This window comes from Lissotriton vulgaris, chromosome 3_2, assembly GCF_964263255.1.
Source record: "Lissotriton vulgaris chromosome 3_2, aLisVul1.2, whole genome shotgun sequence".
In the NCBI taxonomy this organism is placed as follows: domain Eukaryota; kingdom Metazoa; phylum Chordata; class Amphibia; order Caudata; family Salamandridae; genus Lissotriton; species Lissotriton vulgaris.
In genome coordinates this window covers 193,556,480-193,628,568 of record NC_141690.1, presented here as the reverse complement: position 1 = coordinate 193,628,568, position 72,089 = coordinate 193,556,480, and positions in this window count along the sequence as shown.

Sequence of the window (72,089 nt, the reverse complement as noted above, 5' to 3'; positions counted from 1 at the left end):
CCACAGCTCCATAATGGAGTTACTAAAAACTTGGAAGGTTGGTAGCAAGTTTCTCAGCACATTAAATCCACACTGATGCCAGTGTTGGTTTTAATGTAAAATACACTCAAAGGGCATCTTAGAGATGCCCCCTGAAAATCGACCAGCCCTGGTATGGTCTCTGAATGGCTACCCGCCATTTACCACCACCAGACTGGTTTTTGGACCCCTGGGTAGAGAGCTTACACTCTCTGGGTCAGGAAACAAAGGGTATCCTGGGCAGAGGTGTCATGCCTCCTCCTCAGGATTGGCTGGGTCCACGAAAGGGGAAGCTCCAAAGGCCTGCAACGTTTAGAACAGAGGGGCATATTATCAAGGACAGGCGATACATTATCACCGCTTTTATCGGCAGGAAACTGCCGATAAAGCGGCAATAATGGCCTTGATAATATGCTCTATGAATTCCAATCGAAGCCCATGTTAGATGTGTTCACATCTAACATGGGGTTCGATTGGAATTCATAGAGCATATTATCAAGGCCATTATCGCCGCTTTATCAGCAGTTTCCTGCCGATAAAAGCGGCGATAATGTATCGCCTGTCCTTGATAATATGCCCCAGAGTTCTTCAATCTGTGGGGGGCGTCCCCTGGGGGGGCGCAACACCATCTCAGGGGGGGCGCGCACTCCACTGTAATCTGACCTTTATTCCTTTGGAGAACTCCGGTATGGCTCGAGGAGGAGGGAGGGGAAATCGACGGGGGCACAAAGTGCCCATGCTTTTGTTATGTTAACCCTCCCTGGTTCTCAGACACCTTAAGGGAAAAAAAGGCCTCTGTAGGAAACGAGAGAGAGCGTGGCGTCTAGATTTCCTACCCGAGAAAAAGCTCCAATACAGAGAGGCAATCAAGGCCTACAGAGATGGGGTCAGGACGGCCCAGGCTGCCTACTTCGGGGACAAAATCATGGAAGCCAAATCCAAACCCAAGAAAATCTTTCACTTGGTAAAAAAATGCACTAAAGTGAACACAGCTCCACCCTTGGCAAAAACGCAAGAACAGTGCAATGAGCTAGCGGAATTCTTCCACAACAAAGTTACCCAGATCTATTCTTCCTTCCCGATAGTAGCCATAAATCCAGGAGCAGCCGACCAAACACCTTTGAGACACCCCACTCTCCCAGACCAGCCAAATCTTGAACATTTCCCCCCATTAGATCTTGACACCCTGAATCAATTGGCCCGCCAAGTCAAATCTGGCTCTCCACGTGACCCAGCCCCACCGGAGATCATGCTGCAGGCAAGCCAAGCCACCCTGCCCGTAATTCTGGATCTATTAAACTCTTCCATTTCATCCTGCACAGTGCCCACTGTATGGAAGAGAGCCATGGTACGGGCACTGCTAAAAAAAAACAATCTTGATCCAGAAGATCACTCCAGTTACCGCCCAATCTCACTGCTCCCCTGGGTAAGTAAGGTCCTGGAGAAGTATATAAACACCCAGTTAATTCAATTTCTTGAGAATAACCTGCTATTGGACACGACCCAGACAGGCTTCAGACCTAAGCACGGAACTGAAACCGCTTTGTTAGCGGTTACTGAAGAGTCACGCAGGATACTGGATCAAGGAGGATCAGTGGCAGTGATCCTCCTTGACCTAAGTGCAGCCTTCGATACGGTCAGCTATGCCACCTTGCTGAACCGTTTACGTAACATCGGAGTAACAGGCAATGCACTGAGGTGGCTTGACTCCTTCCTGACCAACAGATCTTTTCAGATCTTTGACGGGGAAATAGTGTCAGCCAGCAAACCACTGAGTTGTGGGGTTCCGCAGGGCTCTTCTTTGAGCCCTGCGTTGTTCAACATATACATGAAACCACTGGCTGGGGTCGTCGAACCGCATGGTATTAAGATCATATCGTATGCGGACGATACCCAGCTAGTGGTTTCCCTGGCTCAAGAGGGCAACAGGCAAACCTCGGAAGGCCTGATGAAATGTCTAGAGGATGTCAAGGAGTGGATGACAACCTCCTCTCTAAAACTCAATGGAGATAAAACAGAGCTCATGCTCCTGGGCCCAGTATCACCAGTGCCATTCATCTCCCTATGGCCTCCCTACCTGGGCACCCCTCCTACTCCCAAGGAAAGTGTAAAAAGCCTGGGAGTATGGCTGGACAAAAGTCTCTCATTTACCACTCAGTCCACTAAGCTATTTGCCACATGTTTCGGCCTACTCAGAACACTGAGGAAAGTTCTACCCCTCCTGTCAATGGAGGCCAAACAGGTGGCAGTACAAGGCCTGATACAGTCCCGGCTAGATTTTAATAACGCCCTCTACGTGGGAGCCCCTGAGATGACCTTACGGAAGTTGCAGGTGGTACAGAACTGTGCAGCCCGTACCTTGCTACAGATCCCACGCACTCAGTCAGCCAGACCCGGATTAAAAAGTTTGCATTGGCTGCCGGTGAGGCAGAGAGTGGCATTTAAGGCACTGTGTATTTCCCACCGGGCCTTCTGGAAGACAGGCCCAGCAATTAATGACAACCTAGTCACCCGCTATCACCCAAGCAGAAATCTTCGTTCCACGGAGGCTTTCTTCGCTGTGGTGCCCAAAGTTAGGAGAGCTAGAACCGGAGGCAGGATATTCTCCCTGAACGCCTCAAAGTTGTGGAACTCACTTCCTTTACAACTCCGGTCCAATTCGAACTTGCTCTCCTTTCGCAAACAATTGAAGACCCTTCTGTTCGCAAGGTCCACCGAGTCCTAACTTCTTCCGCACCGCCCAGTTCTGTCTACACACTCAGCGCTTGGACGCCCGTGGGGCAGCAATCGCGCTATATAAATCGACATACAATACAATACAAGGAGGGGGTTAATTCATAGAGCTGAAATGCTTCAGCTGCAGTGGGAGGCAGGATGACTCCTCTGCTAAAACCGAAAGCAAACCAACAGACACGCTTTCGGTTTTAGCAGAGGAGACCCCTTGCCTCCCACTGCAGCTGAAGCATTTCTGCTCTTATAAATTAACTAACTCCTGGGAGAGTTAGCTCTTCCCAAAGTTTCCTGGGACGTTTCAAGGCATAGGCGAGGTGGGCTCTGGCCAATGTGGGCTCTAGCCCAGGGCCACAGCCTTTCAAAGGGGGCAGGGTGGGTTTGGGGGCGGGGGGGGGTGTTTCTGTACCCATGCCTGTATTGTTTCACGTTTCTGTCAGTAGTACTGCTGCAGGGCATCCCTTCTTTATGCATTTACCTGTTGCCTTCATCGGCTTTTTGAGCTGATGGCCCTCACATGGGTTCATGTCACCTCTTTCAACTTTCTAAGATCTTCAGCCATCTTATCAGCCTGTGGATGATCACTCTCCTACAAGTATCTGCTTCAGTTGTCTTACTCAAGTAACACCACAATGGTGAATTTTTGGCTGAAAGAGCCAGCTCTGCTCTACAGAGTCTTGCCCTCATGACCTTGACATTTTTTTAAACACTATGTTGTAAATAGCGTTTTTCTATTAATGAGTAAGAGTCTATTACAGACATTTTGCAGACAAAATGTGTTTATGCGTCATGCAACATCCATATAAAAAGTTTATTTTAGATCAATACATTATTTGCAGTAATATTAGTGAACTGCTGTTGTGTTAAATACTGAAAACCCACATCAATATCCCTGAATAGCAGATGTACACCCATTTAGTATTTGACCAAAGAAGGCATGAAAGAGCTGAAACTGGATCATAAAATCAAAGCTGGCCCGAACTGGGGCCCCCAAAATACATTTGGCCCAGGGCCCGCATAATCCTTAAAACGTCCCTGAAAGTTTCTTTTAAAATTACACAGGCAGGCTAGCAAAATGCCAACCAGGCGTGTGTTGTTTAAACAGCCTGCAAATTGCCTGTCTTGACACCAAATAGTATGTATTCATGGCCGGCTTTAGCGCTGGTGGCGCCTGGTGGGAGAATCGTTTTTGGTGCCCCCACACCCCAAGACTGCCTCCTCGGATTCTCTCACTACCACCAGGCATATGTGCCATTCATAAGATATTGCTAAACACAGCGCCTCCCCATGATGTTGGCGCCCCCTCCATAGGTCAGCGCCCAGTGCGGCCGCACCTGTTGCACTGCATTAAAGCCGGCCCTGTACGTATTCATTTGTAATGTGACTTTTCTGTCTTTGTTCCCTTTTATTATCAGTCATGGATCATTCAGGCAGCCCGAGAAAACAATTAAAAGTTCTTTCTGTTTATATTTGCTGTTCAAAGTATGCACAGACAAGTGCTGAAAATTTAGCTTAAGGTGACTGCTTATTTTTATACCATCTGTGACATCAAAATAATAAGCTGGCAACCCTAATCATAAGATTGGAAGTTTATTGAGGGATGAACACATTATGTTCTTCCACCACCCTGATCCCTGGTTACTGCCATAATAGTAATAGTTAACACATTTGAAACCCCACACTGCCGTCAATAACATGCTGAGTTATTTCAAGTGTCTGGGATTGCACCTTGCATTCACACAACTCGCTCTTCATTCTCGCCCTTCACTTTCACCCTCACCCTGCAATCACACTGATCCTGATACACTCACACCATGCACCCACTTACTCTCCAATCACAGTGATCACTCTGCACTCTCAGCGATCACAATGCGCTCACACTTATCACAATGCACTCACACCATTCACCGGCTCACCCTGCCGTCACACTGTTCACCATGCACTCACACCATTCACCCCCTTACCCTCCACTCACAGTGATCACTCGGTACTCACAATGCACTTGTGCTGTTCACCCTGTAACTCATCCTGCAGTCACACGAGCACTCTACTCAACCTGCACTCATGACACTTTATTCACCTGCCCCCCTCACTGATCAATCTGCAATCTCACTCAAATAGGCCCACCACTTACCATACATTCATTAGTCCCACACTGCACTAACATGTGCACCCAAATTCATATAATCACCTCACTCACCCCTGTACACAAGTATGAGAATGTCCTGCCCTATCAAGGTTTTCGTCCTAAATAAATGCACTTCAATCCAGCCTTCTAGGGGCCCCTTGATAGAGACAGTTCTGTTTTTGCCCTGATGGCCTGGAATAATTCCTAAACAGATTCTTGCAAATACTGTTTTGTTTAATTTCTTTCTAATGCGATTGATGTAAGGGAGTCTAATACTATTTGCAGAGAAATGTTTGTTTCATGCAACAACCATAAAAAAGTTAGATCCAAGCGGGTCCTCACATTTGGGGAATTGGAGGATATAACAGATATTATTCACTGTAAAATTAGTGCGCTGATGCTTTGTTACAACAGTGAAAACACAATTAGGTGTTCGTTCAGCGCCCTCTCTGCGGACTTTCAACTGTTTTCGGATCCATACCTGGTTGGTGAACAATTATCCCATTATAATGCTGCCTAAGACGTTTGTTAATGATTTCTAGAGAAGATTTGTTTCTGGTGTATCAGCTCTGAGCTAGGGAGTGCTTGAAAAATCTGACAACACTGTCTCCCTTACAGTCCCTGTCTTGGCTGAAAATGTCTGCAGAATATTGAGCTTTGGGAGAAACTGCTATCAAAACTCACTTGCCTTTCAACTCGTCCTATTTATGTGAGATTGGGTTCTCAGCACTTGCAATATTAAAGGCTAAGTACGGTTCAAGACTGGATGTGGAGCACAGCCTGAGGATGGCAGCAGCAAGAATCCATCCACAGATTGCCCATCTCTGAAAAACAGGCACACCTGTCAAATTTATGTTGGTGGTGTTATTATCAATCTATGTCCTGTGTAAAACAAAGCATTCTAGTAAAAACAATTTGCGCACATTTTATCTTGGAAAGTGGTGTTTTGAGCTGTGCAATAAGCATCTGTCATTTCACCACACCCACTCACAAACCTGCAGTTTACTAAACACTCTTATTGTATTGAACATTATTTGCTGGATATGCCCGGAATATGCGCGTGGGGGTCGATTCAGCTGGGGGGGCTCAGCCTACAAAAGTTTGAAGACCTCTAGTTTAGAAGCTGCCCCTGCCTCTTGCTGACCCCAGATACTGGCTCCCACTTTGGGCAGGATAATCTACGGGAAAACCAAGCTAGGAAGAGAGGTGTGCTCACCTTTACCAACCCTACCCCTCAGGTGGGGGAGGCGAGGTGAAGCACACATCTCAGTCCACTCCATCTTGAAGATGGGGGCACTCAGCCAATTAGGGAAAGTCTCATGCCCGCTCCCACTGGAAGGTGGCATAATAGGGGGGTGTATTCACCCCAAGGAAGGGACCCAGTGGTCCTAACCTGCACACCCCTTTAACACCCCTACATTTAGTATTTAGGGGCAACCCAGAACCTTGCCTCCTCAGATTTGAAGAAGAAAGAAGAAGGACCGGAGAGCTGTGCTGACCCAGGCAGATCGAGACACCAGCTGATTTGGCCCCAGCCCTACCAGCCTGTCCCATCTATGACCTGCCTACAACAAGAATCATGGTGAGTCCAGCAGCCAGCAACCCCCAGAGCCCGGTGGACCTGCCCTGCACCCCTCTTATAGACTCTGTCTCCCGTAAGCACCGGATTTGCTCAAGCAAAGACTCACCCACAGAATTCGGATTCCGGTGACTCAGCGATACCGCACCAGACGCCCACGGCCAGAGTTCAAGTGGCCCAACAGCACAAGGAGGTCTCCCCAGTGATCCTGATCTAGAATCTGGTGATCCCCGAATTCCCCCAAGCCTCAGGATGACACCTGCAGCCTCAACATGAAGGGTCCCCCTGACCGCAACCGGAGCTGGTAAGAAAACCCAACGACAGAAGACACCCTTGCACCCGACGCCCCACAGCCTTGGGTGGCCGAACCAACAGTGTCCAGGCATCCCTCATGATCCCAACTTACCTCTCCAGCTGGTGATCGCCTTCAGGAAGTCTCCCGGCCCTAGCCTGCAGCAACTCCGCAAAACCGAAGTTCTCTATTGAAAAGCACTGGGGTCCCCAATGCCTGTTTTGCACCCTGCACCCGGCCGCACCAGAGCCGCTGGTGGGGCAGCTCCTGTGTTGGTCCTTAGTCCCTGCCGTGCTGACCTTAGCCCTTTGAGCTTGGCTCCCACACCCGAGTGGCCAGCTTGCTAGCAGTCCCTAACCAAAGGCCCTCCTAGCCCCATTGGCTAAGATTGAACCCCTGCACTCTTCCCCGGTTGCCCCATTGCCGCTGGTGGTGTAACTCAAGTGCCCATCTAGACCTTGGGGAACCTTGGTCCTAAGCCCCAAAAACTCCCACTCGTAAGTTGTGTACTTACCTGAGAAACCGCTCCCATAGGAATCCATGTTAAAATATTTTGGGCCTAAAATGTTCTAAGTGTTGAACTGATGTTTATATGGCAAAAAGAGAACTAAACTGAAAATGTGTAAAAAGCCTTATTTACCTTGTATTGTGAGATCCTACAGTGTGGTATCTAGGTATACGACCCCCAGCACTCAAAGTAGTCCAAAAGTAACTAAAAAGTAATTACTGTGTAATTTAAACTGTTTTCTAAAGCATATACAAAACTATAACAATTGCAAAATCAATTGTAACTGCATTCCTTGAACAGTCCTACATTTGAGAGTATAATTTACTTACCTGTGCCAAGTCCTCCTTGGTTCTAAAATAAGACAAAAGAATACCTTTTTTACACTAACCTAATTGATCTGGATCCTGTCTCTGAGTGTGTGTAATCAGTCCTTGACTGAGTAAATACAATAAACGCTTAACACACCCTCTGGATAAGCCTAACTGCTTGCCAACACTACCACAAGGAGAACTGTTGGTACCTAACTTATTTAGCCTCTGCTATGCATCTGAGGACTCCCTGGACTCTGAGCACACTTTGGTATAGTATATACAGAGCCAGCTTCCTACACCGCTGCTGCTTGACTATCCTAGTGTAATCTGAGAAGATCATAATTGGCTGTGCGACTGATACACAAGTTTGTCCTGGCACTGGGCAAATTTAAGTACAGCATCTCTATAGAATAAAGGATGTTTGCATTTACCGGCCTAGGCTGTGCATAAGTAGGGAGATGTCGCACCAAAACCCTATGCGTGTGCTTATGAAGCAGGAGGAGAGAACCTCCAGGGCATCAGTGTAAGGAGCCAATGATCAAGGAAACATTCCATCGATGAGCGCTCACATCCCTATGGGAAGCAGACGAATCGCAGATTTTTGTGGCAGACCCCACCTACAGCATCCTAGAATCTTGCAGCCAGTTCCTTGATCACTGCCATGAGTTTCATCACAGTCTGTTGCTAAGAATGAATGGAGTCCTCGACCCCAGAGACCCTACCCTTCGCCTAAGTGGTCCTCTCAGCAGCATACAGCAGGTCTTGACCTTGGAGATTAACCTCGTGCCTACCACACTAATTTTGGCAATCTCATGACTCTGTAATAGTCGTCAGAAGAACAGTGTTGTCCGGGGTCGGGTCATCTTGGCCGCCTGCCCCTGGGACTGAAAAAGGCTCCTCAGGTTGAGTATGTTTGTCCATAGTGCCTTGTCCTTGGCAATGTTGGTGGTGATGAATCAGAGTACACTGACCTCACTGACAGACTCTGCAACTGACCCACCTCACTGCGATCCCGATATGGGATGCGGCACGAACAGTCAGGATCCCCAGAGGAGACATCAAGAATGGGCCATCCTCTAGGGCGCAGGAGACAAACCTATGTCGGTTGGAGCCGAGATAGGGGAGTACACTGCCACCAGTCTTGTCAAATCTAGTTCAGCCGTTTCTAAAGCGGGATTGTTTATCCCACATGCAGTGCCCTCTGGGGGGCTGGTACACACCCCATCACCAGACACACCAGGATGACTGTGCCTCCAAAAAGGGGGTGGGGCGGAGTGCAATGCTGTCTAGAAGAATAGGGACAAAACCTGTTTCAGCACCCAGAATCCCAACAAGTGAGGGCTGTGGGTGGTTAGGAGAGGAAGAAGGGGCCTCTTAGACCCAAAGGGATAGGGCACTGCACAGTGAATAAAGCTAGATTCCCTTTAGGTAGCTTATTCTAATCTTGACCAACAATCAATCAGGCTACCACACACAGACCAGGTATTGCCCTCACTTAACTAGCTTGTCCACCATACAGACGATTGAACCATATAAAACAAGGAATAACACAAACCTCTTAAATTAAAAAACATATACATTAATTTATTCATCTTAAAAAGGATTTTGGGTTTCAGTAGAAAGCACAATCCATGTACAGTACATCACATTAATGCTAAAAGAAAATTGGTTAAAAAATCTATCAATAGCACATCATAAAAAAGAGACTGGGAAAAATAGACAGGTACAATATGTCTTCAAATGTTACACATCCGAAATATAACAATATCCGGAGCACGGAATTCAGTAGTTTTATGGTTGATACTCTAAACCATGCCTTTTGTTGACGAATTGCGTATTAGTATTGAGGCGTTGACGCATTTTGATGGTCGAAATTATATTTCCATCTTTATCAAGTCAACATTGTGAGAAGTTGGCCTGATATTCAGTGTTCACTATTCTAGTGATCACTATGTATCAGTCCAAACAACCCTTATGGTGATTGGTTGTAAGTCAACCGATAGACCAGCTATCCTAGTAGCATGGACAAGAGCAGTCTTCGGGCTAAACTCTAGAGGGCGTGTTAAGCCAGCTGTTATACCATCACATATACCCCTTGAACACCAAGTGAAAGGACACCACACAAGTGTTATGAAAATAAACAGTGTATTTATTTAGATCACAACAGCCCTGTACTCTTTATGAGGACAGGGTACTAAGCACACAACAAAACTCTTACGAAAATACTTTAAGTTACACAATTTACACAAATGCCCGAGGGGCACGGAAAACCATATACTATGGAAGTGGAATGCGAAATTACTAGCAGGTAAGTACTGGACTAATAGGCTTTGGAATCGCTAGGACTACGTTACTGAACCTTCAGATTACTAGTAGGAGGCCTAGGGGACTCGGGTGCAGAGTGTGCACTCTCACGCTGGATGCGGGACAAAGTCTATGGGAGCTAGTAAAAGCAAAGTTAGTGTTCTCGGGCGAACCCGATAAGGTAGGTCGAAAACGACAGTGGATCTGGACCCTTGGATAGTGAGGCTGTGCTGGGGCACCGAAATGCCGAAGTTACCTAGCCCAGGGGCTGCGGCTGCATAGGTCTGAAAAGACGTCGGGAATCCTCGTTGACGAACCAGGAGCCTGAAGGAAGAGTTGCTGGCAGGCGACCAGTGAAGATTTTTCGAAGTGATCCAAGCCTGGATCGAAGATGGATGACACCTGAAAGCAGAGGGGACCAAGTTCTTGACCACTAGCCAGTGATCAGATGGCACCAGGAGGGCACCGGATGGTAGTCACCTCGACCAGGTGAGTGGGCGACGCTGGGCTCTGCAGTCTCACGGACCAGGAGGCGTTGTCGGCAACCAGGATGGAGGTGCGAGTTGTCCCACGATGGTTGATGCTGTCGACGTCGCTGGACCCAGGATTGGGGCAACAAGTCTTGGCAAATTCAAGCCCACGCGGTGGACCTAAAATGGCGTCTGGAGTGGACCAGGAGGGTCCGGGGTGCTCCTCTTTTGGAAGGGAGCAAGGGCCAGTCTGGAGCAACCAGACTAGCAGTGTTGTCGTTGTCGGGCGACGTCGGGAAGGCCACAAGCCAGCGGGCTAGTAGCCAGACAACGCGGTGAGCAGCAAAAAGCAGAAGGGCCCCACGCAGATCTCGTGGATGCTGGGAGGCTGGACTTCAGTGCTGGAGCTGCTCAGGGTCGGGGCTTCTCGGACCCCAAAGCACTCACCAGAGGATCCCTCGGCGGTCGTGCTGGATAGAAGTCGTGCAGTTCTGATGATGGCCGGTCCCTCGAGGTCTTGTCATACCTACGGTTCTCAGCTTAGCTGTAGAGGTAGGTAGAGGTCAGAGGTGCCAGGGAAGCCGGGTCTCGTCGAGCTGGTCAGTCGGATTCCGGAGGAAGGACGTGCAGCAAACCGCAGAGTTCTTAGATGGTGCCTGCGGATGCAGGGTGACTACTCCTTAGCCACAAGGGAGAAATCTTAAGAAGAAGTCAAGAGTTCCTTTCGTAGAAAGTAGTTTCTTGATTCAAAGATGATCTAATTTGGAAGGGTCCCCGCTCCTGCCTTTATCCTAAAGAAAGGGGTGGGTACGCGACTAGGTCCTGCCCTAGGGGTGGGACCAGGAAGGGGGGTGGTTACACCCCTCTCCCATGCCGGACTTTCTCCAGGCCAGGGGCTGGTGTGCCCCTGGAACTGGTTCTAGCCGGCAGATGCGTAGTGAGCACCGGGGTGCCACTTGCAGTCACCTTCCTGTAAAGCCCTGCCTACCCAGGATACACAAAACCCTGTCTGGGATGGTGCTAGCACCGCCCCTGACAGGAAACCCTTTGTCCAAGCTCCCCTCGCTGGAAGGACTCCCAGCTGCAGGGGGTCAGACTCGTGTCTGTGGTGGCAGCATCCATTTTGTGATGCTGAGGTTTGAGTTAACTTTAACCGGGGTTCACAGTTACATACATGTCATGTCCCTCTAGAAGGGTGGAATGCTAACCCCGTCGCCAGAATTGGCAAGGGGTTAGTATTCCAATTCGTATGACACCTTACTCGACATGTTTTGATAAAGCGATACCAAAGATAGCATTTAACCGCGAGGATTATAATGCACTTAAGAGTATATGGTATGCGTTATCATGGAACAGCTATTAGGACTTGGTTCCGCAAGCTGCAAGTGGGCTCAGCTCATGCCAGAGCACCATCTCACACAATTCCAAGCACTCTGCTTCAGGATTGTCAAGGCCTGCCATAGGAGTGACTGATAGGAATCTGTGTGTCCATTCTAGGGTTAGATATAGGTATACTATATCTACAGCAAAGGGTGATTACACCACCTTGCCCCAGCTGTCGTGAAGCCAGTTGTGTCAGATTTAGATGGCCAGCCAGGGGTGGCATAATACATGCTTCAGCCCCTGGTAGGCCCTGGGTACACCTATGCCCTGAGTTACAGGGTCTGATAAGGTGGCCCAGTACCAATTGGAAATGTACCTAAGGTACATGGAATCCATTTTAGAGAGAGAGCAGTAGGCCTGGGGTCCTGATTGGCAGGGCCCCAGGTCAACTAAGTCGGAAAACCAGCAAAACACCAGGCAAAAAGTTGGGGGCAACCATAGTCAGGTATTTACCTTCCTACAAACATTATATACTCTCTATATTTGTTAAAATGGTTTGTAAGGTCACCTTTAATGAGAATACAGTGTAACAATAATACATTATTCATGGTCTTTAAAACATGAAGCAGAGATTCAGTCCTACTCTGACAATTACAACACTATCTAGCAGTTTCTTTAAAACTAAAAGTTTATAACATATGCTGAACCTCAGAATGTCTGACTAAATTTTTTAAGACAAGTCTTTAACTATAAGAATCAACTCAGCGTTCAATATTTTTTATATCAGGCACAATTGTAAACTAAAAATAATGTTGGACTTGGCCTTTCCCCTGAAATTTTTCGCTTTTGTCCCCCTAATTTGAAAATGTCTCCCCCATGGGATTAAACCTGTATAGGCCATGAGTGGTGTGAGACACCTTGTTAATATGTGAAGTCATGAAATGGTGTGAACACTTGTAAATTCCCCCCATTGTAAAATGCACCTGACTGAAATGTACTGTGTTTAAAATGGATGCCATGGCCATGGCTTTTGCCACCGGACTGGCATAGGTCAGCGGTCTAGATAATATTACCCAGCCACCCCTAGCTTTTGGAGGGAAAGCCTGGCACCCAGGGTGCTCACCCCCTCCCCTTGAGCCAGTTTAGGCCAGCTTTGCCAACATTCTAGAAGGTTCTGGCACTGCCTGGGAGGAGGGTATAAGTAAGGGGGATGTGCCACCAGAGAGTCAGTCAGAGCTGGGACAAGAAAGAGAGGGGACATGCTGCGAGTTGCTACCGCCACATGGGCCTGTGAGCTGGGCCCTGCACCCCTAGAACCCCCCCTCTACTGTCCCCACAGGCCCCTGACAAGGGAGGGCCCCTACCCAGGTCACTGACGCTGTTTGGACCGGGTACCACGCCAGCACTGCATGAAGAAGCGCCCAGGAGGTGAGGAGTATGCCCCTGAGGCTGACTGTGGAACTGTTCGCCCCCCTGTGAGGTGTGCTGCCAGGGGCTGTGCTGCCATAGCGCTGTTTTGGGGAGGTTGATGCCCCCAAGGAAGCTGTGGCCCCCTGTGGAAGCTCTGTTGCAGCTCTGTTGCTGTAAGGCACTGCCTGTCAAGCGCTATAATTGGAAAGAAGCGCTGACCTGAACTGTACAGCTGGGGAAGCGCTATAATTTGGAAGCACTGGAAGAAGAGTTAATTTCCTGCCCCCTCTGCGTGACCTGAGAAAGGGGCTGAGGTTGTGGGCAGAGGGAGGAGCAGTGCGCTGTGAATAGCGCCGTTTGCTGAGGAGACTGTGAGGAGAAATAGCTCCTGGAGGAGCCTACCCTTGTTGTGGCGCGCTTGCTGCATTATTAATAATTAATAAAAGGGAGCCTACCCCTTATTGCCGCCGATATCACCGCCGCAGCCCGAGGAGTGTTGGCGCTGCCTTGCGCCGGTTGTGAATTGGTTAGAGTCACCACCGCGGCCCGGCGCCACCTTGAAATGACCCCCCACTGCTCTGGGCATCGTCGCGGCGGCCCCCGGTACCAGGAGAGGGCCGCCGAAGTGAAGGAAGGGGCGCGCTAGGCCCTGAAGCCGTCAGGGCCCGTATCACGTGACAGGGGTGACCGGCCGCGTCATCGGCCCGCCCCCGCCAACGCTGCGCACTGATTGGCCCAGGCGGCCGTGCCCCAAGAAAGGCCGCGCAGGGATTGGCTGCCGGCCGTGCAGCCAGCGAAGGACAGGCCGGGTCCCCATGAGGAAGGGGGGACCCGGGTGAAGCGCCGGTGCGGGGCCCCCGTGGTCGAGGGGGAGCCCCGCCGAGAGACCGACCAGAGCAGGAGCCCACCCCGCCGGTCTGTGCCCCAAGAGAAGCGCGGCTGGCCATCTGGAGGGAACCCTCGGTTGTGAGGAGAGCTCCGTGTGGAGAGTGCTGCGCGGCGGGGCCTCGAGGCACATTGCCAGTGCCTGCCCTTGCCGCCTTGAAGCCCTTGGTCCCCGTGAAGCAGAGGGGCCCAGGAGAAGCAGGTAGATACCGCCGGGAGGGGGGCCCGAGGAAGCGCGACCCCCTCCTTCCTCCTGCCACGACGGGAGGGTGCTGCAGGACCCGCGGGCTCCCAGTTGGTCCCGGAAGCCCCGCGAGTGAAGTGCGGTGCATGAGGGGCCTAGAGGCACATTGTCGGTGCCTGCCCCTACTTCCAAGGAGGCCCTGGACAGCCCGGTGAGTGTGGGCGACAGTATACGGTGTGGAGGGTGGAGAGGGCAACGGGACAAAGGGTCGGTGTCCGCCCCCCCCCCTCTGTTGACTGAGTGGGGCCCAAGTGCCCAGAAACCGGGTAAAGGCTGCTAGCGACTGCTGCCTCAGAATCCCAGGATCCCAGGATATAAGTTAGGCCTACTGAACTGCCTACAGAAGCCCCTGCTCATCATAAAAGTCACAGGGGAGAGGTAGAATGCTGTAGTGGCCCCCAGGGAAAGGTTTGATATGCATGGCCAAGTGAGATGCTCATTGAAATGCACATTTTTGCCTGTTGCCTGATTTGCCCTGAAGTGTTTAAGCCTGACATCCCAACTATATGTGTATGCCCCGAGGAGGGTTTGCCCTAGGTTGAGTGCTCCCCAGGTTCAATGTGATTCGGGCCTAGTGGTTATGTGACTGCTACCTGCCTGACCTCCCTAGTTAGGGCTGAGCCTTATGCTAAAGCAGGGTGCTTAGCGTACTGCGTCCCCTGCCCGGGATTGGGGACGTCTGAGGGCTAATGAGGGTTGGCTGTTGTGTACACCCTGATGTTTTATGCTTATAGTGATGCCAACGTTCTGCCTGAGGCTTGGAGACTGTTCCCTGCCATTGGTTATACCCCCTGCCAAAGAGGAAACCTTGATGTGCCTTTTATTGCAGGTGCCCTGCCCCATGATTTAGGCCTATGCCTGCCGTCATGTAAGATGGGTAATGTCCTTTCAACAAGAGACGCTGATGCAGGCCGTACTGGGTGTTCTGCCTAATGTTGGTCTATAGGTTGGCCTGACATGTCATTCCAGGCCCCTGGTTATCCCATTGCTGATTTGTTACAGGTGTTCCTGTCTGTTGGGATTTACTGTGATGCCCTGAAGCTTTCCTTTACAGGGGTTGGGTTGGAGTTAAACTGCTAAGGATGAGAGCCTGAGTTGGCCCCGCCAGTGTGACCCCAGGTTTAATGACAATGTAAACATTCTTCTTTATTTTCAGCTTTGGAATTACAGACTCAGCCCTTACTTCCCATGTAAATAATCCCCCCTGTGATACACTTGGCTCTGGTGCCAGTTGGCGCAGTGTTATGATACCACTGTTGATGCATTTTTGCCTTGCAGGTTGGAGATACTAAACTTCTTAATTTTCCAACTCAAACTGGTGTCCTGCCTCTTTTGTGGTGTGCCTGGTGTGTTGACTGTGGGTACTGCGTGAGTGCTTCACATGTCCTCCGAAGTTTGGCCTGCCCGCTTGGTTCCATGCTACCCCCTTGGAGATTTGGTAACCCCATTTCTTACAAATAAGAAATAAGAATAATGGTACCCCACAGAAGTAAACAGTTGTTGAGAACTACTACTCAATCTCCCTATTGGAGACAGCTTTCAGATCAATGCCTTAAACAACATTGTAGTACCCCACGGGACAGACCCCCCTAAAAAGACTCCAATTTATTTCCTCCCTCTGGGGCACGTGTCAAAGCAATATTCCATGTTTGTTATCGTACAATCTTATCACACCTTAACACCATACTCTCCTGGAACTCACAATACATTCTACCTTCCATCAGCACCCTTTCAAGCCCTAGAACAGGATGCCACCTTACACCTCATCTTTTAATCAGAGGAGAGAGGCACCTTCCATATTATAGTTTGTCATTCATGCCAAATGTCTGGTTAGAATTATTTTGCAAATTCGGAACACTCAGGTTAAAATTTCTTTTCAAATTCCGTCTCAGAAGAATACCGATAAAATCTACCCTGCATGGACAGAATCAAAAATATATATGTAACATATATCAGCCCAAAGTCCAGTGGCTAACTTGATTGAAGCGTGCCATGGATTCAAAGTAGAATTACTTTCAGAGGAAGCGCTGCTGGTATGAAGCTAATAGTCACGCTTTCTCTCAGCCGCTTCAAACGTCCTCTCGGATAAATCGGAGGTCGTACAGTTTTATACTCCCTGTAGTATTTAGGGTGGAACTTCCTATTCAGGAGACAACATAATGTGACTATCAGACTTATACCTATACTCGATGATAAAATTATTAATGTGTAAGTCCAATTTCCTCCCTATCTGGAGTTCGATTAAAAATTCAGCAGTCCACTAATAATTAATTTGTAGGACTAAATTTACATTCCCTAATTTAACCGCTAATGATTCTATGTCAGGACAGGAGGCTCCGATTATGCTTTCTCATTTCTTTAATGAAATGCTCAGCAGCCAATAAAAACAACCAAAAAACTACATTTCCCATGAACACCAGGGAACAACCATAGAGAGTAGTGTATAAAAGGTCCCAACATTAGTCTGTCTTCCTCTTTCTTTGCTGCTCCGCAGCCAGTTAAGTGCATTATATTTACTCTCTTGGCATATTGTTACTGCTTATTAGCGTTGTACATTTTTGCTTACTGTTGCTTTTGTGCTTTGCCTTCGCGCATTGTGGTTCGCGCGTCTGGGGCTCTATCTCCGTTTCTTTTGCGCGTTATTTCACCGCTGCCCGCGTGCAGTTTCTCTTTCGGTCGGAGCGTGTGCCTCACCTCCGTGTCTTGGCCCGAGCGCTTCCTAGCTGCTCGCGCGCCGTTGGTGGAGCGGGAGCAGGGGTTCCGTTTTGTTTAGGAGCGCGAGCGCTCTCGAAGCGGTCTTCGGTGGCAGGCGACAGTCGCGCATGCGCGTTGTCCCATTTCCGGTTTCTGGAGTTTCCTCAGCTGGTTGAGTGACGGCGTTTTGACGTCTTGCCCACGGCCTGTCTCCGAAATTAACCCCGTTGGACACCGAGGTCTTTTTTGAGGGCTTTGGTTGTTTATTCTTGGCATAGGCTCTGCCTAGAGTGTTCTGTATTGCGCAGGCTTTGGCTCCCTCCACGCTTTATTCTTTGGACAGTCAGGTTTGTTCCTGCTTCTTCCAAGCCTGCTTTGGGGTCTTAACACTCCCCCTTGACTTGTGTTTTTCGACACTCCATATTGTTGCAGTCGTCTTGTGGGCATTTTATCACTACCTTTGTGTAGAATGGCTGATTATTATGATGACGCTGATGACGACTATTATTATGCTGATGAGGAGGAAGGCTCCTTGGAACAGGATTTGGTTGAACAATTAGATAAGGGTGTTCAACAATCCGTTAACAAAGCACTGGTACGTGCTATTAACCCCTTAAAACGTCATTTGAATCTCTATGCACAGCAGCAGGGCTGGTTGCCTGCTTCCAAGAAAACAGCTAAGTCTCCTGTTAACCCTCATAAAACTGACTTTCAACGTCTGGCTAAGAGTTTGGCGACTGCGCCTTCCACTACTTCTTTCCTGCATGATGCTGAATCGGACAATGCACAGTCTTCCGCTTCTTCAGACCATGCTTCTCCTCCTCCTAAGAAACGTGTCTGTAAGGAACATTTTGTGGACGCCCCGAAGCGTCCTCCGGTGCTCAATTTTGAGCCTGCAGACATCGTTCATCCGAACTCTTCCTCATGGCTGCCTTCACCGGCTGTGGCTTCCTACATTGAGGCACACATTCGCCAACCTTTTGAAGCCTCGGTTCGGGCCAGGTTGCGCTCAGAGTGCCCGAGGCCTGATTTGTCTGCCCATTTGGCCGAGACACCAGAAGTTGACCCCATGATGGTCACGTACTTGAAAAAATATGCAAAGGACCCGAAGAAGGGCCTTGATAGGTCTTGGCGGTCTTGTCAAGATAAAATGTTAGACCTACTTGGACCTCTCACCAAGATTTTAGATCTAGGTTATAGGGCGCAGGAGGCCTCTGCCCTTGTGAATCCAAAAGAGATGATTGAGTGGGCGCAACGGGCGATCTGCCAATTGGGGAATGCCAATTGTGCAATGTCTGCAGAACGTCGCAGGTCCATCCTGTTGAAGCTTGACGCTAAGCTCTCTGAATTGGCCACTTCGGAATCTGGACCTGAGGCGGACGGCCTCTTGTTTGATCAACCGTTTCTTAAAGAGCTCACGCGGTTTGTCTCCACCTTCAGTGGTATAGACAAGGCGCAGGCCTCCTTGAGGCGGGCCATGCGTCCGGTTTTTGCAAAGGCCGGACGAGGTAGGGGACGCTCGTTCGGCCGTGGCTCTGCCAACCAGTCCCAAAGAGGCAATTCCTCTCAGCAAAGGGGATCTTACGACGCCGGTTATTCCACCAGAGCCAACTTTTACCCATCAAGAAAAGGAAAAGGCCAGTACGGCAAGGGACGTTCAGGTGGTCAGCAGGGACACTACCAGGATACCCACTCTACAGGTGAGCCTGATTCGTGCATGCGATGTGATGTTGGGGGGTCGCATTCAGTTTTTCCTGCAAAATTGGCGCATGCTCTCCAACGATGCATGGGTGTTACAAACTGTTCAAGGGTCCAGAATAGAATTCTATCACCCGATGCATCAGACCCGTCCTCCTCCTTGCTTACATTTTTCTCTTCAGGATCAGGTTTGTCTCTCCGGAGAGATAGACGCTCTCCTCAAAAAAGGGGCGATTCTTCCAGCCACCCGTCATCCGATGGGGTTTGCCAGCTCAGTCTTTCTGGTCGAGAAGAAAGGGGGCGGCTCTCGCCTAGTTCTCAACCTGAAAGATTTCAACGGAGGGGTGGTCTATCGACATTTCAAGATGGAGGGTATCCATCTCTTGCGGGATCTCCTTCGCGAAGGGGATTGGATGGTCCAACTGGATCTCAAGGATGCGTACCTCTCGGTTCCAATTTACAAACCGCATCGTCGTTTTCTCCAGTTTCACTGGCAGGGAGTTTGGTACGAGTATCAGGTTCTCCCGTTCGGTCTTTCGTCGGCACCATGGTGCTTCACGAAGCTGTTGAGACCGGTTGTGGAACATCTTCGGTCTCAGGGTGTCAGGTTGATTATTTATCTGGACGATATTCTCCTTATGGCGGATTGTCCTCTCAAACTTCTTCAACATCTGGAATGGTCCATCAATCTTTTACAGTCTCTAGGTTTTCTGATCAATGTTCAGAAGTCGGTTTTGGTTCCTGCCCAGTGTATAGAGTTCCTGGGTTTCCAGATCGACTCGGTGGCTTGTCAACTTCTATTACCCAATCAGAAGATGCGTTACATCAGGAGAGAGTTGACATCTGTTATTTCCAGACCGACTGTGTCGTTGAGGTTGTTGGCCTGTGTAGTAGGTCTGTTAGCGTCGTCCATTCAGGCGATCTTTCCAGGTCCTCTCCATTACAGAGCGATGCAACGGCTGAAAATCCAGCATCTCCGAAAGGGTCTCAGGTACTCAGACCAGATTCCTCTTACGGAGGAAGTGCGTTGGGAGATGCAATGGTGGTTAGACCACATGGAGGCCTGGAACGGTCGAGCCCTTTTCGGGGCGTCCCCGGAGCTGGTGATAGAATCGGATGCCAGTCGGTGGGGTTGGGGAGCCCGCTGCGGGTCTGTCTCGACGGGGGGTCGTTGGCCCCCTCAAGAGTTGACTCTCCACATAAACTGCCTGGAACTCCTAGCGGGTTCATTTGCAATCAAGTGTTTTTCTCGCCTTCAACCGAGTTGCTGCATTCTTCTCCGGATGGACAACGTGTCCGCAGTCCGTTATGTAAACAATTTGGGCGGGACACGGTCCAAAGTGTTGGCGGAGATAGCCAAGGGTTTCTGGCATTTTTGCCTTCAGAGGAAGATCACTGTTATTGCGGAATATCTTCCGGGGTGCCACAATCAGATAGCGGACTGGCACTCCAGGCATCTCCAGGATTACAGCGACTGGAGACTTCACCCTCGAGTCTTCCGTGCTCTCCTTCGGCGTTGGGGTCCTTGTCAGCTAGATCTGTTTGCCTCTCGCCTCAATGCGCAACTTCCGCGCTTTTACAGTTGGAGACTGGACCCTCAAGCTCTGGCCACGGATGCTTTTCTCCAACAGTGGCCATCGACCCTTTGCTATGCTTTTCCACCATTTCTAATGATTCCCAGGGTATTGGCTTACTCCAACCGGTTTCAGACGGATCTGATTCTGATTGCCCCTCTCTGGAGGGCTCAAGCATGGTTTCCGGTACTTCTGGAAATGTGTTCCGCTCCGCCGTTTCTCCTTCCCCCATTGTGGAATCTCTTATTGGATCCTCTCGGAGATCCTCATGCTCTGATCCTCTCAGGCTCCCTTCAACTGCTTGCGTGGAGGATCTCGGGGATCGTTGGACGATCCCAGGCATTTCAAGCGACGCTTCCAAATTCCTTAGTGAAGCATGGGCTCCCAATACTCACAAACGGTATACAGGGGCTTGGAAGCGATGGTGTGATTGGTGTGTTCAACAACAAGTTGATCCCATTTCAGCAGATGTCAGTGTGATTGTTAATTTCTTGGCCTCTTTAGCCACCTCTGGTCTGGCTTACTCGACTGTCAATGGTTTCAGATCGGCTATTTCGGCGGGTCATGCCCACATCGATGGGAAACCTGCGGGTGAACATCCTTTTGTTTCCAGATTACTTAAAGGAATTCGTTTTGCGAAACCTCCCACTCCTAAATATGTTACCTTATGGGATGTTTCGGTTGTTCTCCGGTTCTTAGAAGCCTGGCCTTCGAATTCTTTGTTATCTCGCAAACAGTTATCTGCGAAGTTAACGATGTTGCTGTGTCTGGTTTCATGTAAGCGCGTGTCAGATGTCCACGCTTTGGATCTTGCGGGTCGCAGTTTTACTCCTGAGGGGGTTTCTTTTCGTCTTTCCAGACGTACAAAATCTAATACGCCTTCTATTACTTATCCTTCTTTTCCTTCTCATCCCAACCTTTGCGTTGTGCAATGCCTAAAGGATTACAAGGTGAGTACTGCTTCTTTTCGTTCAGACATGCAGGGTCAACTTCTGATTGCTTTACAAAAGCCCTTTCGCCCCGTCACTCCAGCTACTTTGGCGCGCTGGGTGCGGTGGCTTATGTCTGAAGCAGGTATTGACGTTTCTGTGTTTGTCGCACATTCTGCACGCGGGGCGATGGCATCCAAAGCCTATTCCATGGGTGTTACTTTGTTTGATATAATGAAAGCTGCAGATTGGTCATCTGATTCTGTATTTAAAACGTTTTATTTTAAACCTATTGACTGTGTTGCTTCTGTAGTGGTGGATCAGCTTTAAAAAAGCATAATCGGAGCCTCCTGTCCTGACATAGAATTCAAAATTTGCAAACATTCGTGACAAGAATTTTCAATTCTATTAAGGACTAGGAGGCGAGGATTATCCCACCCGTGATTCATATTTGCATGCTAATGTATTATAACTGTGTACATGCATTTGCAAATATTTCATTCCTTATTATTCCCTCCCTGAATTGCTCTTGACAGTGTTATTACTTTGGATATTATGGCTCTGTATCTTTTTCCAGGTTCAGACCAGAAGTGATGTTGTTTGTTCCTCGTCGGAATCTCCTTCTCCTCCTGGCTTCTGGACCCATGGTTCTTCGGCTGCCTACTTCAGGATTCTCTGGATGACGGCGGCTTGTTTGGAATTGTTGTTCCTGTTGTATTTGGGATTTTACTTTAACTTGGACGTGTTTCCACAAAGAAAGAGGAAGACAGACTAATGTTGGGACCTTTTATACACTACTCTCTATGGTTGTTCCCTGGTGTTCATGGGAAATGTAGTTTTTTGGTTGTTTTTATTGGCTGCTGAGCATTTCATTAAAGAAATGAGAAAGCATAATCCTCGCCTCCTAGTCCTTAATAGAATTGAAAATTCTTGTCACGAATGTTTGCAAATTTTGAATTCACCTAGTTATATTCAAACCCACTACTTCAGAGCCCCACATATTGAGGGTACATTACCTTCAAACGCGGTCTACCATAAAAAGGGTAAGAGTGATGAATCTAAGATTCCCTTGTTCGCTTAGCGGTCCCTCCCGCATTCAACTTCTGTCACTCACTGTGAAGTGCTGAGCGATCCCGCGTAGGTCTCTTCCCTAGTACAATCCAGCGTCTCGGCGTTGGGCTGCTTATTGCTATGGTTTATATACTATCATCCATAATTAAGGCCACCTGTGTCTAATCTCTGTGCTCGAAAACCCCGCACATACTGGAATCAGTGCAAGTACATCCGGGTGTGAGGCATACCACTTCCGGAGTGTGTGTAACTTTACCCTTGATTGAGACGAACGAAAACGGGGCCATCTTACAATCTCACTCTACGTTTTGTGTTTTACACTACCTATATATTAGTGGGAAGGGGCAATATAAAAAGGAATATAAATAATGAACCAGGGAGGGGACTCCTCTCTTTCCCCATGTCCATGTCTTCTTACACAGGTCTCAAAATTGCCGGAAGCCCACTTCCACCAGAGCGGGTAGAATGGGGGGTGCAAAGGCAAACCCTCACCCCTCAGGCCATGGGGTGCTCCGTGAAAATACAACTGAGGGGTTTATCTGTGGCAGCCAGTCCGTATGGCTTGTGGGGTAGGTGCTACACAGTTGTGGGCCGAGATACCTCACCCCACCTAATGAGCTTTTATCTCACTGCTGCCTACTTCCCCTTGCCTTCACCTGTGGGGTAGAGTGGGCACCGCCAGGCCTCTGTCCATTCTACTCATCTACTAATCCATGGCGCTCTGCAATATAGGCCCCTGCAATGCCAGGGATCCAGTACACGCCCAGCTGGGGGCAGATCAAGAAGGTCCCCTTTGTCCACCTCTCCTGCCGCATGCATCAAATGGTGTGTTCCGGGCCCACCGCCCGCCTACCGTAGTCCTATGAGGCCGCGGGAATGCGCCCCAGCGGTTTCTCAGCCACAGTCTCTGTATTCTCAGGGCAGCCAGCCTGTTAATGTCCAGAAGTCCAGGCCGCTCCTCGTAGGACACACCCAGATCTCGGCAGCCGCCAGGAGATGTCTAGACCACACAACGGCACCAGGAAGTGCAGGATAGGAGGGAACTGGGGAAGCCAAAGCACGTCGGGGTCTGGCCACCTCACTTCAGCCTCGAGGGGGCCTGGGCACAATCCATGGATTTAACCCAGATCTGTTGACTGCGGGTGGATGTTTTGATTTGTTCTGCATTACGTCCATCAATTGTGTGTCCATTGCTCTCCAGGCCTCAGTGCGAGGACGACTCCCTCTCTGCCATGCCTGGGAGGCCGCAGCCCTCATTCTCCCATTGCCGGTGGTCCGATGGTGTGGTGTGAAGTTGGAAACAATTTGGTATGGTGCTAACCGGGAAGGGGAAACCCTACAACCCCTTAATCTGTGAGGAGAATCCTAGCACACTCGAATATAGCAACAGTCCCGTTCACTCTTACAATCTAGTAGTACATCGGGTTGACGTAATGTAGAAGCAAATGGACCCAAACCAAGTTGTTGTTCTTGAATTCTTTAATTGGTCATCAAACAGAAAGATAACAGCCAGCCGACACGTGTTTCGTCAGAGAAACAGTGTACTTCGACTCTTCAGGGCTGGGAATGATACAAAGGATGACCTGAGAACAATGTATAGAATCAAAACGTACTGCAAACTACAGCTTCTCACAATTGTGGAGAGTCAAAACATCACCCAACACGCGTGGAAACCAATAAAAAACAATATAATACGGGGCGTGGCTTGACCGGCGAAGATGGCGGTTGCGGCTTGAGCGCGCTCCGACCAGCCATCCAACTTCCCGATTGAATATCCTGTCTTAGGACGTGCATCACAGTCAGCCCCTGTATCGGAGAGCCGTATAATATCAGCGGGGCTCTCCGACGTGAACCGGGGTCTTGGAGGTGTGGTGGCAGCGGCCGTAGCGGACCTGCGATCCTGGGTGGCCCAGACGGAGACGCGCTGTGGAGAGCCGGGGCCTCGATTACTCGCCGGGGCCAGGCGTGGAGACAGAACAGGCGGTGCGGCGGGAAGAGGTGCCGCCGGTGGCTGGAGTCTGGGCGGCTGAGTCGGAGTCTCGTGTTTCCTCTCCTGTCTCCGGTGGGCTGAGCTGCGGCAGGGAGGTGAGAGGAGGCGGCGGACAGCAGGAGGAGGCACTAGCAGGCAGTGGCCTGACTGCGGGGGCTGAGGCTAAGCGTAAGGAGGCCCTGGAGGGTTGGCGGCCATTTCGTGCTCCGGCCCGAGGTGGTGGTGAGTGCTCCGTCAAGCCGGGGGGTCTGGAGGCGGATCGGGAATGCTAGCGGGGCCTTGCCCCCCCTTGGATCATTCTGGACGGCCCCCGAGAATTGACGGTGCTCGGCGGCTGGGTCGGGCCGCAGTGGCTGCAGTGGGAGTGGAGGGGAGGCAGTGCCCTTGTGGCCCCTGACAGTTTAGCCAGCATAGCTGGATGGCAGGAGGAGGTGAAGCTGCTCGGTGTTGGTGAAGCGGGCCGGGCATTGGGCACACACAAAGGAGTAGCCGGGCTGAGCCTCTAAAGCGGCTGAGGGCGACCCAGATTGTCCCCCCTTGGCGTAGGTGCGCTTGGACATCCCTGGGCCATAAATATAAGTGGGTGGGGCCACAGTCAGTAGAATGCATCGGTGGCCAAGTCGGGCCACAGAGTTGCGAAGCACGGCCCTCGGGGTGAAGGACAGTAAGGGGGGTCGACCCGCCATTTTGTATATCCTGGTGGAGGTCGTTGCCTGCTGAGAGGCCTGGCTAAGAAGTAGCAGACCTGGGCTCGGACGTCCTTGCTGTCGGGCTGGTTCTGCGCTCTACTCCCTGAGTGGTTGCCCTAGAGGCTAGGGGCAACACATACATTGGAACTATGACACGAGACAAAGGCGGGGGAGGCCACACCAAGCAGGGCACCATAGACAAATTCACTGGAACAGGTGCTGCAGTGGAGGCAGTGGGATTGCAGAGCCAGGTGGAGCGTGCACATAGGACCCTTATGCAAAAGCCCCCTCAGGAAGCACGGTCCCGGCCGATCATCGCCACATTTTTTAACTATATGGACCGCAATACAATACTGAAGCAGGCCAGGGCCAAGGAGTCCCTCACATATGACAATGCGAAGATCCTTATTTTCCCAGACTACACGCGCCTGGTGCAGCAGCAGTGACAGTCCTTTCTGGTGGCCAAAGCTCGCCTCCGAGACCTTAAGATCCAAGATGCACTGTTATACCCTGCCCGCCTGAGAGTGAAATACCGATCTCGCACCTTGTTCTTTGACTCTCCTGAGGAAGTCTTCACATGGACCGATGAAACAGTAAAAGTACGGGTTCATACACCACCGGGCCGAGATTCGGACTCATCGCCGAGTGAGGTGGCCAGCAGGGGCTGCTGAGGTCCACCACAGGGCAACAGGAGATCGAGATCAAGTTGTCGCTCTTTGTCCGGCTCTACCCTCAGGCAGCAAGGCTTGTCGTTGGAGAGGCAGGCATCGGCGGACTGATCCACAGGCTCAACAGGAACTGGAACTCTGGTGACTGTATCCTGTTGTCCAAATAGGCACGCATATGGGGCTGGGTACCCGGTCACGTAGGGGTGGGCGGGAGGGGTGAGGCCTACGGTTATGGGGGATCAGTTGGGGATCCATTGGAAGGTTTGGTACCTGTCTCCCAGTTGGGGACTTGGCTCCTATCCGACCGCGACAGATAATTCCATGTTGGGGAGGTATGGGGTGGGGGGCGTTGGGGGAATATTGGGGGTGTTCGTTTTGTCTGTTTCTTTGCGTAGCCACGCTGGGTGTGTGGACTTCAAAGTATTCTCTGGGGAATGCATGCATAAGTCACAAGAGCTTTAGACAATTGAAATGTCTGGTATGGAAGTCGAAAGGCGGATAATCCCTGGCTCCCTGTGCGTAGTTAGCTGGAATGTTAGGGGGGCACTGGACAAAGTGAAGCGAGGGGCCATTCTTCAACACACCAAGAGGGCTGGGGCCGATGTGCTCCTCCTGCAGGAAACACACCTGCTGGGTTCCAAAGCCTTATGCCTCCAGTGATATGGATATTCTCAAGTGTTTCATGCGGGGTTTGTACGGGGCTCACGGGGAGTAGCAATTCTGATTCATCGCAGGGTCCCATATGAGCATGAGAAACTTAGGTCAGACACGCAGGGTAGATACATCTTCATACAAGGCAGAATTTCGGGAGAGGTTTTGACTCTGGGAAGCACATATGCCCCCCTACCATTACAGTGGTCCTTAGTGGAAAGGCTCTTCACATTATGGGGGCACATGCCTAATACATTCTCCGTCGTAGGGGAAGATTGGAATGATGTGATGGACCGGAGTCTGGACAGGTGGAGGAGCAGGGATGCGACCGGGGTGGGCGGGTCTACTACCAAATTGCACTCCCTAGTAACAGGGCTAGATTGGACGGATGTTTGGAGGCCCCTGCATGGCCCTCGCAGGGAGTACTCTTACCTTTCCACAACACATGACTCCTTCTCGAGGATAGATTATGTATTGGTCCTCAGGGGGGTGGTACACAGAGTGTTGACAGCGAGTATTATGCCCAGAGCCCTGTCATATCACTCGCCAGTTGCACTCACGATTAGGATGGGCCCGGGGCGGCAGCCTCTTAGGTGGCGCATGTTAGGGTGGCATTTGCAGAAAGAGGAATATAGAGAGCATTTGGTTAAGAAGACAGATTACTTTTTGGTGGTCATCGTGTATTCAATTGAATCTCCGGCAGTGCTCTCGGAGGCATTGAAGCCCACCTTGCAAGTGGTGGATATCTCCTGGTGTGTGACTGCGCAGAGGGAGCGTCAGAAGGATCTGGTGCGTCGGGAGGCAGATATCGAGGCATTGGAGTGTAGGGGTCGAGAGGCTGATGGAGGCCCGACTAGGAAACAGTTGGTTTTGGCCCAGCAGCAGTATGCACCCTTACTTATGGATGAAGCCAGTCAGGCTGGCTGGCAACGCGTAGTAGGGTCTATCAATGGGGGGACAAGTCTAGTAAGATGCTTCATTGCCTGTGTCAGGGTACCTTTCACGCTCAGCCACTGCCGAGGGTGCATGACCCTACGGGGGAGCCAATTCTACAGCCCTCTGCTATAGCCGAGAGCTTTGCGGTGTACTTTGAAGACCTTTATTCACCCAGAGAATGTCTTGAGACGGAGACTATCGTGAAGTGCATTGATGATCTTCCGCCTAGGACCGTTTCGGACGAAGTGCGAGAGCAATTAGATAAGCCTTTGTTGGATAATGAACTGGGTATGGCCCTGGGGGAGTTGAATCCTGGGAAGGCTCCGGGTCCAAATGGGTTCCCCAGCAAGTTTTTTAAACAGTTCTTTGTACAGTTGGCCCCACACTTTCGGCCGGTGGTGGAGGAGGCGCAGGAATGAGGCTTACTTCCCCGGACTGGAGGCATGCGGTGTTCCACAAACCAGGTAGACCTCCGGAGCAGCACGCATCATATCGCCCCAGCTCCCTCCTTAATGTTGAAGCGAAGGTGCTGGCTAAGGCGTTGGCAAACCGGCTTAAGCCGCACATTACAACGCTGGTACACCCGGATCAGGCTGGGTTCATGCCACGGAGGGCGACCCGCCACAATGTCAGGCGTGCGCATGTGGCTGTGTCAGCAAGTGGGCGGCTAGGGGAGCCGACAGCGCTACTACTGGCCGACATGGACAGGGCCTTTGACTCTTTGAGTTGGGTGTACCTGTTCGCATTACTGCGGAAACTTAATCTGGGCCCACGATTTCTGGCTTACCTGCAGCTGCTATACACTAACTTAATGGCTGCGGTTCGGGTGGGGGGGTGCGATTTCTTGCTCCTTCTCTATCCAGCAGGGCACACGCTAGGGCTGCCCCCTCTCCCCGTATTTTTTCATGCTCGCTATGGAGCCGCTGGCGGCCTGAGTGCGTATAGATGCCGAGCTCTGGGGTTTACGATGGGTGTCGGGTCTTACTGATAAAATAGCTCTGTACGCGGGCGACGTCATTCTTTTTTGACTGACTTGGACAGGTCGGGCCACGATTGATGCGCATCCTTCAGATTTTCGGTGAGACATTGGGGCTGCATAAGAATCCCTGTAAATCTACATTGTGGGTACTGGTGGATAGCCAGGGGGTGGGAGAGTGGGCATCGGCCCTGCAGTTGGCGTCGGGGGGGATGAAGTATCTGGGGGGTTTTCTGTCTGATGTCCCGGCTGTGTCCAGAGATCGTAATCTGACTCCAGTGTGGGATCGCACTAGGGAAGATCTTAAGGTGTGGTCCCGTATGCCCTTAACGATCTACGGTAGGTCGGCCATCTTTAAAAAGGTGGCGCTCCCCCGTCTTCTCTACCAATTACAAAATCATCCCTACCAGATTCCACCCTCATGGTTCCGACAGATTAACTCGGCACTGGGAGGATTCCTGTGGGCCGGGGGTGCGGTTAGTGTGGCCCTGCGCACCTGTTTTCAATCCACATACACTGGCGGTCTAGCTACCTCCGACCTCCTCTCCTACTACCAGGCTGCACAGGGATCCCGCCTACGCGGTTGAGCGGCAGATAATGGGCAACAAATCTCTACACACACTATTGTACTCCGTGCTGCCCCGGCTACGCGAGTGGTATTTCACGTCCGGAGGCAGGCCCAAGGTAAGATGGGATGGTGGAATGTCCTGACGAGAGAGACTCCTCTTTGGGGAAATGGGCGCTTGCCTCAGCTGGCAGCTCTGCAGGGCTTTCAGGGATGGGATACTATAGGTATTTCGGTCATAGGTGATGTGATGGCTGACCTGGCGCTTAAATCATTCCACGATCTCCAGGACGAATATGCGATGCCACAGTCTCAGTTTTTCAGATACCTACAATTCCGACACGCGCTGGCGCCTAGTCTGGAGGGCCTGGAATCCCTCCCCGATTTCAGCCCGATTGAAGCTAAGATCTTTGTGGGGGAATTACCCGACCGCAAGATCTCTCGTATATACCAGACATTGATAATTCACTGTTCCGCAAACTTGCAGCGGCTCAAGACGGTATGGGAGGGAGGCATAGGAGAACTAGAGGAGGAGGATTGGGCGGAGGCTTTAACAAGTCCACGGGGGCTGCTATAGCAACGCGCCTGCTTTTGATTCAATTCAAATATTTACACCGAGTATATTTTACCAGAGTATGCTTGTGGAGGGCAGGAATGATTGGATTCCCCTAATGCCTTCGATGTGGGGTAGAGGAGGGAACTTTCCTGCACACAGTCTGGAGTTGTCTCTCGCTACACAAGTTTTGGGAAGGGGTGTTCTCCTGCCTGTCAGAAGTGCTGGGGTGGGAGCTTCCTTGCACACCGCGCCTGGACCTGCTACATGTCATGGAGGGGGTGGGGGGCAACAGCTATAAGAGACACCTTCTGGTATTAGGCCTTACCTTGGCAAAGATGGACAATGCCAGAGCTTGGAAGGCGCCCCGAGCGCCGTCGCTGGCACCGTGGAGGAATGGGATCGATTTTTGTATGGGTCTTGAGCAGCCGGTCTTCATTGCTAGGGGGTGTCCCCGTAAGCATTGTAAGATTTGGAAGAGATGGGTGGACTACCAGGGACTGGATTTAGAGATGGTCATTCGTTGGCTAGATGGGTATACGGAAGCCAGACAAGGATGTGGATGGATGGGCTTTATGTGAGGTTCCAGAAACGTACTAAAATTACTATTGGGGCGTGGCCGCAACCGGGGGAAGGGGTTTGTTCCCATATGGTTTTTCTCATGTTATTTTTTCTTTGAAAAACAAAAAGTCAACGTCATTTTGATTGTACAATTGATGAGTGCAGCAGTTTCCGGGTTAAAGAGCCCTGCAGTGTTTATGTGCCGTGAAAAATATAGCTTGTTTAAAAAAAAAAAAAACAATATTGTACAACTCACAACAAGTGGTGAAGTGAACTACTCAATGCTTTCCTTGATACTCAAATTAAGTGTAACACATGAATATCTGATTAAAGAAAATATATATAATAAATACATATTACACGTAAGGGGGTAGGGAGGTAAAAGGTCAGATGCTAATTCAGAGATGAGGCCACGAAGAATAAAAAATAATAATATCCAATAGATTCACCCGCTAGTGGCGGCTATCAACGAGTTGGAGCAGGAATCGGCCAAGGAGGCGGGGGCCTCGCAGGAAGACATGCAGGGCTCACACTTTTGAACTTGGGGCAGATTGGATGAACAAGATACAGGCTCATAGCCGGGCAACACGCAAGTTGTTTCACGCCCTATAGTTATTGTCTTATTGGTTTTTTTTGGTGTGCTTTACCTTTCGGTATGTAACTACAGAGGGGTAGTGTTTTATGCTTTCCGGATAACAGTTTCGGGGGCTGGTTTGTAGGGGTTTTTATTGGGGAGGGCGACAGACCTTCTCTGCCCGGAAATCCTATGCGTAGCCCTTTGCGAGAATGGGACTGGCGGGAGGGGGAGGTGGGAAGGGGGAAGTTGGGAGAGTGTACAGTTGTTTTCTGTTTGGGGATTCACGGGTGGGACCAGAATGTGAGAATTAGATTTTTGCTTGGGATGGGAGTTGGGGGATGGGGGGATTGTTACAGCATGTCAGGTTGGTCATACATACCCGGGACCTAGATGCCCCGCTTCCACAACCTTTAGGCAACTCACACTACAATGCAGGGCAAGATGACGGATAACCCTATAGAAGCAGCTCCGGCTCAGAAGGGGACTAAGATATTAACATGGTAGTAATATTAAACGGGGGTTAGTCCACACCTACATGAAGAGGGTGGGCCCTGATGTATTCCTGCTACAGGAAATGCACCAAAAGGGCACCAAATGCGGCTTCCTGGCTAGAGGGCAGTACAAAGTTCTCGCACATGCTGGGTTCACCACGGGCTCTAGGGGGGGTAGCCATACTGATTAAATAGAACCCACCTTTTCTGGTAGCACAGACCTGGATAGATCCTCAGGGGACGTATGTAGGGGTGAGGGGACACTGGGGTAGGCGGTAGTACACACTCATTTCGGCCTAAGCACCGCCCAAACTGCAGACAGGTACACTTAGGGAAGTCACCAATATCCTCCTGAACACGTCAGACACCGTGCAGGTGTTAGGGGGCGACTTTAATGATGTGATAGATCCAGCAACAGATAGGACAGGGGATAGGGCTAGGGTCCCGACCCCCACCCTGCTTTCCAAGACGATGACTGCTTTGGGATTGGTGGACGTGTGGAGATGGCTCCATCCAGAGGTTAGGGCATACTCGTTCTTCTCCGGAGCGCACAAGGTATACTCCAGGTTAGATTACATCTTTATGGCTAGGCATGTTTTACATGTAAATGATACGGCAGTGTATCAGGCGAGAGGCATATCAGACCACTCACCCCTATTAGCTGTGGTAGGGGGGGAAGGGAACCGAGCCGCACAACGTGGAGACTGACGGCCTGGGACCTTCAGAATGCGGACATACTAAAAGACCTACCGGCAGATGTGAAAGTCTACATTGCTGAAAATGAGGGATCGGTCTCGTAGCGGGTGGTGTTTTGGAAAGCCCTTAAGGCGGTCCTGCGAGACAGAGCACAGAATAGACTGGCGGGGAAAAAAGAGGAAAGTGCAGGAGGAGGTTTGATCTATGGAGGTCCAGATTCTGGCCCTGGAACGGGAGCACCAGCTTACTAGAGACTCGGGGACCCTCAGAAGGCTGTTGGATGTGCTGCGCCAATATAGAAGCGTGGTGACGGTGGAGGCTAAGGCACAAGCATTGGTGACGTTGCACCGCTTGTACGATGTAGGGGAAAAATCAGGGAGGTTGTTGGCATGGCTCAGTAGGAAAGAGAGGGATGCGAGATGGGTGGAGAAGGGGAGAGACGATCAAGGGAGATTGGTGCAAACAGATGAACAGATAGCCGGGACCTTTGTGGAATATTACAGAGTATTTTATGACACTAGGGACTTAAGGTCACCAGAGGACGCGATGCAGTACATGGCCCATATTGAGCTCCCGATGCTAGCTGAGGAGGATCAATGAGACCTGGAGGTTAGTATTACATTAGATGAAATTAAGGAGGCCCTAGCCAATATTCGGACGGGAAAGTCCCCAGGCCCTAATGGATTCCCTGCGGAATTCTTTAAAAAGACTGCAGACTTACTGGCCTGCCATTTACTGGGGCTCTTTGAGGAGGCAGAGCAGGGAGGAGAGTTGCCGCCGGACCTCCGTCTGGCCACAATAATTCCAATATGTAAAGAAGGTAAGCCGGCAGACAACTGTGCATCGTACCGCCCCATCTCCCTCTTAAATGTAGAGGTGAAGCTCCTCGCGACGATATTAGCACTCCGACTGCGGCGGGTGATACCAGGGCTTATTCATCTGGACCAAACAGGTTTCCTCCCCGATCGGGCAACCAGATTAAACCTTAGGCGGACCCATAATTGGCTAATGGCGGTGAGCGTAAGGCAGGACCCCCATTTGTTTTTGTCCCTCGACGCGGAAAAGGCGTTTGATGCAGTCCACTGGCCTTTTCTTGAAGGGGTTCTGGTGCGATTTGGCTTCAGACCTAAGTATAGGAAATGGGTAAAATTGCTCTATACCGATCCCAGGGCAAGAGTTAGAGTCAATGGGGTGATGTCCGAGGATTTCCCTGTATGGCGGGGGAACAGACAGGGGTGCCCCCTATCTCCTCTTTTATTCGCTCTTACCATTGAGGTATTGCCATGTGCAGTCCGGCAGAATGGAGTCATCAGGGGTTTTCAAATAGGACAGTCGGATACCACAGAGTAAAAAATATCGTTGTATGCTGACGATGTCCTTCTCTACGTTACACACCCGGCCACCACGATAGTAGCACTGTTCTCGGAACTTGACCGCTATGGTGCCCGAGCAGGCTATCAGATAAATTGGCACAAGTCGATCCTTTATGATCCCCAGGGACGAGAAGCATGGCTCGATCTGCCGGGGAGGCTGCAGACGACGGGTGAGGGGTTTGTCTACCTTGGGATATTTGTGACGTGAGACAGTAACCTTTCCTACGACAGGAACATTAGGCGAATACTAGCTAATTTCACAGAGGATGCGGCAAGGTGGAGGATGCTCCCCCTTACGATACTGGGCAGTGCAGCTATGTTTAAAATGATGACGCTCCCAAAGTTTCTCTACGCCTTCCAGAATGAGTATTTCCGCCTCCCGCGACGGGTGTTCCAGACATAAATGCGGAATTGAGGGCCTTCCTATGGCTGGGGAAACAGCCCCGGGTGGCACTGATGACCCTACAAAGACACCAATATAATGGTGGAATCTTGCTGCCCAACATAGAAGTGTATTACTGGGCGGAACATCTGGTGTCTATCAATGAGTGGATACACACCCCTGTCACGCACCCCACCTATGCGCTAGAGAGGCATGACATGGAGAAACGCATATGCATCCATTATCTCTACGGGGGCAAGGGTAAAGGTCGATTGCTTCCTGCCACTAGAGTTACATTGGGGATATGGGAACGGGCAGCAAAGGCTATGGGGTGGGAACGGAAACCGACGAGACAAACACCACTTTGGCGGTGTGCTTGGTTGAGGGAACTTAGTAAGTTGAGGGGTTTCCAGAGCTGGGACGACATTCGAATCTCGGTGCTGGGTGATGGGATGAAAAGGAGGGAATTGCAGTCATTCCAAGCATTGCGGGTGGAATATGAGTTGCACCACACACAATATTTTAAATATGCACAGCTGAGGCACGCCTGGCGGGCGGAGGGGACTCTGACCGGATCGCTCTCGGAGTATGCGCCACTGGCGAGCCGCCTCTTACAAGAACAGATCTCGGGTAGGGCAGTTTCTCTGACATACAGAACCTTGATGAATAACATGCCGGATGGGCTGGGAAACCTTAGAAGTAACTGGGAAAGAGATGTAGGGGAAAATGGATACAGTGGATTGGGATACGGTCCTGATGCACCCGAGAGAGGTAGCCATTAGGTCCCGTTTACGGCTTATCCAATATAATGTCCTCCATAGGACCTACTTTGAAAGAGTGGGCCTACACAAAATGAGGAGGGCTCGTGACCCGAACTGCCTGCGATGTGGCTGAGACAGGGGGGACTTTTATCACACCATTTGGTCCTGCCTGGAAATTCAGACCTTACTGGGGAGAGGTCCTGAGAGAGCTGGGAGAGGTGCTGGAGGTTACCCTGCCGTTAGACCCCAAACTGGTTTTATTAGGTATGACAAATGACGTAGACTTGACTCGCCCACTGCTGATCTTCTTAGTGCTGGCTTTGGTGGTAGCCAAGAGAGACGTGGCGAGGAACAGGGGGGGACAGGGGGGCACTTTGCCGCAGCTGGATGACTGGAGGAGGGGTATGCAGACCACACAACGGCACCAGGAAGTGCAGGATAGGAGGGAACTGGGGAAGCCAGAGCGCGTCGCGGTCTGGCCGCCTCACTTCAGCTTCGAGGAGGCCTGGGCACAATCCATGGATTTAACCCAGATCTGTTGACTGTGGGTGAATGTTTTGATTTGTTCTGCATTATGTCCATCAATTGTGTGTCCTTTGCGCTCCAGGCCTCACTGCGAGGACGACTCCCCCCTCTCTGCCATGCCTGGCAGGCTGCAGCCCTCATTCTCCCATCGCCGGTGGTGCGTCTGCTGCGCCCCCACGAGCCCGTATTGCATGGGGCCAAATTCCGGCTGGGCACCAGCACTCAGGATGATGGTGCTGTTATGCCTATGTAGGGCAGAATTCTGTCGGATTACATGTGACCATGCAAAGTGACCTCAATTCGTAGCCGCCATGTTCTGCGGTTAGTCCATGTGCCCCTTATTTGACCCTTATTAACACTTTCCCTATACATCCATCCTTCAGCCGGGGAGGTGGCTGGAATCGGTGTGGAATCTGCAGGTAGACAGAGAGCGATATAAAGATCTTTACTGAAGGTAAATAACTTTTTCTTCTGATGGATACTTCTACCTACGGATTCCTCATGGGTTGAATGGATTCCCAAGCAATACCTTCCTAGTAAACGGCTGCTAGATGGTTAGGTAAGGAAACCTTGCAGCATAGATCTGCAAAAGTGCCCATCCTTGTGCACCTTTACATCCAAACAGGAGTGTTTGGTCAATGTGTGCAAGGATGCCTATGTTGCCACCTGACAGATTCGTGCGATGGGATAACCTCTCTTAAGAGTGAAGCTGGTGTCTGGAGACTACAGTATGGTTGTGTTCATAAAAGTGTTTGAATCATGTGGGTGAAAGCAAGGGGAATTCAAAATGGGAAACCCACATTGTTCCAGAGAGAATACAGGCATCTTTTACCTGCTTAGTGACTCAAAAATGACAGTAGTATTTGGAAGATCATGAACATCCTGAAATACGCACACATCTAATGTCCTTACCAGAGACATACATCAAATTCCTTCAACACTTAGGGGTAAATTGTATACATTTTGGCACATGGCAACACCACAACCAAAGCTGCTGCGCTGCGTTGTGTCAAAGGGTGAGAGAAAAACAGTGTCAAAGCTACTAAACTATGGCACTGGTTTTTAAAAAAAATATTTTTATTTGAAAGATGACAGACAAATTCACTGTTACTCATACAATACACAATGCAAGTTACATTTAGCATCACATTAGGAATCAAGTTCAGTTAGACCCACATATTACACATTTTGCTCCCCATCTCTGTTCCTTCGCACCTCCAATTCCACCACAGGCGATACACAGATGTCCCCCCTATAAAAGTTCCATTTGGACCATTTCCTATCCCACTTCTTCGGGCACCCCCTTGCAATAAACACTTCTTTCTCAGCTATCATGCACCTATCTAGCTCCCTCTGCCAAACCGCCACTGCAGGTGGTCGTACTCCACCCCATCCCCTAGCAATTTCCCTCTTAAATAGTGTGAAACCTAACGTTACAAACTGCTGTTCTACCTCAGTATGATCAGTCGCATCCCAGGCCCAGTCGTGGTCAAAGTAAGCGGATTCCCCAGCGCGGAGTGCATTGTGTCGTAATTCTGTCCCAACAGCTCTGCACCATCGGGCATTCCCATCTATCTATATATATAAAAACGTAAGTATGTCTGTTTGTCCTTTATGCATTACTACACCATTCATCCGATCGGCATGAAACTTTGGGAAGTTGTTGAGTACACTCACGCGAAGGTTTCTGGCAAAAAAAATAAAACAATTGTTAAAAGTTGTTGAGTACACTCCTGGAAGGTTTCTGGCAAAAAAAAGAAAAATGTGTTCAATATCGGCCCCCCGGGCCCCCATGGCCCTCATAATCTTTCCAATACTGTACGTTTACAGTTTCCAGTGCGACTCGCTTTTGCAATGACCATCAACAAAGCACAAGGACAATTGCTGCAAGTGTGTGGACTAGATTTGGAGAATCTGTGCTTCTCACATGGACAACTGTATGTGGCCAGCTCACGCATCGGAAAACCTTCTGAAGAAATTCGTGTATGCACCAGACAGAAAAACAAAAAATACCGTGTATCCACAAGCACTCGAATAAATAAACAGAATTAAAACAACACTTTAAAATGTTTTCCATATTAAAATGAATACGTTTCAATAAAAATGACAAAATGTAAATTAAATGTTATCATAACAAGTTTCCTTAAATTTCCTTTCTTCTGAGATCGCAGCAACGAGCGAAGGGTAAGCTAGTCTATATATATAAAAATGAATGTATGTCTGTCTGTTTATCCTTTATGCATTACGACACCATTCATCCGATCAGCATGAAACTTTGGGAAATTGTTGAGCACACTCCTGTGAAGGTTTCTGGTAAAAAAAAAAAAAAATGTTAAAAGTTGTTGAGTACACTCCCGCGAAGGTTTCTGGCAAAAAAAAAAAAGAAAAATTTGTTAAATATCAGCTGCCCGGCCCCCCAGGGCCCTCATAATCTATCCAATACTGAATGTTTACAGTTTGCTGTGCGACTCGCTTTTGCAATGACCATCAATAAAGCACAAGGACAATCGCTGCAAGTGTGTGGACTAGATTTGGAGAATCTGTGCTTCTCACATGGACAACTGTATGTGGCCAACTCATGCGTCGAAAACCTGATTTATTTGTGTACTCACCAGACGGAAAAACAAAAAATACTGTGTATCCACAAGCACTCGAATAAATAAACAGAATTAAAACAACACTTTAAAATGTTTTCCATATTAAAATAAATAAGTTTAAATAAAAATGACACAATGTAAATTGAATGTTATCATAAGAAGTTTAATTAAATGTCCTTTCTTCTGAGATCACAGCAACGTGTAACTAGTCATGTGATAAAATGTGGCTGACTGCCGGCAGACCCTTAGACAGAGATCGTCTGGCCTAGACCCAATCCTCGCAAGAGTGACCCCAGTCAGATATGAACGGTGGAAAATACGGCGTTGGATAAGGCGGAATCTAAGCGTGATGGTAGCCTCTCGGGGAGGCATTAACTCCTGCCTCCAATCCTCTTCCTCAATTGTCCCTACGTCCCCCTCCCACTTCTCTTTAAGCTTCCCGAAGGAGTCAGGCACATTATTACTAAGTTTCCTATAAGTGAGGGAGGTCGCCTTGGTGTGCAGCTGCCCGTCCAGCAGACGGTCCTCCAGAGGGGACGACTCCGGTATAAGTTTCCTTAAATTTCCTTTCTTCTGAGATCGCAGCAACGAGCGAAGGGTAAGCTAGTCTATATATATAAAAATGAATGTATGTCTGTCTGTTTATCCTTTATGCATTACGACACCATTCATCCGATCAGCATGAAACTTTGGGAAATTGTTGAGCACACTCCTGTGAAGGTTTCTGGTAAAAAAAAAAAAAAAATGTTAAAAGTTGTTGAGTACACTCCCGCGAAGGTTTCTGGCAAAAAAAAAAAGAAAAATTTGTTAAATATCAGCCGCCCGGCCCCCCAGGGCCCTCATAATCTATCCAATACTGAATGTTTACAGTTTGCTGTGCGACTCGCTTTTGCAATGACCATCAATAAAGCACAAGGACAATCGCTGCAAGTGTGTGGACTAGATTTGGAGAATCTGTGCTTCTCACATGGACAACTGTATGTGGCCAACTCATGCGTCGAAAACCTGATTTATTCGTTTACTCACCAGACGGAAAAACAAAAAATACCGTGTATCCACAAGCACTCGAATAAATAAACAGAATTAAAACAACACTTTAAAATGTTTTCCATATTAAAATAAATAAGTTTAAATAAAAATGACACAATGTAAATTGAATGTTATCATAAGAAGTTTAATTAAATGTCCTTTCTTCTGAGATCGCAGCAACGTGTAAGCTAGTCATGTGATAAAATGTGGCTGACTGCCGGCAGCCCCTTAGACAGAGATCGTCTGGCCTAGACCCAATCCTCGCAAGAGTGACCCCAGTCAGATATGAACGGTGGAAAATACGGCGTTGGATAAGGCGGAATCTAAGCGTGATGGTAGCCTCTCGGGGAGGCATTAACTCCTGCCTCCAATCCTCTTCCTCAATTGTCCCTACGTCCCCCTCCCACTTCTCTTTAAGCTTCCCGAAGGAGTCAGGCACATTATTACTAAGTTTCCTATAAGTGAGGGAGGTCGCCTTGGTGTGCAGCTGCCCGTCCAGCAGACGGTCCTCCAGAGGGGACGACTCCGGTATATCCATACAGCTAGGGAACGCCGTCATCAAAGCATGTCGTATTTGTAGATAGCAAAAGACCTCACTGGGCGCCAACTGGTATGCCTTCTGGAGCTCCTCGACCCTAAGGATTTTACCTTTCTTGATAAAGTCACCAACCGTCGAGATACCGATCAAATCCCATTTATCGAATCCCGGGTATTGGCAAAGCATACCTAGCTTCTGGGAATACCACAGCGGTGTCATTTTGGTAAGCCTGCCCATCCAACCCAGACAAGAATTAGCTAATTTCCATACCTGCAGCGTGCGTTGAGTGGGACCTACATAATGCGTCTTCCTAGTACTAGAGTAAAGTGCCCCAAGGTATCCAGATCTATCCATCTGATATCTATCCAATAGGGCACTGTTTTTAACTCCCCCAGTGTTGGTGCACTTTTGGCAATCATAGCTGTAAACTATAAAGGGGCTCATAAGGAGCACCCATCAATAAAGTCAAAACAAGTTTCAAATATTTTTAGGGCAATACAAAAGGTACTAGTGGAAATGTTTCAGTCCCTCCAAGAACCTGATTGCAGTTGGGGATATGAAGAGGGATGGTTCATCTGGAAGACAGAGAAATGCCAACAGAGCTGCAATGTATACTTTGACGTGACCGGTGGTCCAAATAGCAAATCTGTTCCATCTCTCAGAATAGACTAGTTTTGTGGAGTGGTGACGTGCTGCAGAATAACATAGACCACCTTTGGTGGTAGCTGGAAGGAGCTCGGGTGCTCAATCTCCAGGCATGTAGATGGAAACCCTGGAGATTGGATGCAGTACCTACCTCTTTGTTAGAAATGGAATTAACTAGTTGGCAGAGGTATGTAACTTTGTCCAAGTAGGGACCCTTGCTTCTAGTAAGGGTAAGGGGGATGCACACTTTAGATAACCCTTGCTCACCACCTTGGTAGCGTGGCAAAAGCAGACATGCTTATCCCAAAGGCAATGTGTAAAGGATTTTTACTCAAGACACAGTAACACAGTGAAAACCCCACAAATGGACACCACAACAATTTAGAAAAATAAAGTATCTTTATCTAAACCAAGCAAGACCAAAATGATAAAAATCCAACATAGAGGTAGGGAAATACGACTTTAGAACATCTATTTAAAAAATAGACCTTGTTGCAAGCAAATAGCTCCACCTGGGGCTATTATGACGTAGTGACAGGCAATAATTTAAAGTACGGCGCCGACTGCAAGGTGTGCAGCATTGGGCACGGAGTCACACGGACCCCCAAACAACAGTACCCGGGAAGAAGTTTTTGGATGATGCACAGCATCGTGGAGATGAGTCGTCGGTGATGAAGTCGAGGCCGGCTCCTTGGCTGCCACCGGTGAGGCGAGGCGTCGTGTTCATGAGAAGGTAATGTGTAGAGTTTAGTACAGTGGAAGTCGGTTGCGTTGGTGGTGATGTGTCGGTTCTGGTGAGGTGATGCGAAGTCGAAGACTCGTGGAGTCACCCTCGGCAGTTATCGGCTCCGTGATAACGGGATGCAGGCGCTTGTGGCAGCTGTGCAAATGCTGACTTCAGGAAGGCCAATAACTGCTGGCATCAAAGGGCGTCAGAGCTGCAGTGCAGGCAGGGTGGTGCATCGTGCACTTCATGAGCAGTGCCCCTGGCCTCAGTGCAGGTCGCAATGTCACGTCGGCGCAGGAGATTCTTTTTCTTGCTTCTTTTAGGTTTCGTCCAGCTCCCAACAGCAGGAACAACCCACAAAGGCCCACAACTGGAACAGGCATCTCCTGGCAGGTCAGAACTCACATCAATGGAGTTCAGAGGAGCTGGTGGTGAAGTCTTTGTGTCGCTGAGACTTCAGAACAGTAGGTCAGTGCACACAAGCCCTTGGGAATTTTTCTTCAAGTAGATTCTTAGCAAAGTTCCAGTCTTTGTCCTTTCCTCGGCAGAAGCAGCAACTACCGGCCAACCCCACGCAGCACACGTTAAAGGGGCAGTACTCCTCCTCACAGCTCTCCAGTTCTCCTTAGCAAAGGTTCCTTGAGTCCAGAAGTGCTCTAATTCTCTGAGGCTTTAGGTCCACTAGTTATACCCCTTTTGTCTTTGTTCCCTTTGTGGCAAGGGTCTCTGAGCCCAGACCAAACCAGTTCTGTCCTCTCTAGTGCAGCATTCCTACAGGAGGTGGAGACAGCAATGTGCAGAGGAGACACTGCCTATTCAGGTGTAAGTGAAACTCCTCCCACCACTCTAAATGCAGCCAAGGTCTATTAAGCTCAGCTCCGAGTCACCCAGGAAAGGCAGGACAAACCTCAACCCCCCTGGTGGCTGTCTACAGTAAATGCTCATCCCCAGCCCCTGTCACTCCAAAACCAGACAGTCAATACACAAACTAACAGAGGCACACATAAAGGTTAAATAAGAAAATGCCTACTTTTGCATTTTCAAACACACAATTAAAAAAAATATCTCCCTACAAAGATGTGTTATTAAATTGTGAGTTCAGAGAGTCTAAACTCAATTTCTCAATCTTGTTCAACTGGAAAGTTATACTTGTAAATGTTACAAAGTAACACCCATGTTAGCCTATGGGACAGATAGCCTTTCAATAGGGAAAAACCAAATACACAGTATTTTGCTATCAGGACATTTCACACACACCAGTACATGTCCTACCTTTCACCTACGCTGCACTCTGCCCATGGGGGTACCTTGGGCCTACCTGAGGAGTGTCTTACATGTACAAAAAGGGAAGATTAGGAACTCGCAAGTCAGTGCACTTGCCAGGCTGACATTGCAGTTGAAAACTGTGTTCGCAGACACGGCAGAGGCAGGTCTGAGTTACATTTGGAAGGCTACTTGTGTGGGTGGCACAATCAATGCTGCAGGCCCATTAGTAACATTTGATTTACAAGCCTTGGGTAGACTCAGTGCACTTTACTTGGGGCTTATCAGTAAATCAAATATGCCAGTCATGGATAACCAATCATGATAACAATTTACACAGGCAGCACTTGCACTTTGACACTGATCATCAGTGGCAAAGTGCCCAAAGCATCTAAGCCAGCAAAAAACGAAATCCAGCACAGCATCAAAAATACAGGATGCAGAAGCAAAATGTCAGGGGAAACCATGCCAAGGTTGCCAAGTCTAACACTCTTGGACTGGGAGAGGAGGTCCCCTCTGTAAGGTACATGTAAGGAAGGATAGGGTGCATGGCATGGCTTTGCAATACAGTGGATGCATTCTTGTAAGCTCCTGTGTTAGCCCGGCCAGCAGAGATGATTCAGTGCTGCTACTGGGCCCATTGAAAACAGACATTAAAAACCCTGCCAGTAGTTCTACTGCATTGGATTCCTGTCCACATTGCCTGGGAAACTGTGTTTCGCTGAGTGAGCCCCACTGCCTGAATCACGTTCCAGAAAGTAAACATGGTGGCCACTAGCAGAGTGTTGGCAAAAAGACAGGGAAGCAGTAGCTGAGGCCTGGAGTTCCCCCTACTGGTTGGAGGAAGAGATCACCGGTTCGGAACCCTGGCAAGGTGGGGACACCCTGAAGGACCCTTGGTCAGGAGCCGCCCAGGGGTGGGAAATGCTAGGAAGGGAGGATTGAACTCCCTGACAGGCCTGGGTGCAGCTAGGGTCACACCCAGGTAAGCCCTTGATGCCTACGTCTTAGATGGGGTAAATCGGAAATCAGACAATTGGAGGAGGAATCCAGTGAGAAGCCATAAAGCCAGTAACAGCCCACAGGAGTCCAGGGGATATAGCAAGCAAGACAGCCCTCCCTTAAGAACTCTTGATAGGCCAGCTTGATGCCTTCTTGTTCATTTAGTAGTGGGGTTCTGGGTACACTAGGAAACTTCAGCAGAACTTCAGCTAGGTGGGTGAGTTCCGTTCGAGGCAGGGTCCCCCATGCTTGGTGCGCCAGTCGAGTGGTGAGTGGATGGCTGCCTTGCTGCCTCCTGATTAAAAACAAAAGTGGTTCTGTTGAGTGGCAACAAGAATTGCTTTGAAAGAAGGCTATATCAGCTCATTACACAAAAAATTAAATTAAACCTCTCTGAAAACAAATGAAGTTCAAAACTTTTATATAGTAAAAGACACAATCAAAATATACAGGAATTACTTCATTCCGTTTTAGGTTTCAATTAATGCTAAAACATGTGATGAGTGACTGTTGGTGATCAAAGTGACTAGTGCATTAACTTTAGTGACACGTATATACAAATTTATACAGGGGGGAAAAAAAGGGGGGGGGATTCCTTAGTTCGAAGGCCAGAGTTTTGAGTTAGTGCTCCAAGGAAACAGGTGGTTACTGTGCAAGTTCCTGGAGGTATCTTGACCAATATTGAGCGTCGATGTTTCGACCCTGTTGCGCCCCAATTGGTGGTCGTGGCGGGTCTTTATCAAGACAGGGGGGGGAAGGGAGGGTGCATAGGGGTCTGGTAGGACAGAAGGAATCTTGAGGGAAGCCGGAAAGTCAACCCCGAGTATTACGAGTTGTGGGCAATGGAAACGAAGGCGTACACTGCAAAGTCAGAGCGCCGTCAGAGCTGTCAGAGTTGTGCTCGAGCGTCAGTCGCTGCCTCCTGAAGCAGGTTGGATCATCCTTCTGGAGCGGGCTGTGGTAGCCACTGCCATGGCCGAAATCCTGGGGCACTTATTGAGGTCCTTACAACATTTTACAGCACAGAACCTGGGGGCATATTTACAAGGGCTTTATCTCCGCTTTTTTGGCTTACAAAGCGAAAAAAGCGGAGATAAAACCAGCGCCCTATTTACAAGAGGGTGCTAACACGCATAATCGCATGTTAGCACCCTCTTTCCCAATGCCTCCCTTTGCATCTCCAATGAGATGCAAAGTGGGCGTCACTGGGTGTACCCCGGATGGGCAACCTTGCAAATATCGCTGATGGCAAAACAAACAATGAGGCAGGGTGCTGCCCACACTGTACACCAGAAAATGCCAGAGTGGAATGCAAAAAGGGAAAATTTGTTTGTATGCCGCACCACCAGCCATGCATGCCCAAAGTGCAATACTCAGGGCAGCAAAGCTTAAGAAAGACCCTGAACTCATTGCATTGATGACATGTTGCTCCATCGATCAAGTAGCAGCACAGACTCTTGTAGCGAGATGTCGAACCTATTCCCTAGAGTCAGACTGCAAATAGCTCATGAACTCCTCTAATGTTCTGATGTTGAACTAACCACATAGGAGTGCATATGCTTATTCTAACATTCATTTATAATAATGCAACGCACACACAAATATGTTCGGTAAACCTACATGTTTATACTTAGAATGTTTACGGCTAGCTGGGTCGACTGAGGGTGCATCCTCTGCCTCTCTCACCCCTCCATAGAGGTTTGTGATTATGCAGTCACCCCTCAACACTGGAGACGCATTTTCCTCCCATAGGTAGGAAATGTGTGGCAACAGCGCAAAAGCTAAACATTCAGGCCCTTATTTATGAGGCCTTGCGTCAGTTTTGCGCCACCGGTGCGTCACTTTTTGTGACGCACCAGCGGCATACAAAATGCGCCTTGTTGCGACATATTTAAAAAGTGACGCACCTAGGTAGATGCGTCACTTTTTAAACCCCTGCGCCACATTATACCTGTGTCAGGTATAATGTATGCAGAGGAGCGTTCCCCCGCAAAAAGCCTCGTAATAGTGACGCAGTGAAATCTATGAGATTTCACTGCGTCACTTTTAGGATGCTGTTGCGTCAAAATCTTGTGCCTGCCTCACAGCATGTAAAAGACTGACGCAAGCCCTTTCACATGGGGCTTTCCCCATTTGAAAGGACGCATTGCTGGAGTTGCGTCACTTTTGTGACACACTCCAGCAATGCGTCACTTTGATGCTTACAGATGCGTCAGAAATACTGACGTATCTGTAAGTCCTTGCGACATGATGCGTCATACATTAAATATGACGCATCATTTGTGTCGCAAGGAGTGCGCAGTGAAAAGTGACGCATCGCTGTTTTCACGCAGCGATGCGTCACTTTTCATAAATGAGGCCCTCAGTTTACAGTTTACAGTTCTTTTTTGACTGTTGTTTAGGCGCGGAATCTTGGGATCTCTACCTTAGTGGGGGAGGGGTGACAGCTAGACATGGATTGGTTCTCGCAAGAATGGGCACAAGATTGGAGGGAGTTTTCATGGCCCCTTTTATGGCCCCTGCAGATTATGCATCTTAAATACAATTAAAGTTTTAACTAGAATGTCAGAGCGATGTCAACAGTGGCTAAAATATGCAAAGTGCATTCTTATCTAAACATAGAGGAATCCATATAGCCTTGCTGCAAGTAACACCTCACGGGGTTAGAAGGCCAAAAACAGCAAAATAGACTGTGGGGACATGTAAAATCCACAAGCTTTTCCTCTTATACCAGTGGAACATTGATTTGGATATGCTCTGGTTCCCATTTGAGATCTACAATTGATTCATTAATAATAATGTTTGACATAATATTGTAGAAGGCAGATGAGATGGTAGGCCCTTACTGATAGGCAGTGTTTATGCACCTAAAGAAAAACAAGTCCACTTTTATACCTCTCTTTCAACTTTAATCGCTAAAGTCCGGACCATCCAGCACTTATAAGCGGGAGCTTTAACAGACTATTGGATGTGCTTATGGATCACTCCCACCCCCTTCTCAATTCAGCTGTATGCACTGCCACTAAAGCATTGAAGAGTTGGCTGTAAATTGGTCATACAATGATATCTGGCATAACAAGTACCCCTCACTGAAAGAATATTCTTACTATTTGTCAGTCTACGACGTACATGTTATGCTGGGTCAAGTTGTCTGCCCCATGATTCTGCCACCATAGATAGACCTGGCTGAATAACTTGCCCAAACCATTTCTGACTACAATCCATTACTGATACTTGTGACTTGGGTGCATGGATTCAGACCTATCCACACCTGGCAAATGCAGCTAGATGCATTAGATGACTCAGCATTTCCAGTAGCGTTAGCAGAAGCATCCGTCGGAATTAAAAGGCAATTGGATTGAAAATTGTGAGATCTGGGTGTAACTATCCAGAGCTGCTTGGATTGTACAGCGGACATTGCTCAATAACATGTGGAAGGCGACAAATCCAGGAGACTCCTGGCCTAGCTAGCCAACGCTGAAGGACAGAGTGTAAGGAAATACCTCTTTTTGTATGCTCATTCCCAGGTTTTTTTTACTATTGCAGTTTGTTTTTCAACTCTGAGAGTCCACTGCGGACTGCTAACAAGGTCTGACCTCAAAACACATATGTTGCATTGGTTATACCCAATTGGCATAGCCTAGCTTACCTGTAAGGGCCTAGTATATGGATCCCAGGGCATGTAAGTTAGAGAGTCTTCCCAATGATTGTAGCACTAGCTGTGCCACCCTGGGTGTGACAGAAGTAAAACACGTCTCCCAGTTTGCCATTACAGACTGGAAGAAATGTTTTAAACTGCTAGCCCCAGTGGTGTAACGATAGCCTCTGCGCCCCCCAAGTGCGGGGGGCGAGCTGCATGGGCCCCTTCCTGCACTATGCACGGGTGGTGGGTCCCTGGGCTGCAAGCCCCTGACTGGATCTGGAGCATGGGGTCCCCCCCTGCATCTTGCAGGGGGGGGCCTTTAAGTTTTGCTACACCACTGGCTAGCCCAACTTTGCCATTTAAAACAATAGTATAGCCAAACCTCCCTCTGCAATATGAGTAAGACGCCCATATGGCAGGCCTATCAAGACTTAAAGCAGACTGCAGCATATTTCATGGGCAGAACATGTATTTTACATATTCTGGCAGAAAAAACATGAAACTGTCATGGAAAAGCTTGGTCACTCTATTGGTGAATGCAGGGTTGCATGCTTACTGCTCAGCTGTGCTAACTCCTGAACAGTGGGCCCAAAGTTTATTCTCCAAGGCATCAAACAATTTGTTACTTTAGGCCCAACTTGATTCTCAAGTCGAAATTATGTAACATGTTGCAGTGTGCATCTTTAAAAAGTTGCCACTTGTTGCGTAAGTCTCCTGTACCTGTAAACAGTTGCACAAGGAGCATGTCCCCCTAATAGCTTTCCACCCTTCTATGGAGATGTGTTAACGACTCCTAAGAAAGGAGACAATAGAAGCTTGCACTGGAGAGAGGTGTTACCTCCTTCGTACAGAAAGCCACAAGGGTGTTGGTATAAAAGGCAAGCTTCAAAGGAGAAGCTGCCCTTGAAGGGCAAAAGGGTCAATCAATCACGACATTTGTAAAGCGCACTACGTACCCGTGAGGGTCTCAAGGGGCTGGGGGGTGGGGGGGTTGCTGCTAGTGATCGAAGAGCCAGGTTCTGAGGAGTCTTCTGAAGGCCGGTAGATCTTGGGTCTGCCGTAGGTTGGTGGGGAGGGTGTTCCAGGTCTTGACGGCGAGGTGGGAGAATGATCTGCCGCCGGCGGTTGTTCTTCGGATGCGGGGGACAGTGGCGAGGGCAAGGCTGGCGGAGCGGAGCTGGCGGGTGGGGGAGTAGAAGTTTAGTCGTCTGTTGAGGTATGCTGGGCTGGTCTTGTGGAGAGCTTTGTGTGCGTGGATGAGGAGTTTGAAGGTTATCCTCTTGTTGATGGGGAGCCAGTGCAGGTCTCTCAGGTGGGGTGTGATGTGGCTGCAGCGGGGTAACACTGGGAGAGCGGCTACTCCACTGCCTAGGTAGACAGACTTGCGCTAGGGTATACAACTGTTACCACGCATCTTTTACCACCCAATACTATTACCACAAAACTTTTACAATGCAAGTGTATTTACAACGCATGCCTTTACAACGCATGACATTACATCGCAGATGCTATTACAACGCATACCATTACAACGTAAGTATAGGTAAGTTTATCTTTTATTTCAACATTTATTTAATTTTAAAGAAATTACATTTATTTAATTAATTTAATAAATATTTAAAATAAATAAATTAGGGTTTAGGGATAGGTATGGGTTTGGGGTATAGGGGTATTTTTAGGGTTCTGGGCTAGGTTTGGGTTTTGGGGTACAGGGGTATTTTTAGGGTTCAGGGCTATGTTTGGGTTTTGGGGTATAGGGGTATTTTTAGGGTTCAGGGGTAGGGTTGGGTTTTGGGGTACAGGGGTATTTTTAGGGTTCAGGGCTAGGTATGGGTTTTGGGGTATAGGGGTATTTTTAGGGTTCAGGGCTAAGTTTGGGTTTTGGGGTACACGGGTATTTTTAGGGTTCAGGGGTAGGTTTGGGTTATGGGGTACAGGGGTATTTTTAGGGTTCAGGGCTAGGTTTGGGTTTTGGGGTTTAGGGGTATTTTTAGGGTTCAGGGCTAGGTTTGGGTTTTGGGGTACAGGGGTATTTTTAGGGTTCAGGGCTAGGTATGGGTTTTGGGGTATAGGGGTATTTTTAGGGTTCAGGGCTAGGTTTGGGTTTTGGGGTACAGGGGTATTTTTAGGGTTCAGGGGTAGGTTTGGGTTTTGGGGTATAGGGGTATTTTTAATATATATCGGCTTTAAAGTTTACCATCCACACTAAGAAAGTGGCTGCCACGTGCTTTGGCATTTTACGCAACATCAGGCCCATTCTGAAGTTCTTTGACTGCCGCACCCGCCAGCTCATTGTTCAGGCGACGATCCTTTCTAGACTGGACTATGCCAGTTCTCTCCTATTGGGAGCGAACCTGGCTGAAACCACCAGATTGCAGAGAGTCCAGAATGCGGCAGCCAGGGCTCTGGTTGGCCTCCCTCGCCATTCTTCCGTCTCTGGAACCTTAAAAAAACTGCATTGGCTCCCGGTGGGTAAAAGAATCCAGTTCAAGGCTCTATGTTTAGCCTTCAAAATCCTTAAAACCGCCTCTCCTCCATTGCTGAGTCCCCTCCTGTCTGAGTACACCCCTAGAAGATCGCTCCGCTCAGAGGGACAACATCTGGTGACCATTCCTCGCACTAGACTGGCCAGAGTCGGTGGCCGATCCTTCAGTTTCCTTGCTGCCAAGCTATGAAACAGTTTGCCTGAAACCATACGGGGGATTCAAGACCTTTTAGCCTTTAGAAAGGCCGTCAAAACCCATCTTTTCCAATAATCTGTCTACTATCTGTGCTACCCTCACTCTGCATTTTGTCTGCTCGCAGCGCCGGGACGCCCCTTGGCTGGGGCAGCCGTGCGCTATATAAATTTCCATAACATTAACATTAACATTAACATATATATATATATATATATATATATATATATATATATATATATATATATATATATATATATATATATATATATATATATATATATATATATATATATATATATATATATTTACAAATTCTTTAAAAAAAATTATTTAATATATTACATTATTAAAATATTTATTAATTACATTTAAAAAAAAATATTATATACTTACCTATACTTACGTTGTAATGGTATGCGTTGTAATAGCATCTGCAATGTAATGTCATGCGTTGTAAAGGCATTCGTTGTAAATGATCCTGTGTTGTAAAAATTGCGTGGTAATGGTATGCGTTGTAAAAGTATGCGTGCTAACGTCATACATCCTTGCGCTAGGGACAGGAAAGGGCAAACCAGTTTCAAAACCGGTTTCTCAGGGGCATGTAGCCCTTGATAGGCAAACCTTTGGGTTGGGATAGGAAGCTCTGGATGCCAAGAGAGGGATTTTGACATGTTGGGAGTGGGCAAAATGGTGCATCCTAGGAAAGCCAGATGCCACACTCCCTCGGAAGGGATCATCAGGAGGAAGGGAACCTAGTAGTCCATTGGTTATTGACCAAGTCTACCCCGAGGGCCCTTTCTGAACATAAATAGGGCACCCCAGGCACCCAGAACTCAGATCTTGACTGGACTGGAAGGTGGACTGCTAAAGGACTGCTCTGCTGCACTTTGGAACCGGCAAAGTGAGGCTGCACCAGCCTCGACTGCACCTGCTAAACCTGGTGGCTAGCAAAGGAGAGGGGCTGTGCCTGCTGTGTCATGCTTGTGAAGAAGTTGTTTCCAGAGCCCAGCTGAAGCAAAGAGATTCCAACGGTCAGTTGGCTAACTTCTGTTCACATCACAGGTCAGCAGCAGCTGAGAAGCCTTCTGGGACATGTTGGTAGCCCAGAATATTCACATCACTGCCAACCGCTGTCGTAGAGCACCATAGAGCCTAGGACCTACTGTTCAAAGTTGCACCCGAATTCACTGAGCCCAGAAAAGTCGTCAGAGTGCAGCTTCATCATGCAGAAGTTTGGTTATCGCTCCAGGAAGGACTTGGCAGTGATCACGGGGCCAGGAGACTTGTGACTCAGTGGCAACTGGACTTCAAGCAGGACCGGGAGGACTTTGAGGGACATCGACCCTGTGACCAGGACCGATTCACTCCTCTGGTGGATTGAGGAGTAGCCGCAGAAAGACCCTCCTGTCGACCACGTGGCATCCAAGTTGAGCACCTCTTGCATTAGGACCACTTCCAAAGGAACCCACAGCAAAAAATAAAAGTGTTTGGAACTGACCGAAGGCTGCTTCACCTTTTAAGATAACTGTTTCTGAGGGCCTTGCTGTTCCCACTGACTGGCTCCTTGTTGGAGTTGGTCACCTCAAGTAACTCTAACCCATCACAATATAACTAACCAAAGTTTTTGCTCAAAAGGTTTCTCAGGGGCAGATTTATGAGTTTGTCACGCGGCGCAGCAAGTCACCTTGCTGCATGACAGAGAAAGTACAGGAATGTTCAATATTGAAAGAATACGGTGCATTCCTGTCTTTTCCCCTGCACTGGCACCGTTTTGGCTACCTAGAGTCAATGCAGGCACTCTCGCACCATGGTACAAGGCTGACTGCTTTAAAAGGTGAACTGTTTGCACAAAAACAATCCCCTGAGGCATTTTCCTCTCTCTATGTGTGCTCCTGACTGCAGCACAAATAGAAAGAGGAAAGGAAAAAACGAGGCGAAATAAAACAAATTCTCCTCGTTACACCTCACCTGGGGAGGCCTAGGTTATTGGAGGAATCCCAGGTCTACAACGTCTGGTAAATCTGGGAATACGTCAAAATCCATGAATTTTGTGTGGGAACACCCACGCAACATATAATGGAACGCCTCCCTGGTGCAGAGTAAGGCAACACACCAATTTGCGCAGTGTTGCTTTGCTTGAGGTTTATGAAGCCATAAATCTAATTTTTGAGTTCCGTCACTCTTGCATTATGTTGCGTGATGCAAGAGAGACGCATCAGGGCTCGTAAAGTGTAAAATTAGTTGAATTTGCCAATGCTTGTTTGTGATTGAGTGAAATGTTTTGATTTACTATACCGTGTACATTATATAACTTCAGAATCCTCTGGTAGATATTTTTGATTGTGGTGTCCAAAATACAGTGCATTTTTAGGTTGGGCATAAGCGTACGACCTCTTGTATACTTTAGTATACATATATCTCTCTGGGTCGAATGCCATTCCTTGCTTCTCATTTGTTTGTTTCAATGTCCTTTAAAAATCCTTACTTACTAGTGGCCAGTCATGCCTCTTTGTCCCTCCTTTTTCCTCCAAGGCGCAGGGACTTAGTACAATATCATTACGCTTTGTTCTGTTTATCTACTTGGGGGGGACTATTTTATTATGTTTTCAACCTCGTGTTACACTGTGGCTGCTCAGACCCGTAGCTCCTCACATTTTATAGCAGCATTGACCCTCTCAGTCCCTTCCATGTGGCCGGCATTCTTTTGTATTCTTCCTGAAGACAGTTTCCAGGCTGGCTTGGAATGCATGCAAATAATTATTGCGGTTTTAAGTGCCTCCTTTAATTTCCTCTCGAACCAGGCACAAAAGCACTGCAACAGCATGCCATCTAGCCACAGCAACTCCAAATCATGTAAAAAAGTTAAACCACTACTTAAAAACAGCCATTGTTTCAGTTCAATTAAATCAACTCTTCCAATGATACTTTAATATGCATGCTGCTTGTGTTCTTTCCAACCTTCCAGGACCTGTGCTTGCCTGCTGGCTAAGGGGTTGGAGGTCTCTGCTCTTGGTTTAGCGCTGAGGCCAAAATGTTTCTTTCTGGATGAATGTTCCCTGTAAATGAGCATTTGAATGTAGTACTTTAAATAAATGCAGGGCCGGCACAAGGGCCATGTGATTGCACTGAATACTGACTTCCAAGTTTATTTCGCTTTTTTTTTTGTGATAATCAATTTTATTGGCATTTTGGAAAACAAGGAAAAAACAGCAACAACATAGATGTAGCACCATTCAGTCACAATACATACTGTGGTATAGTTAAAATAGATTCCCCCAAGCTGATCGTATGGATTCTACTCCACCCATTAGGTGGCTAATCAGTAGAGAGGTCCCAATCACTTGCCACATACACGTTTATGTTTATTTGAGCACCCTCTTGCCTCGTAGACGGCTCTCCTGGGTGGCGCACCAACTATTTTGCTTTTAGAAGCACTTGTTGACACATTCCTGGCCTCAAGCAATACCAGACAATAAAAATGTCAAGATAACTCCAGTGATTAGTGTTCTTGCTGGAGACATAGGGGCAGATGTATCAAGTGTTTTGCATGTCGCAAATGCTGCGAATCGCAATTTCGCAGTGTTTGCGACATGAAAAAGTGAAATTGGCATGTATCAAAGAAATCGCATTGCATATTAAGAATTCGCATTTTTGCGAATTCTTAGTGTGCGAGAAGTGATTTTTCGCAGAATAAATAGCGATTTCTAATTTTGCACTTTCCTAAGTTAGCAAAAATCGCAAATAAGAAATCGCAAGGCAAGAAATCGCATCGATATGTAAGAAAAATTAGCAAATTGCGATTTCTCTAAAATCGCAATTTAAGAAATCGCTATTAACACCAAGTAGAAGCAGGTGGTAAAAAAAAAAATCACATAAAAATGCTCCCAGAATGCATTTTCTTTCTCTCCAAAATTGCGGGACTGTACCTGATTGCCAGGTGGCTGCGCATTCAAGCTCTTGCCCATAGAAGACAAAGGCAGGAGAGAATCTTTAGAATACGCATTACGCTGTTCCAGCAGACTCAGGAGGAGATCTATGAAAAATAAAGGCTACATCCTCACACCATTCTTGACCTGATAAATGAATTGGAACCTTTTGTGGCACACCCAACAGGCAGAACACAATCAATACCAACACATGTGCAGGTATTGTGCTCACTGCACCTTTTGGCTTCTGGCTCCTTTCAAACTGTAATTGCAGAGGTTGGTGGAGTGTCTCAGAGTGCCCTATCACGTTTTTTTCATGTCTTCCTGGACGCAATGATAAGTAGACTCCATCATCATATATATTTCTCAAATACACAACAAGCTATACAGGAAACAAAGTTGGATTTCTATCAAATTGCAAGATTCCCACCTGTGATTGGATGCATAGACGGAACCCATATTGCCATCACTCCACCTGCAGCCATAGAATATGTTTTTCAGAATAGAAAAAGCTACCACTCGCTAAACATCCAGATCATATGCAATGCAAAAAACATTATCAATGACATTGTAGCAAAGTTTCCAGGGAGTACACATGACTTTTACATCTTCAGACATAGCGCAATTCATAGACGTCTCAGTGCTGGTCAGTTTGGAGATGGATACCTGCTAGGTAAGTAATACACATGCAAACATCCATCCATCCATCCATCAATATGGAATGGAACATACAGTTACTTTTCTCTCTCTAACTTGCAGGTGATAGTGCCTACGCAGTGCGTGATTTCATACTTACCCCATACTTAAAACCTGCAAATGCAAGTGAAAGACGGTACATCAGGGCACACCGGTCCACACGTGGGGTAATTGAACGTACTTTTGGAATCATGAAAAGCCGTTTCAGATGCATACACAAAAGTGGAGGTGCATTGCAATACAATCCAGAGACATGTTGCAAAATTGTGACAGCATGTGCAATGCTGCATAACATGGCAATTCGCAAAGGCACAGAAATTGAAGTGAGTGACTCTGACACATCTGATGATGATGATAACCCTCCACCAAGAATGGCGGTGGCAGGAGTCGGAGCCATGGCTGGCCGTCAAAGAAGGGCAGAGATTACACGTAATTATTTTTAGGTAAGAAAAAATACTAAACACCAATAGAAGTTTGCTATTGTTCTTTTAATTCACAACATGCAAACAGTTGTACTATATGTTAGACTCATTTCTTAAAATTTTTGTAAACTAAAATATCCATACGTGGTAAGGAAAACAAAAAACGGTCTCAATGCATTTCTGCTGCATAGGTTATTGAACACAAAGTCATTTTTTACGCTGGCGGGTGGAAGCATGTTGCTCCTGTGGAGGCATGGCCTCATGCTCAGCTCCGGTAGTGGAACGCCTTCCACTTCTGCGTTGTACCATTATGTTAGTTGGAGTAGGGTTGCTACTACTCCTACTGGAGTTGTCCTCGCTTTCTCCAGAGCAGAGGAGAGCGCTTGCACCTGAGTGGGTGGTTTGCATGCTTTCCAAGACCAATGTCATTTTGTCCACACTCTTTGCAACTGCACGTGTGCAGTCACTTAATTCTCGCTGCATGTTGATACTGCGACGTGTGAAATTGCTGGTGACTGCACATAGCCTGTTGATGGCCTTGGTGTATGTATGCATTCTATCCTGCGCAGCCTGTGCAGCCCTGTTTCGTGCCTTTTCAGTTTTAACAAGTGTCACGCAGAGTTTGTCAATTGAAGCAGCCATGCTTTCCTGGTTTTTGTTTGATTTTAGTAGCTGCCTATTAATTGATCTCAGTGCCTTATGTTGTAGGCGCTGCACCTGAAGCATGTTCTGCTCAAGGCCTGCGAACACTGTGCCTCCTTCACTTTGTCCTGTGTTACTCCCAGATGCCTCTAGACGGAATGAGCGTGCCCTCCTTGGAGTTTGGGATTGCTGTTGTGCGTCTTGGGAGGACACTGTAACTGTCTCATTGGGGACTGATTCAACATCAGAATTTTCATCCTGTCCCATTGGTTCTATAGGTGGAACACGTCTGCGCTTCCTTTGTATGTTCAGATGTAGCACAGGGGCATTAGTGACTTCATCTTCATTTTCAGACGTCACATGAGGAGGAGAAATTTCAAAATCATTATCTGTCCTGGACTCACTTGTATGTTCTGTGGATGTAGAGTGCGAAATATGAATTTGTGTTCATGTAAAAATACATTTTTTCATAGCAGACTACTACTTGTACTACACTGCTTCAGCGTACCAAAGTACTACTTTGAAAAATCCCATGAGTTACTATGATTGAGAGTGTTCCTATCTCAATAGGACTTCCACTCCCATAATGCATTGCTCACTTCTTGTTTTACAGTGTAAGTGGACTACTATTTATCTGACATGCACAACACACACACACATTCTTTATACACATACATGGATGCAATTTGCATTCATCTTACCTTGTGTAGTTGCTGTGGGTTCAGAGCTATCAATGGTAGCCACTCCACTCACACTTTCAGGTAACAGTGTGGATTCAATAAGTTCTTCATGGGGTGTGGGTTGGTCCACAGCAGATGTTCCACCACCTGTTTGGTTTGCCTCTTTGATCCTCTCAGAAAGTCTTTCTTTGAATCTGAGTCTCATGTCATACCACCTTTTTTTTATTTCCTCAATGGAGCGAGTGGTGACTCCTACAGAGTTAACTTTCTCCAGGATCTCCAGCCAGATTTTTCTTTTCCTGGAGTCAGGTACTTTCAATGCGTTTTTGCCAAACAGGTCCTCATGGTTACACACCATTTCTTCAATGAGCACTTCTTGTTTCTTTTCAGAAAACTTCTGCTTTCCTTTCCTCTTTTCCAGTGCCATTTCCTCCTGTGCCTTCTGTGACTCCATTGCTCTCCAAACAGGTCTGCTCTGCCTCAGAACACTATTCCAACTGCCACTGGGTGTGGCTTTGGGTAGCAGGTGCAAGCAATCACTGGAACTTCCTGGTTGTGATGTCATCAGGCTGTTCCTGCATTGCATGATTCCCGTTTTTGCGATTTCTTAAATCGCGAAAATCGCTAAATTAGAAATCGCAAAAAACTAGCAAATTATTCTGCGATTTTTAAGAAATCGCTAATTTATCGCAGAATTCTTCTTACATACCATTTTGCGATTCTGAAATTGCGATTCGCAAAAAATCGCAATTACGGACTCGCAAAATGGTTTTTGATACATCTGCCCCATAGAGTTGTCTAGTGGAAGAAGTTTTTGGTCATTGCAAGGTAGCAGAGGGTTAACATTCCGCCTGCAAAGAAAGCGTACCATGCAGAACTCAAAATGCATTAAAAGTGTAAATAGGTCAGTGGGTTACTGCTTTTCTGTTACCTGCAGCTTATAAGTTAAAATCCTAACCTAGAACAGTGAATTTATGACTGTCATCACAGAACTACATGCACTGCAAAGTATAAATTAGAACAAATTTTAATGTTGCAAAAAGGGTTCATCTGGGTAGAATTCAGTTCTTTTTATCTATTATTATTATTATTATTATTAGGGCGGTCTTGTATAGCGCGTGGTTACCCTGGAGCATCCCAGCGCTTAGCTTAAGAGAACCCCCAACTATGGTGTGCTGTTTTCAATTCTGAGTTTGTGCTTCTGGGACCCAAGCACACTTTAGCAATGCTGCCTACCAATATGCATGACTTATGAATCCTACACCCTGAAGTCCTCTGTCTTATGTAACATTTCCTTTACGCTCATTTATACACATATGATTGATTGCCTCTGTGTAATTTGTGTGTGATGCAAAGTGCTTTGACACCCTACACTGGTATGAGTGGCGCTTTATAACTAATTAAATGCATCTGAACATTAGTGGTTATGGAGCCTTACAGAAGACTCTTAAAGGGTGGTGGTGATGAAGAAATCCGCAACACTCAGTTTTACCTCAACATCACCAGAGCACCACCTCAGCATCAGCGCAGCACAACCTCCTCAATCAGTGCACCACCACCAGTGCAGCACCAACACAGCATCAGCGCAGTACCAGCTCAGCACCAGCAAAACACCACCTTAACATCTGCACTGCACCATCTTAGCCTTAGCGCAGCTGTGTACATTTATTTTCCCCCATTGTAAACATGTACCCTGGTGAAATGCTGCATTTGTGTTTTGCATTTAAAATGGCTGCCAAGGCTATGCGTTGTGCCACTTGACTGCAGGAGGTTAGCAGTCTAGTTGTTAGGTACCTAGCCACCCCTGCATTTGGAGGGAAAGCGTGGCACCCAGGGTGCTCTACTCCTCCCCCTGAGCCAGTTAGAACTAGTTTGCCTGTCCGAGGTGGGTTAGCGGTCTAGTTGTTTGGTACCCAGCAATCCCAGCATTTGGAGGGACCTCTAGAAGCTTCCAGCCTTTTTGGTATAGGGAGAGCAGTAGAGATGTGATGAGCAGAGACAGAGCTGGGACAGGAATGTGAGGGGACCTGCTGCCAGGGGATACCGCCACTTGGGCCTTTGTGCTGGACCCTGCACCAATCCAGAACCCCCCTACTGTCCCCAGGGCTTGTGAAGCCCCACTTCAGGAGTTCAGGCTGCCGTGTGGGAGGTGGGCCACGCTGCAGTGGGGATAGTCAAAGCCTACCACCCTGCTTTGATGATGCCCCCACTACCTGCTGACCTGGCCCAGTAGTGCCTACTGCTCTGTCCCCTGAGCCCCTGAAGAAGGAGGGCCCCCCTAGGTCCCTGAAGCTGTTGGGACCTCGCACCATGCAAGCGCTGCACCAAGAAGCGCCTAGTAGGGAAGGAGTGTCATGGACTGGACCCCCCAGGAGGTGAGGAGTTTTACCCTGGGGCTTGCTGCTGGGACTGTCCGCCCCCCTTTCGCTGTGTGCCTGGTAGCGCTGGCCTGCTGGAGACTGCTTGTGTCCCCAGAGCGCTGTGGCCAAGACTGCCCTGCTGATTGCCTGCTAAGCGCTATAATCTGGGAGCGCTGAACCTGCTAAGCGCTGTGTTGCATGATCCTACAGTGCTGTGTGAGGAAGATTGTGCCCTCAAGGAGCTGTGGGCCGGGAGAGTTTCTGCCTGTTGTGCCCCTGTCAAGCGCTATACTGCCTGGGACAGCAAGGAGCATTGAGCCTCCAAGCGCTGGGGCTTGAGAAGCTGTCTGCCCCCTAAGCGCCACATTCTTGAAGCTGTGTGTTACGTGCTGTATTGCCCTGGGAACTGCTGCTTGCCCAAGCGCTGTGAGCGCTGCTTTGTACTCTAAGCGCTGTGGAGAAGCGTGGCTCAATGGTTAGAGCGGCAGACCCTGATGCAGAGGTCTGGCCCGGGACCAGGGTTAAATTCCCGCCTTGGCGGCTCTTGGACTCAATTTCCCTGGACCTGATAATTCTCGCCTCGGTGCCTAGTCTAATCATGGGTCCCACTCTGTGACTCTGGGCAATTGCTTGCTTAATTTCCACCACGGCCCCAGCAGCGCTGTGGATGCCTGACTTCACCTTGGGGGTGCCCAAGAGTGGACATTTCACAGGAAAGCCAGGATGGGTTCCACAGCGGTATGAATACAGCGCTACGAGGACTCCAGGTAGAAGTGCGCTATAAAAATACTCTACATTTACATTTATCCGGAGGACTGAGCCCCCAAAGCGCTGTGCCGCCTGGAAGCGCTGTGGGGCCCTGGAGAACTGTTTATTGTGGAAGCGCTGTTCCCCTTTGAAGCGCTACTGGCTCACCTGTCGCCCTGTTACCCAATCCTGAATAGTGCTGTTGCTTTTCACTGCCACCCCTCCCCGGGAGAACTGTAGCTGGGCCCTGTTAACTCTGGTTGATTTTGTGAGGGCCGCCCCAGTTAAAGGAAGGGGGAGAGGGGATTACAGGCCATGCAGGTCCCGGGCCTAATGTTTTCATGTTACCTGTTCAGGCATGATGCGCTCTTGCGCCTAATGTTTATTGTATGCTGAATATCCTGCTAAAGGTTAAATGCCCCCTGGTAGATGTGTTTTCTGCCTCATAATTTAGGCTTGCTCCGCCCTATGCCAGGTGTTGATGCTAGGTGCCTGAGGTTCTTTTCGCAGGGGATGCTGATGCAAGGGATGCTGGGTTGTCATACCTAATGTGTTATGTTAAGCTTAATGCCTGCTCCCGAGTATTAATGCCTGTGTTTGCCCTGCAATATTGACCCAGTGTTTCATGCATTTCCTGACATTCTTTTTATTTCAGCTGGACACTAATGGACTTCCTTAACCCTTTTTCTTACTTCTCCCATTTTTCCTTGTACATAATCCCCCTGGTATACTTTGCACTGGCACCCCATTGTGATTACTGCTGTTATTGTGTTTTACCTTTGCAGGTTGGAGATAATACAACACTTATTCTTTTTCCAACCAGAAGCAGTGTTGTGTCTCTTTTGTGGTGTGCCTGGTGCGTCGTCTCTGGGTACTGCGTGAATTCTTTACACATGTCCTCTGAAGTTTGGCCTGCCCGCTCTGCTCCATGCTACCCCCTGTAGAATTGGTAACCCCATTTCTAACACTTACCTCATCCAAACATTAAAAAAAAACATGCTTTTACCATTCTTGCATTTACAACGAATTTCGTTGTAAATGTATCCATGGTAAAAGCATATAAAATGTCATGCCATGCGTTATAATGGAATTGCGGAGTCATGGTACTTTTGTAATGAAAGTATGCGAAGTGATGGTATGCGGAAAGAAAGTTGCGGAATAATGGGTGTTTACCCTCCCACCGGTCAAGTCAAGTCAAGTCAAGAGATTTATATAGCGCGCTACATACCCAGAGGGTCTCAAGGCGCTTGAAGAGGGGTGGGGAGTTACTTGTCGAATATCCACGTTTTAAGTTGCTTTCTGAATGCTAGGTGGTTCTGAGTAAGGCGAAGGTGAGTGGGAAGTGAGTTCCAGGTTGTAGCTGCCAGGTAGGAGAAGGATCTACCTCCCATGGTGGTTTTGTTGATGCGAGGTACAGTGGCAAGGGCTTGGTTGGAGGATCGTAGCTGGCGGGAGTGGGTGTAGAAGGACAGTCGTGTGTTGAGGCATTCGGGTCCAATTTCATAAAGTGCTTTGTGTGCGTGGGTTAGGAGGCGGAAAGTAATCCTCTTGTTGACGGGGAGCCAGTGGAGGTTTTTCAGGTGACCAGAGATGTGTTCTTTACGCGGGATGTCTAATATGAGCCTGGCTGAAGCGTTCTGGATGCGTTGGAGTTTTTTCTGGAGTTTTGCGGTGGTACCGGCGTATAGGGTGTTTCCGTAGTCCAGGCGGCTCGTGACCAGTGCGTGGGTGACCGTTTTTCTAGTTTCGGTGGGGATCCAGCGAAATGTTTTTTTGAGCATGCGAAGAATGTTGAAGCAAGATGAAGAAACGGCGTTGACTTGTCTGTTCATCGAAAGTGAGGAATCCAGGATGACGCCCAAGTTCCGTGCGTGGTCCGTCGGGATGGGTGCTTTTCCAAGGGCCTCTGGCCACCAAGAATCATCCCAGGCGGAGGGGGAGGTGCCTAGGATGAGGACTTCTGTTTTGTCTGAGTTCAGTTTCAGACGGCTGTGCTTCATCCATTCGGCTACTTCTTTCATTCCTTCGTGCAGGTTGGTTTTGGCAGTGTTAGGGTCTCTGGTGAGTGATAGGATCAGTTGAGTGTCATCGGCGTAGGAGATGATGTTGAGGTTGTGTTGGCGTGCGATGACCGTGAGGGGGCTCATGTATACGTTGAAGAGGGTGGGGCTGAGTGAAGATCCTTGTGGTACGCCGCAGATGACTTCAGTGGCCTCTGACTTGAATGGTGGAAGGCGGACTCTCTGGGTTCTTCCGGTGAGGAACGAGGTGATCCATTCCAGTGCTTTTCCTTGGATTCCGACGTTTCTGAGGCGCTGTAAAAGGGTGCTATGACAGACTGTGTCGAAGGCTGCGGAGAGGTCGAGGAGGATGAGGGCGACTGTGTCTCCATCGTCCATTAGAGTTCGAATGTCGTCTGTTGCTGCGATGAGGGCGGTTTCAGTGCTGTGTTTGGCTCGGAAGCCGGACTGTGAGGAGTCGAGGGATTTGTTGGTTTCGAGGAAGGCGGCGAGCTGGTTGTTGACAGCTTTCTCGACGACTTTGGCCGGGAATGGAAGGAGCGAGATAGGGCGGTAATTTTTTAGTTCGGTGGGGTCAGCTGTGGGTTTCTTCAGGAGGGCGTTGAGTTCGGCATGTTTCCAACTTTCCGGGAAGGTTGCGGAGTTGAGGGAGCAGTTGATGACGTCTCGGAGGTGCGGAGCTATAATGAAATCAGCTTTGTTAAAGATGTGGTGAGGGCATGGGTCTGTGGGGGATCCTGAGTGGATAGAGTTCATCAGACGGATGGTGTCCTCAGTGGAGATTGGGTTCCAGTCATTGAGGGTGTTCAAGGGGGGTGGGGGTCCTGCAGAGGGTTGGGAGGGTTGGTCTTCGGGTCGGTTGTCGAAGCTGTTGTGGATGTCTGCAATTTTGTTGTGGAAGAATGAGGCTAGGGAGTCGCAGAGGGCTTGAGAGGGGGTGATGTCGTTGGAGTTGGCTGAGGGGTTGGTAAATTCCTTGACGATGTTGAATAATTCCTTGCTGTTGTGGGCGTTGCTATCTAGTCGGTCCTTGAAAGCGGCTTTCTTGGCATTCCGGATCAGTTGGTGGTGTATGCGGGTGGCGTTTTTGAAGGCGTCCTTGGTGCTGGTGTTTGGGTCTTTTTTCCAGGCCTTCTCAAGGGAGCGACAGAGTTTCTTGGATTTCTTAAGATCATCGTTGAACCAGGAGGCCTTCTTGCTGCCTAGTTTGATATGTCGTTTTTTCAGTGGTGCTGGGATGTCGGCGCTGTTGGATAACCATTGGGTAAGGTTAGTGGCTGCTTGGTCGGGGTATGAGGAGTGGGCAGGGGGGTTTTGAAGAAGCGATGAGGAGATCTGGTCGATGGTGATTTTGTTCCAGTTTCTGCACAGAGTGGGTTGAGGATGGTTGTTGGTAGGGGTCTTGTTGTAGGTAAAGTGAACCCAGCTGTGGTCCGTCCAATGGAGAGTTGTGGTGTGGCTGAAGGAGACATGTTTGCTGGAGGTGAAGATAGGGTCGAGTGTGTGACCTGCGATGTGGGTGGGGGTAGTGACAAGTTGTTTAAGTCCGAGGTTGGCGAGGTTGTCCAAAAGGGTGGTGGTGTTGCGGTCGTTGTACTTTTCAAGGGGAAAGTTGAGGTCTCCCAAAAGGATGTAATCCTCGGAGGGGAGCGCGTGTGGAGTGATGAAGTCCGTGATGTCTTCACTAAATTGTGCGCGGGGTCCTTGTGGCCTGTAGAGGAGGGTGCCTCTGAGTGTGGTCTTGGGGTCGATGTGGATCTGGAAGTGAAGGTGTTCAGTGTTGGCGAGATTGACGTCTGAGCTGGTTGAGATGCGGATGGATTTCTTATGGACGATAGCAATGCCTCCTCCTGTTTGGCCGGTACGGTCCTTGCGAATGATCTTATAGCCTTCCGGGATGGCAATGGTGATGTCTGGGGCTGATGTGGCTTTCATCCATGTTTCTGTTAGGAAGGCGACGTCCGGAGAGATGGTGTCTAGTAGATTCCAGAGGTCGATGGCGTGCCTGTGGACCGAGCGGGTGTTGAGCAGGATGCATTGTAGGTGGTTGGGGTCGGATATCTGTTGTGTGTTCGTAGATGAGGAGTTGTTCTTGGTGCCGTCGAACTTGCAGGAGTAGCAGGAGAAGGGTCCATGGAGGTGTCCGGGAGCGGCTTGGACGCAGTTGGGGAGTCGGCCGGGGTTAAGGGCTAGGAGGGTGGAGGCATCGTAAGTAATGCGGGGGGGCTGGGCATTGCGAGGACCAGGGGCTCTGGCGCTGGGCGCGGTCCAGGCGCGGACGGACGTAGACGGGCTTACCTTTGGCACACCTTCGGCGCGACTGGGGCGCGAACGCTGCGCGTGGACGCTGCGCGTTAGGTCATTGGTCATAAATGGATGGTGGAGGGGGCGGAGCGTGGGAGGGGCAGCAGCTGGGAGGCGGTGGCGGGAGGAGGGGCGGACCAGGGGAAAACAACAACACAAAATGGAGGGTCAATTGTGAGCACAGACAGGGGCAGCAAATGCGCAGAGTGTTTAGGAAAAATAGCCTTAAACGCACAAACCAGTCTTAGTGTAGCGAAAATCAAAGTTACTGCTTCAGCGACGTCGCGCTACTATTTAAATAAATAAAAGCGACAGTGCAGCGCTATTAAATAAATAAATGCGACAGTGCAGCGCTCTTAATTAAATTAATAAATGCGTCAGTGCAGCTCTAAGCGAGCAGAGAGCTGCAGTGATGCTGGGTTCAGGAACTGAAAGCAGGAGATCAAACGATACCAGCGTGCAGGTCAGCAGGAGCGCGGGGGAGCAACCGGACTGAAGGAAGGTCCAGGCGGTCACAGAGAGCTCGGGAGCGAGGAAGGTTACGAATCGTGGGTGGGAGGGGCAGCAGCTGGGAGGCGGTGGCGGGAGGAGGGGCGGACCAGGGGAAAACAACAACACAAAATGGAGGGTCAAAGGCGAGCACAGACAGGGGCAGCAAATGCGCAGAGTGTTTAGGAAAAAGAGCCTTAAACGCACAAACCAGTCTTAGTGTAGCGAAAATCAAAGTTACTGCTTCAGCGACGTCGCGCTACTATTTGAATAAATAAAAGCGACAGTGCAGCGCTATTAAATAAATAAATGCGACAGTGCAGCGCTCTTAATTAAATTAATAAATGCGTCAGTGCAGCGCTAAGCGAGCAGAGAGCTGCAGTGATGCTGGGTTCAGGAACTGAAAGCAGGAGATCAAACGATACCAGCGTGCAGGTCAGCAGGAGCGTGGGGGAGCAACCGGACTGAAGGAAGGTCCAGGCGGTCACCGGTAAGTACATTGGTGGCACGGCGGGCCACATCTCCAGCAACATACTCATATTTTTTCATCACCCATTTGAAAAATGCACAGGTCTCTCTCATTGATGGCCAGCACCGACATACACTTTTAGACACACCTCCCACCACAAGTTCTAGAATTGCGAACTTTAGAGCTGGGGAGCTACGTTCGAATCTCGGCATCAGCTCAACATCCTGTGATTCCAGGCAAATCGCTTTGTCTCCCCGTGCCTACCACAAATGAATGTGTTCTTCTATAATTAAATTGTGCTCAGGCCATGTTGTCGAGTTCGCGCTACATAATATTGCAAGGAAAAATAAAAAAGGGAAACTAGAGTTCACACACTACTGAACGCACACTCTTAAGTGCATCAGCAGTGCACTGTGAATCGGAGCGTTTCACAGGCCTGTCACAGATAAGAAATGCTGTCAAAACGAAATCCTACAAAACAATATACTACTGGCCAGCAGCAATTCATACCCGGACAACATCGGGAAGGGCTGCTAGTCTTGTATAAAGGAAGGAGCACTACCAGTGTCTAACATGACAGTTGACAAACAAGGGTTTTCTGGGGCTGTCAGGAGGATTCCTTTCACTGAGTCAGTAAGCATGATATTGGGAGACAGACAATTAAAGGAACCATTATTTTTCTCCCCTGAGGCTCAAGTCAATATTCTTGGAAGAGATCTGATGAGTAAGTTGAATATGACAATCTCTTTTTTGGAAGATGGGTCAATGTTATGTTATAGGCCAGGTGCCACATCTGGTAGGATGTTGTCACTCCTTGCTCATGAGGATTTGGGACAGCAATTCAGAGCAATTCCAGTAGACAAAGAGGTTTTAATTGCGGGGCATATGTGCTTTGATAGCCAATACACCCAGCACTATTGGGAAAGACAGTGCAAATGCCTAAAGAATTATTGTTCCGACCCGAGAGGCCTATAGATCCTATAGAAGAACCTAACATGTTTTTTTGAATAATGGCCCTTGAAATAAAACCACAATATGCATTGTTAATAGCATTTGACAGGAGACAAGTAATGTAGGCATCAGTGGTGTTTACTGATCCAGGGGTCAAATTAAGAGATGTATCTTATGCAGAGATGTTGAGGACAATCCTTTACTTCAGACAGTGGTATTTCAAATGGACATTCCCATTAGAATGCTATTGCAATACAGAACAGTGCAAAAACACGCACAAGACAGTACGCTAAGAGAAAGAGACTTGGCAATGGTGCCAGAGGTCTTTGGACAAAAGGACCATATGATGTAGGATTTATTAAAGGAGCAGAGCCTGTGAAGATAACACCGAAACCCGGTGCCATATTGCCTGAAGTGCGACAGTATCCCTTATCCAAAGAAGCACAAGAGGGCATATTTCCCACCACACAGGCATTACTTGAGCAGGGGGTTATATATGAGAGAACCACACCCTGTAATACCCCTATTTACCCTCTCAAGAAAGCGAAGGGGGGTCTTGGAGGATGATTCAGGATTTACGCTCCTTGAACGATGTCGTAATGCCAGAATTTCCGGTGGTACGAGACCCCTCGGTTATATTGACAAACATACCAAAAGATGTCACTTACCTCTCAGTGATTGACTTGAAAAATGCGTTATTTAGCATTCCTTTACACCCAGATAGCCAATATCTGACTGGATTTACGTATAAAAAAACTCAATATTGTCATAGAAGGCTCCCCCAGGGGTATTTTGAGTCCCCAAGTATCTTTAACAGGACAGTGAAAAAGGAATTAGCAAACATAAAATGCAAAAGTACCCTTTTACAGTACGTAGAGGACATTTTGGTGTGCAGTCCTACTGAATACATACACAGGGAAGACACCATTGGCTTCTTTTGCATACTAGCAACAAAGGAATACAAAGTAGACAAAGATAACTTACAATATGTGCAAAAAGAAGTTCACTATTTGGGACAGATAATATCTAAAGATGGAAAGAGGGTGATACATAACAGAATAGAAAGTATCAGAAACATGCCCAAGCCCACCACCATTAATCAAATGCAGTGTTTCCTACTACTCTGTAATTATTTGGGACAGTGGGTTTTTGACTATGCCACCCTGACTGCACCCCTTTTGGCCCCAACAAAAGAGGCCCATACTAATGGAAATAAAATAAACTGGACTGAAGAAACAGAGAGGGCATTTCTGGGGCTAAAAGAAGCATTTACAAATGCTCTATTGTTAGGCACACCAGACTACAGCAAACCAGTCTACCTCTACCGTCACTGTAATGGAACGACAATGACAGCTGTACTGACTCAAAAGACATCCATGGGTCACAAACCAATTGCCTACTACAGTGGACTGCTAGATCCTGTCATGAAAGGTCACCATCCATGTGGGCAAGCGCTGGCTGCAGCAGCATTTGCAGTTCAGAAGAGCACCGCCATTGTGATGGGATCATCTTTAACACTGTAGGGAGAACATGAAGTATTTGCTGTATCAGGATATCAAATAATACTTCCCGTGCCATATTTATAAGTAGTTCGCCGTACAGTTAATTCAGCAACATTCTTTGCACACCCAGTTACTGATGATGAGCAAGTACAAGGTTGTGTTAATTACATGCCAGACATAGAACATAAAGTGAGTGAAGACCCCATCCCAGTGAGCATGTTACTATTTGTCGATAGGTTTTCTTTCATAGATCAAGGAACTGGGATTAGACATACAGGAGTAGCTGTTGTAAGAGCAAAGCAGCGAGGATCATCTGAAACATTACAAATAATTAGTCGGATGCCATTACCCTCCCACTTTTCAGCACAAGCCGCTGAATTAGTGACCATCATTGAAGCATTGCAGTTAACTGAGGGATCAGAGGTTACCATCTTTTCAGATTCGGCCTAAGTCACCACCACTGTACATTCCAGGATTCACAGATGGGAAAGGAGTGGGTTTCTTAAATCTGATGGTTCCCCCGTAATGCATTAAGATCTATTGGCACAATGAATTACAGATTTAACACTGCCTGCAAAGGTAGCATTAGTGAAATGTGCGGCCCACACCGATCAGCAGGATCTTATCTCCAGAGGTAATGCTCTGGCAGACTGGGTAGCAAAAGAAGCAGCTAAGGCATCCCCAAATTGTGATCAATATGAAGAAAATGGTGCACAGACATAGGGGTCTATTATAATGGCGGGCGGATCGCCACCGCCCGTATGGCGGTGGTGATCCACCCGTCATTATCCACCACCGCATGCAATTTACCCCTGCCTGACTATGTTGGGGGGGTACCGCAGCGTACGGGAAGATCGTCTGCCACTTTTCCGCCTGGTCGATGAGTCGACCGGGCAGAAAAGGTTTGAATATGTTAGCGGTGTTTGTAAGACACCGCCATCCATATTACTATGCATGTGGGGATCAGCCTTTCCGTGCCTGCAACGCTGCTATAGAAAGGCATGCGGATTACGCTGTTGGGGGCCCCCAGGATGCTGGAGGGTGCGGGGGCACATGGGGGGTATTTGCATGCACAATGTGGCAGGCACCATGCGGTGCGTGCCACGTTGTGCATGCCAATGCACAGTGTGCAACCACAGCATTGTGGCAGGCGGTGCTGTGTGCACCGCCCACACACAATAATGTGGATGGGGGATGCCACCGCCACCTTGGCATCCTAATTGCCGGTTCGGGACCGCCGCACCACTGGCGCCTGGTCCCAGCACCGCAAGGGTGCCATCCTAATAGGCCCCATAATATCGAGTTTTTTTTTCGAACTACAGAAATATCGAGTTGGTAATATCGAAGGGACAGAATATCGACATCAAGAATATCGGTGACCAGAATATCGACCTGAAGGTAAGAAATATCATTTTTGTTAATATCGAAGTCAGTAATATCGTTTGCAAAAATATTGTTTTTAATAATATCGATGTTTATATTAGTGTTATGTATTTTAGTATGCATTTTACATGTATGTGTTCTATTTTTTTGTTAATATTGTATTTTTTTAAAATATATTTATTACATTTCTAGTTGTTAGTAAAAAAAAAATGAAGTACATTTTGCGTTTTAGTACTTTAGCAGGTTGTGGGTTTATAGGGGAATAGGGTGGGAAGTAATTTAATTATAGTGAATTAAATAATAATTTTTAGAAATTATTTATTATTTTTAATTACATTTTGCGTTTTAGTTCCGTAGCGAGGTGTGGGTTTATAGGGGAATAGGGTGGGAAGTAATTTAATTATAACAAAGTAATTCTTTATTTTTATTTTTGGGTATTGATAGTTAATTTATTGTTAATTAATTATTAATTGGTAATTAATTTTTGTTAATTGATAATTATATTATTTATGTTAATTTATTTTAGGAGCGGGTTGTGGGTTTAAAGGGGAACAGGGTGGGAAGTAATTCAATATAATAAAGAAATCATAAATTTTTATTTGATTGGTATTGATAATTAATTTATTGTTAATTAATTATTAATTGGTAATACATTTTTATTAATTGATTGATTGATAATTATATTAATTGTGTTAATTGTTTTTAGGAGCGGTTTGTGGGTTTATCAGGGAATAGTGTGGGAAGTAAATTAATTATGATAAAGTAATTATTCATTTGTATTTATTGGTATTGTTAATTAATTTATTGTTAATTAATTAATATTTGCTAATGAATTTTTATTTATTTGATTCATTCATAATTATATTAATAGTGTTAATTTATTTTAGGAGTGGGTTGTGGGTTTATAGGGGAATAGGGAGGGAAATAATTTAAATGTATTAAAGTAATTATTAATTTTAATTTATTTGTATTTATAATTAATTTATTGTTAATTAACTATTAATTGGTTACTTAAATAAAATATTATTTAATTGATAAGTATGTTAATTTAAACAGTCTGCTATCCAACGTTTTTTCTACAGTTGAACTAGTTGGAGTGGGAATAGTAATTTTTACCCCTAGGCTATCCAAAACTTTCCCTACTGTTACACTCTCTGGAGTCGGAATAGTAATTTTTACCCCTACGCTATCCAACACTTTCCCTACTGTTGCACTTTCTGGAGTGGGAACAGTAATTTTAACCCCTTCGCTATCCAACACTTTCCCTACTGTTGCACTCTCTGAAGTGGGAATAGTAATTTTTACCCCTACACCAGCCAACACTTTCCCTTTTGTTGCACTTATTGGACTGGGAATAGTAATTTTTACCCCTACGTTATCTAACACTTTCCCTACTGTTGCACTCTCTGGAGTGGGAATAGTAATTTTTACCTCTACGCTATCCAAAACTTTCTTTACTGTTGCACTCTCTGGAGTTGGAATAGTAATCTACGCTATCCAACACTTTCCCTACTGTTGCACTCTCTGGAGGGGGAATACTAATTTTTACCCTTTACTATCCAACACTTTCCCTACTGTTGCACTTATTGGAGTGGGAATAGTAATTTTTACCCCTACGCTCTCCAACACTTTCCCTACTGTTGCACTCTCTGGAGTGGGAATAGTAATTTTTACCTCTACGCTATCCAACACTTTCCCTACTGTTGCACTCTCTGGAGTGGGAATAGTAATTTTTACCCCTACGCTATCCAACACTTTCCCTACTGTTACACTCTCTGGAGTGGGGATAGTAATTGTATCCTCTCCGCTATCCAATATTTTCTCTACTGTTTTAGTTAATGCAGTGTACAATGTATTTTGAAAAAGATTAAAAATATTGTAATGTTTTAATTTGTTATATCTATTTTTTATATTTTTATTTATATTATAGTTTTTTGTATATATGTATATATAATTTTTAAAATGTTTTAAACAATTTATGTTATTAAAATAATTATTTATACATATTATTTAGTAAGTATATATATTATATTTTATACATATATAGGTTTATTTTTACATTATGGGGTCGATTCCGATTCGGGAGAAAAAACGTCCGTACGATTCACATCCGGAGCCCTCTCCGTACGAATTGTACTCGTCCGTCCGAGTCGCGTAGTACGATTCGTATTTCGTCAATCCGTCTGAATCGTCGCGATCCGTACGTATTGCAAGGCTGAAACCGTGAACCGCACGACTCGTACACATGCCGTACGACCCGACGAGTACGATCCGGAACGGGGTATGAGGACGCGATTCGTACGGTCCACGTCAGGTAAGGGAGATTCATATGGAAAAGCACACAATCACATACACACCATACACTCCGTATGCCCCATGATCGCAGGTACAGTGCGTACCCCTGCGATCATGGGGTGTACGCATCGTACCCCTGCGAACATTGGGTACGGTCCGATCGCACCATGATCGCTTGGTACGGTGCGTACCCCCCATGATCGCAGGGGTACGCTCCGTACCCCTGAGATCATGGGGGGTAGGCACCGTACCGGAGGGGGGGGGCGTTCCGTACCTGTTTCGAGGCGAACTCTGCTTTTACGGCTGTTTTCGGCTGTCATAGGAAAAGGGTCGTACGGTGTGTACTCGACACGAATCGTACTTGCTGGGTCGGAAAAACCAGCCGCGAACCGAACGGATGTCGTGTACAGTGCGTTCTGAGGGAGAATCGTGCAGAGATTTGAATCGTACGGTCTCGGTACGATTCGTACGGAGTCCTGCTCCCGGTACGAATCGTACTTTGTCGTACATGCGGGGGACGTGGCAGTGTACGAATCGTACGGGAAAAACGCTCTGAACGGCTATTCGGAGCGGTTTTTCCCGAATCGGAATCGACCCCTTTATGTATTAGTTATAATTTTAAACATTTTTAAATAATTTGAACTATGTTTCTTTATTATGTATTATTTACTTTATTTTACATTATTTTTTAAACATTCAAAAAAATATACTTTTAACAATGATATTTTTGAAAACAATATTTTTTCTCTCGATATTTTTGTACTTACCATATTGTAGATAGGACTTCGATATTGTGGACATTGATATTTTGGCTCCGATATTTTTGCCGTCGATATTACTGTAGTCGATATTCTGTCAGTGATTTAAAGAAAATACAGTCGACCGGGCAGAAAAGGTTTGAATATGTTAGCGGTGTTTGTAAGACACCGCCATCCATATTACTATGCATGTGGGGATCAGCCTTTCCGTGCCTGCAACGCTGCTATAGAAAGGCATGCGGATTACGCTGTTGGGGGCCCCCAGGATGCTGGAGGGTGCGGGGGCACATGGGGGGTATTTGCATGCACAATGTGGCAGGCACCATGCGGTGCGTGCCACGTTGTGCATGCCAATGCACAGTGTGCAACCACAGCATTGTGGCAGGCGGTGCTGTGTGCACCGCCCACACACAATAATGTGGATGGGGGATGCCACCGCCACCTTGGCATCCTAATTGCCGGTTCGGGACCGCCGCACCACTGGCGCCTGGTCCCAGCACCGCAAGGGTGCCATCCTAATAGGCCCCATAATATCGAGTTTTTTTTTCGAACTACAGAAATATCGAGTTGGTAATATCGAAGGGACAGAATATCGACATCAAGAATATCGGTGACCAGAATATCGACCTGAAGGTAAGAAATATCATTTTTGTTAATATCGAAGTCAGTAATATCGTTTGCAAAAATATTGTTTTTAATAATATCGATGTTTATATTAGTGTTATGTATTTTAGTATGCATTTTACATGTATGTGTTCTATTTTTTTGTTAATATTGTATTTTTTTAAAATATATTTATTACATTTCTAGTTGTTAGTAAAAAAAAAATGAAGTACATTTTGCGTTTTAGTACTTTAGCAGGTTGTGGGTTTATAGGGGAATAGGGTGGGAAGTAATTTAATTATAGTGAATTAAATAATAATTTTTAGAAATTATTTATTATTTTTAATTACATTTTGCGTTTTAGTTCCGTAGCGAGGTGTGGGTTTATAGGGGAATAGGGTGGGAAGTAATTTAATTATAACAAAGTAATTCTTTATTTTTATTTTTGGGTATTGATAGTTAATTTATTGTTAATTAATTATTAATTGGTAATTAATTTTTGTTAATTGATAATTATATTATTTATGTTAATTTATTTTAGGAGCGGGTTGTGGGTTTAAAGGGGAACAGGGTGGGAAGTAATTCAATATAATAAAGAAATCATAAATTTTTATTTGATTGGTATTGATAATTAATTTATTGTTAATTAATTATTAATTGGTAATACATTTTTATTAATTGATTGATTGATAATTATATTAATTGTGTTAATTGTTTTTAGGAGCGGTTTGTGGGTTTATCAGGGAATAGTGTGGGAAGTAAATTAATTATGATAAAGTAATTATTCATTTGTATTTATTGGTATTGTTAATTAATTTATTGTTAATTAATTAATATTTGCTAATGAATTTTTATTTATTTGATTCATTCATAATTATATTAATAGTGTTAATTTATTTTAGGAGTGGGTTGTGGGTTTATAGGGGAATAGGGAGGGAAATAATTTAAATGTATTAAAGTAATTATTAATTTTAATTTATTTGTATTTATAATTAATTTATTGTTAATTAACTATTAATTGGTTACTTAAATAAAATATTATTTAATTGATAAGTATGTTAATTTAAACAGTCTGCTATCCAACGTTTTTTCTACAGTTGAACTAGTTGGAGTGGGAATAGTAATTTTTACCCCTAGGCTATCCAAAACTTTCC